Source organism: Oryzias latipes, chromosome 2 (assembly GCF_053564925.1).
Source record: "Oryzias latipes strain Hd-rR chromosome 2, Olatipes_Hd-rR_3.1".
NCBI classification, from domain to species: domain Eukaryota; kingdom Metazoa; phylum Chordata; class Actinopteri; order Beloniformes; family Adrianichthyidae; genus Oryzias; species Oryzias latipes.
The window spans coordinates 1,735,496-1,796,443 of NC_136238.1; the positions used below are offsets into that span (position 1 = coordinate 1,735,496).

Below are 60,948 nucleotides of genomic sequence, written 5' to 3' on the forward strand. Positions count from 1 at the left end.
ATTCCGGTTACACAGACTTAAAACGGAAGCTTTTATTTATTCCACTATTCCACTGTTTAGAATTCAGCCTTTATGTTCCACACCTTACAACACACAATTATGGTTCCACAGAACCTTCTGGTTCCACAGAGTTAAAACAGAACTTTCTGGTTTCAGAGTTAAAACAGAACTTTCTGGTTCCACAGAGTTGAAACAGAACCTTCTGTTTCCACAGAGTTAAAACAGAACCTTCTGGTTCCACAGAGTTGAAACAGAACCTTCTGTTTCCACAGAGTTAAAACAGAACCTTCTGGTTCCACAGAGTTGAAACAGAACCTTCTGCTTCCACAGAGTTGAAACAGAACTTTCTGGTTCCACAGAGTTAAAACAGAACTTTCTGGTTCCACAGAGTTGAAACAGAACCTTCTGTTTCCACAGAGTTAAAACAGAACCTTCTGGTTCCACAGAGTTCCATCAGAACATTGTGGTTCCACAGAGTTAAAACAGAACCTTTTGGTTCCACAGAGTTGAAACAAGACCTTCTGGTTCCACAGAGTTCCATCAGAACATTTTGGTTCCACAGAGTTCAAACAGAACCTTCTGGTTCCACAGAGTTCCATCAGAACATTTTGGTTCCACAGAGTTCAAACAGAACCTTCTGGTTTGACAGAGTTCAAACAGAACATTGTGGTTCCACAGAGTTCAAACAGAACCTTCTGGTTCCACAGAGTTGAAACAGAACATTGTGGTTCCACAGAGTTGAAACAGAACATTGTGGTTCCTCAGAGTTCAAACAGAACCTTCTGGTTCCACAGAGTTGAAACAGAACATTGTGGTTCCACAGAGTTCAAACAGAACATTGTGGTTTCACATAGTTGAAACAGAACATTCCGGTTTGACAGAGTTCAAACAGAACATTGTGGTTCCACAGAGTTCAAACAGAACCTTCTGGTTCCACAGAGTTGAAACAAGACCTTCTGGTTCCACAGAGTTCCATCAGAACATTTTGGTTCCACAGAGTTCAAACAGAACCTTCTGGTTCCACAGAGTTCCATCAGAACATTTTGGTTCCACAGAGTTCAAACAGAACCTTCTGGTTTGACAGAGTTCAAACAGAACATTGTGGTTCCACAGAGTTCAAACAGAACCTTCTGGTTCCACAGAGTTGAAACAGAACATTGTGGTTCCACAGAGTTGAAACAGAACATTGTGGTTCCACAGAGTTCAAACAGAACATTGTGGTTTCACATAGTTGAAACAGAACATTCCGGTTACACAGACTTAAAACGGAAGCTTTTATTTATTCCACTATTCCACTGTTTAGAATTCAGCCTTTATGTTCCACACCTTACAACACACAATTATGGTTCCACAGAACCTTCTGTTTCCACAGAGTTAAAACAGAACCTTCTGGTTCCACAGAGTTCCATCAGAACATTGTGGTTCCACAGAGTTGAAACAGAACTTTCTGGTTTCAGAGTTAAAACAGAACTTTACTGGTTCCACAGAGTTGAAACAGAACCTTCTGTTTCCACAGAGTTAAAACAGAACCTTCTGGTTCCACAGAGTTCCATCAGAACATTTTGGTTCCACAGAGTTGAAACAGAACCTTCTGGTTCCACAGAGTTAAAACAGAACTTTCTGGTTTCAGAGTTAAAACAGAACTTTCTGGTTCCACAGAGTTGAAACAGAACATTCTGTTTCCACAGAGTTAAAACAGAACCTTCTGGTTCCACAGAGTTGAAACAGAACCTTCTGTTTCCACAGAGTTAAAACAGAACCTTCTGGTTCCACAGAGTTGAAACAGAACCTTCTGCTTCCACAGAGTTGAAACAGAACTTTCTGGTTCCACAGAGTTAAAACAGAACTTTCTGGTTCCACAGAGTTGAAACAGAACCTTCTGTTTCCACAGAGTTAAAACAGAACCTTCTGGTTCCACAGAGTTCCATCAGAACATTGTGGTTCCACAGAGTTAAAACAGAACCTTTTGGTTCCACAGAGTTGAAACAAGACCTTCTGGTTCCACAGAGTTCCATCAGAACATTTTGGTTCCACAGAGTTCAAACAGAACCTTCTGGTTTGACAGAGTTCAAACAGAACATTGTGGTTCCACAGAGTTCAAACAGAACCTTCTGGTTCCACAGAGTTGAAACAGAACATTGTGGTTCCACAGAGTTGAAACAGAACATTGTGGTTCCTCAGAGTTCAAACAGAACATTGTGGTTTCACATAGTTGAAACAGAACATTCCGGTTACACAGACTTAAAACGGAAGCTTTTATTTATTCCACTATTCCACTGTTTAGAATTCAGCCTTTATGTTCCACACCTTACAACACACAATTATGGTTCCACAGAACCTTCTGGTTCCACAGAGTTAAAACAGAACTTTCTGGTTTCAGAGTTAAAACAGAACTTTCTGGTTCCACAGAGTTGAAACAGAACCTTCTGTTTCCACAGAGTTAAAACAGAACCTTCTGGTTCCACAGAGTTGAAACAGAACCTTCTGTTTCCACAGAGTTAAAACAGAACCTTCTGGTTCCACAGAGTTGAAACAGAACCTTCTGCTTCCACAGAGTTGAAACAGAACTTTCTGGTTCCACAGAGTTAAAACAGAACTTTCTGGTTCCACAGAGTTGAAACAGAACCTTCTGTTTCCACAGAGTTAAAACAGAACCTTCTGGTTCCACAGAGTTCCATCAGAACATTGTGGTTCCACAGAGTTAAAACAGAACCTTTTGGTTCCACAGAGTTGAAACAAGACCTTCTGGTTCCACAGAGTTCCATCAGAACATTTTGGTTCCACAGAGTTCAAACAGAACCTTCTGGTTCCACAGAGTTCCATCAGAACATTTTGGTTCCACAGAGTTCAAACAGAACCTTCTGGTTTGACAGAGTTCAAACAGAACATTGTGGTTCCACAGAGTTCAAACAGAACCTTCTGGTTCCACAGAGTTGAAACAGAACATTGTGGTTCCACAGAGTTGAAACAGAACATTGTGGTTCCTCAGAGTTCAAACAGAACCTTCTGGTTCCACAGAGTTGAAACAGAACATTGTGGTTCCACAGAGTTCAAACAGAACATTGTGGTTTCACATAGTTGAAACAGAACATTCCGGTTTGACAGAGTTCAAACAGAACATTGTGGTTCCACAGAGTTCAAACAGAACCTTCTGGTTCCACAGAGTTGAAACAAGACCTTCTGGTTCCACAGAGTTCCATCAGAACATTTTGGTTCCACAGAGTTCAAACAGAACCTTCTGGTTCCACAGAGTTCCATCAGAACATTTTGGTTCCACAGAGTTCAAACAGAACCTTCTGGTTTGACAGAGTTCAAACAGAACATTGTGGTTCCACAGAGTTCAAACAGAACCTTCTGGTTCCACAGAGTTGAAACAGAACATTGTGGTTCCACAGAGTTCAAACAGAACATTGTGGTTTCACATAGTTGAAACAGAACATTCCGGTTACACAGACTTAAAACGGAAGCTTTTATTTATTCCACTATTCCACTGTTTAGAATTCAGCCTTTATGTTCCACACCTTACAACACACAATTATGGTTCCAAAGAACATTCTGGTTTCACAGAGTTTAAATAAAATCTTCTGTTTCCACGTGGTTCAAACAAAACCTTCTGGTTCAAACAGAACATTGTGGTTCCACAGAGTTGAAATAGAATATTCTGATTCCACAGAGTTTAAACAGAACCTTCTGGTTTCACAGAGTTCAAACAGAACTTTCTGGTTCCACAGAGTTCCATCAAAACATTGTGGTTCCACAGAGTTAAAACAGAACCTTCTGCTTCCACAGAGTTCAAACAGAACCTTCTGCTTCCACAGAGTTGAAACAGAACATTCTGGTTCCACAGAGTTAAAACAGAACCTTCTGTTTCCACAGAGTTAAAACAGAACCTTCTGGTTCCACAGAGTTCCATCAGAACATTGTGGTTCCACAGAGTTGAAACAGAACCTTCTGGTTCCACAGAGTTGAAACAGAACATTCTGGTTCCACAGAGTTAAAACAGAACCTTCTGTTTCCACAGAGTTAAAACAGAACCTTCTGGTTCCACAGAGTTCCATCAGAACATTTTGGTTCCACAGAGTTGAAACAGAACCTTCTGGTTCCACAGAGTTAAAACAGAACTTTCTGGTTTCAGAGTTAAAACAGAACTTTCTGGTTCCACAGAGTTGAAACAGAACCTTCTGTTTCCACAGAGTTAAAACAGAACCTTCTGGTTCCACAGAGTTGAAACAGAACCTTCTGTTTCCACAGAGTTAAAACAGAACCTTCTGGTTCCACAGAGTTGAAACAGAACCTTCTGCTTCCACAGAGTTGAAACAGAACCTTCTGCTTCCACAGAGTTGAAACAGAACCTTCTGGTTCCACAGAGTTAAAACAGAAATTTCTGGTTTCACAGAGTTCAAACAGAACCTTCTGCTTCCACAGAGTTGAAACAGAACCTTCTGCTTCCACAGAGTTGAAACAGAACCTTCTGGTTCCACAAAGTTCCATCAGAACATTGTGGTTCCACAGAGTTAAAACAGAACCTTTTGGTTCCACAGAGTTGAAACAACACCTTTTGGTTCCACAGAGTTCCATCAGAACATTTTGGTTCCACAGAGTTGAAACAGAACCTTCTGGTTCCACAGAGTTAAAACAGATCTTTCTGGTTTCAGAGTTAAAACAGAACTTTCTGGTTCCACAGAGTTGAAACAGAACCTTCTGTTTCCACAGAGTTAAAACAGAACCTTCTGGTTCCACAGAGTTGAAACAGAACCTTCTGCTTCCACAGAGTTGAAACAGAACCTTCTGCTTCCACAGAGTTGAAACAGAACCTTCTGGTTCCACAGAGTTAAAACAGAAATTTCTGGTTTCACAGAGTTCAAACAGAACCTTCTGGTTCCACAGAGTTGAAACAGAACCTTCTGTTTCCACAGAGTTAAAACAGAACCTTCTGGTTCCACAGAGTTGAAACAGAACCTTCTGCTTCCACAGAGTTGAAACAGAACCTTCTGCTTCCACAGAGTTGAAACAGAACCTTCTGGTTCCACAGAGTTCAAACAGAACCTTCTGCTTCCACAGAGTTGAAACAGAACCTTCTGCTTCCACAGAGTTGAAACAGAACCTTCTGGTTCCACAGAGTTGAAACAGAACATTCTGGTTCCACAGAGTTAAAACAGAACCTTCTGTTTCCACAGAGTTAAAACAGAACCTTCTGGTTCCACAGAGTTCCATCAGAACATTGTGGTTCCACAGAGTTGAAACAGAACCTTCTGGTTCCACAGAGTTGAAACAGAACATTCTGGTTCCACAGAGTTAAAACAGAACCTTCTGTTTCCACAGAGTTAAAACAGAACCTTCTGGTTCCACAGAGTTCCATCAGAACATTTTGGTTCCACAGAGTTGAAACAGAACCTTCTGGTTCCACAGAGTTAAAACAGAACTTTCTGGTTTCAGAGTTAAAACAGAACTTTCTGGTTCCACAGAGTTGAAACAGAACCTTCTGTTTCCACAGAGTTAAAACAGAACCTTCTGGTTCCACAGAGTTGAAACAGAACCTTCTGTTTCCACAGAGTTAAAACAGAACCTTCTGGTTCCACAGAGTTGTAACAGAACCTTCTGCTTCCAAAGAGTTGAAACAGAACCTTCTGCTTCCACAGAGTTGAAACAGAACCTTCTGGTTCCACAGAGTTAAAACAGAAATTTCTGGTATCACAGAGTTCAAACAGAACCTTCTGCTTCCACAGAGTTGAAACAGAACCTTCTGCTTCCACAGAGTTGAAACAGAACCTTCTGGTTCCACAAAGTTCCATCAGAACATTGTGGTTCCACAGAGTTAAAACAGAACCTTTTGGTTCCACAGAGTTGAAACAACACCTTCTGGTTCCACAGAGTTCCATCAGAACATTTTGGTTCCACAGAGTTGAAACAGAACCTTCTGGTTCCACAGAGTTAAAACAGATCTTTCTGGTTTCAGAGTTAAAACAGAACTTTCTGGTTCCACAGAGTTGAAACAGAACCTTCTGTTTCCACAGAGTTAAAACAGAACCTTCTGGTTCCACAGAGTTGAAACAGAACCTTCTGTTTCCACAGAGTTAAAACAGAACCTTCTGGTTCCACAGAGTTGAAACAGAATCTTCTGCTTCCACAGAGTTGAAACAGAACCTTCTGCTTCCACAGAGTTGAAACAGAACCTTCTGGTTCCACAGAGTTCAAACAGAACCTTCTGCTTCCACAGAGTTCAAACAGAACCTTCTGCTTCCACAGAGTTGAAACAGAACCTTCTGGTTCCACAGAGTTGAAACAGAACATTCTGGTTCCACAGAGTTAAAACAGAAATTTCTGGTTTCACAGAGTTCAAACAGAACCTTCTGGTTCCACAGAGTTGAAACAAGACCTTCTGGTTCCACAGAGTTCCATCAGAACATTTTGGTTCCACAGAGTTCAAACAGAACCTTCTGGTTTGACAGAGTTCAAACAGAACATTGTGGTTCCACAGAGTTCAAACAGAACCTTTTGGTTCCACAGAGTTGAAACAAGACCTTCTGGTTCCACAGAGTTCCATCAGAACATTTTGGTTCCACAGAGTTCAAACAGAACCTTCTGGTTTGACAGAGTTCAAACAGAACATTGTGGTTCCACAGAGTTCAAACAGAACCTTCTGGTTTGACAGAGTTCAAACAGAACATTGTGGTTCCACAGAGTTCAAACAGAACCTTCTGGTTCCACAGAGTTGAAATAAGACCTTCTGGTTCCACAGAGTTCCATCAGAACATTTTGGTTCCACAGAGTTCAAACAGAACCTTCTGGTTCCACAGAGTTGAAACAAGACCTTCTGGTTCCACAGAGTTCCATCAGAACATTTTGGTTCCACAGAGTTCAAACAGAACCTTCTGGTTTGACAGAGTTCAAACAGAACATTGTGGTTCCACAGAGTTCAAACAGAACCTTTTGGTTCCACAGAGTTGAAACAACACCTTCTGGTTCCACAGAGTTCCATCAGAACATTTTGGTTCCACAGAGTTCAAACAGAACCTTCTGGTTCCACAGAGTTCCATCAGAACATTTTGGTTCCACAGAGTTCAAACAGAACCTTCTGGTTTGACAGAGTTCAAACAGAACATTGTGGTTCCACAGAGTTCAAACAGAACATTGTGGTTCCACAGAGTTGAAACAGAACATTGTGGTTCCACAGAGTTGAAACAGAACATTGTGGTTCCACAGAGTTCAAACAGAACATTGTGGTTTCACATAGTTGAAACAGAACATTCCGGTTACACAGACTTAAAACGGAAGCTTTTATTTATTCCACTATTCCACTGTTTAGAATTCAGCCTTTATGTTCCACACCTTACAACACACAATTATGGTTCCACAGAACATTCTGGTTTGACAGAGTTCCATCAGAACATTGTGGTTCCACAGAGTTAAAACAGAAATTTCTGGTTCCACAGAGTTCCATCAGAACATTGTGGTTCCACAGAGTTGAAACAGAACCTTTTGGTTCCACAGAGTTGAAACAGAACTTTCTGGTTTCAGAGTTAAAACAGAACATTCTGGTTCCACAGAGTTAAAACAGAACCTTCTGTTTCCACAGAGTTAAAACAGAACCTTCTGGTTCCACAGAGTTCCATCAGAACATTGTGGTTCCACAGAGTTGAAACAGAACCTTCTGGTTCCACAGAGTTGAAACAGAACATTCTGGTTCCACAGAGTTAAAACAGAACCTTCTGCTTCCACAGAGTTGAAACAGAACCTTCTGCTTCCACAGAGTTGAAACAGAACCTTCTGGTTCCACAGAGTTGAAACAGAACATTCTGGTTCCACAGAGTTAAAACAGAAATTTCTGGTTTCACAGAGTTCAAACAGAACCTTCTGGTTCCACAGAGTTGAAACAAGACCTTCTGGTTCCACAGAGTTCCATCAGAACATTTTGGTTCCACAGAGTTCAAACAGAACCTTCTGGTTTGACAGAGTTCAAACAGAACATTGTGGTTCCACAGAGTTCAAACAGAACCTTTTGGTTCCACAGAGTTGAAACAAGACCTTCTGGTTCCACAGAGTTCCATCAGAACATTTTGGTTCCACAGAGTTCAAACAGAACCTTCTGGTTTGACAGAGTTCAAACAGAACATTGTGGTTCCACAGAGTTCAAACAGAACCTTCTGGTTTGACAGAGTTCAAACAGAACATTGTGGTTCCACAGAGTTCAAACAGAACCTTCTGGTTCCACAGAGTTGAAATAAGACCTTCTGGTTCCACAGAGTTCCATCAGAACATTTTGGTTCCACAGAGTTCAAACAGAACCTTCTGGTTCCACAGAGTTGAAACAAGACCTTCTGGTTCCACAGAGTTCCATCAGAACATTTTGGTTCCACAGAGTTCAAACAGAACCTTCTGCTTCCACAGAGTTGAAACAGAACCTTCTGCTTCCACAGAGTTGAAACAGAACCTTCTGGTTCCACAAAGTTCCATCAGAACATTGTGGTTCCACAGAGTTAAAACAGAACCTTTTGGTTCCACAGAGTTGAAACAACACCTTCTGGTTCCACAGAGTTCCATCAGAACATTTTGGTTCCACAGAGTTGAAACAGAACCTTCTGGTTCCACAGAGTTAAAACAGATCTTTCTGGTTTCAGAGTTAAAACAGAACTTTCTGGTTCCACAGAGTTGAAACAGAACCTTCTGTTTCCACAGAGTTAAAACAGAACCTTCTGGTTCCACAGAGTTGAAACAGAACCTTCTGTTTCCACAGAGTTAAAACAGAACCTTCTGGTTCCACAGAGTTGAAACAGAACCTTCTGCTTCCACAGAGTTGAAACAGAACCTTCTGCTTCCACAGAGTTGAAACAGAACCTTCTGGTTCCACAGAGTTCAAACAGAACCTTCTGCTTCCACAGAGTTCAAACAGAACCTTCTGCTTCCACAGAGTTGAAACAGAACCTTCTGGTTCCACAGAGTTGAAACAGAACATTCTGGTTCCACAGAGTTAAAACAGAAATTTCTGGTTTCACAGAGTTCAAACAGAACCTTCTGGTTCCACAGAGTTGAAACAAGACCTTCTGGTTCCACAGAGTTCCATCAGAACATTTTGGTTCCACAGAGTTCAAACAGAACCTTCTGGTTTGACAGAGTTCAAACAGAACATTGTGGTTCCACAGAGTTCAAACAGAACCTTTTGGTTCCACAGAGTTGAAACAAGACCTTCTGGTTCCACAGAGTTCCATCAGAACATTTTGGTTCCACAGAGTTCAAACAGAACCTTCTGGTTTGACAGAGTTCAAACAGAACATTGTGGTTCCACAGAGTTCAAACAGAACCTTCTGGTTTGACAGAGTTCAAACAGAACATTGTGGTTCCACAGAGTTCAAACAGAACCTTCTGGTTCCACAGAGTTGAAATAAGACCTTCTGGTTCCACAGAGTTCCATCAGAACATTTTGGTTCCACAGAGTTCAAACAGAACCTTCTGGTTCCACAGAGTTGAAACAAGACCTTCTGGTTCCACAGAGTTCCATCAGAACATTTTGGTTCCACAGAGTTCAAACAGAACCTTCTGGTTTGACAGAGTTCAAACAGAACATTGTGGTTCCACAGAGTTCAAACAGAACCTTTTGGTTCCACAGAGTTGAAACAACACCTTCTGGTTCCACAGAGTTCCATCAGAACATTTTGGTTCCACAGAGTTCAAACAGAACCTTCTGGTTCCACAGAGTTCCATCAGAACATTTTGGTTCCACAGAGTTCAAACAGAACCTTCTGGTTTGACAGAGTTCAAACAGAACATTGTGGTTCCACAGAGTTCAAACAGAACATTGTGGTTCCACAGAGTTGAAACAGAACATTGTGGTTCCACAGAGTTGAAACAGAACATTGTGGTTCCACAGAGTTCAAACAGAACATTGTGGTTTCACATAGTTGAAACAGAACATTCCGGTTACACAGACTTAAAACGGAAGCTTTTATTTATTCCACTATTCCACTGTTTAGAATTCAGCCTTTATGTTCCACACCTTACAACACACAATTATGGTTCCACAGAACATTCTGGTTTGACAGAGTTCCATCAGAACATTGTGGTTCCACAGAGTTAAAACAGAAATTTCTGGTTCCACAGAGTTCCATCAGAACATTGTGGTTCCACAGAGTTGAAACAGAACCTTTTGGTTCCACAGAGTTGAAACAGAACTTTCTGGTTTCAGAGTTAAAACAGAACATTCTGGTTCCACAGAGTTAAAACAGAACCTTCTGTTTCCACAGAGTTAAAACAGAACCTTCTGGTTCCACAGAGTTCCATCAGAACATTGTGGTTCCACAGAGTTGAAACAGAACCTTCTGGTTCCACAGAGTTGAAACAGAACATTCTGGTTCCACAGAGTTAAAACAGAACCTTCTGCTTCCACAGAGTTGAAACAGAACCTTCTGCTTCCACAGAGTTGAAACAGAACCTTCTGGTTCCACAGAGTTGAAACAGAACATTCTGGTTCCACAGAGTTAAAACAGAAATTTCTGGTTTCACAGAGTTCAAACAGAACCTTCTGGTTCCACAGAGTTGAAACAAGACCTTCTGGTTCCACAGAGTTCCATCAGAACATTTTGGTTCCACAGAGTTCAAACAGAACCTTCTGGTTTGACAGAGTTCAAACAGAACATTGTGGTTCCACAGAGTTCAAACAGAACCTTTTGGTTCCACAGAGTTGAAACAAGACCTTCTGGTTCCACAGAGTTCCATCAGAACATTTTGGTTCCACAGAGTTCAAACAGAACCTTCTGGTTTGACAGAGTTCAAACAGAACATTGTGGTTCCACAGAGTTCAAACAGAACCTTCTGGTTTGACAGAGTTCAAACAGAACATTGTGGTTCCACAGAGTTCAAACAGAACCTTCTGGTTCCACAGAGTTGAAACAAGACCTTCTGGTTCCACAGAGTTCCATCAGAACATTTTGGTTCCACAGAGTTCAAACAGAACCTTCTGGTTCCACAGAGTTGAAACAAGACCTTCTGGTTCCACAGAGTTCCATCAGAACATTTTGGTTCCACAGAGTTCAAACAGAACCTTCTGGTTTGACAGAGTTCAAACAGAACATTGTGGTTCCACAGAGTTCAAACAGAACCTTTTGGTTCCACAGAGTTGAAACAACACCTTCTGGTTCCACAGAGTTCCATCAGAACATTTTGGTTCCACAGAGTTCAAACAGAACCTTCTGGTTCCACAGAGTTCCATCAGAACATTGTGGTTCCACAGAGTTCAAACAGAACATTGTGGTTCCACAGAGTTGAAACAGAACATTGTGGTTCCACAGAGTTGAAACAGAACATTGTGGTTCCACAGAGTTCAAACAGAACATTGTGGTTTCACATAGTTGAAACAGAACATTCCGGTTACACAGACTTAAAACGGAAGCTTTTATTTATTCCACTATTCCACTGTTTAGAATTCAGCCTTTATGTTCCACACCTTACAACACACAATTATGGTTCCACAGAACATTCTGGTTTGACAGAGTTCCATCAGAACATTGTGGTTCCACAGAGTTAAAACAGAAATTTCTGGTTCCACAGAGTTCCATCAGAACATTGTGGTTCCACAGAGTTGAAACAGAACCTTTTGGTTCCACAGAGTTGAAACAGAACTTTCTGGTTTCAGAGTTAAAACAGAACATTCTGGTTCCACAGAGTTAAAACAGAACCTTCTGTTTCCACAGAGTTAAAACAGAACCTTCTGGTTCCACAGAGTTCCATCAGAACATTGTGGTTCCACAGAGTTGAAACAGAACCTTCTGGTTCCACAGAGTTGAAACAGAACATTCTGGTTCCACAGAGTTAAAACAGAACCTTCTGCTTCCACAGAGTTGAAACAGAACCTTCTGCTTCCACAGAGTTGAAACAGAACCTTCTGGTTCCACAGAGTTGAAACAGAACATTCTGGTTCCACAGAGTTAAAACAGAAATTTCTGGTTTCACAGAGTTCAAACAGAACCTTCTGGTTCCACAGAGTTGAAACAAGACCTTCTGGTTCCACAGAGTTCCATCAGAACATTTTGGTTCCACAGAGTTCAAACAGAACCTTCTGGTTTGACAGAGTTCAAACAGAACATTGTGGTTCCACAGAGTTCAAACAGAACCTTTTGGTTCCACAGAGTTGAAACAAGACCTTCTGGTTCCACAGAGTTCCATCAGAACATTTTGGTTCCACAGAGTTCAAACAGAACCTTCTGGTTTGACAGAGTTCAAACAGAACATTGTGGTTCCACAGAGTTCAAACAGAACCTTCTGGTTTGACAGAGTTCAAACAGAACATTGTGGTTCCACAGAGTTCAAACAGAACCTTCTGGTTCCACAGAGTTGAAATAAGACCTTCTGGTTCCACAGAGTTCCATCAGAACATTTTGGTTCCACAGAGTTCAAACAGAACCTTCTGGTTCCACAGAGTTGAAACAAGACCTTCTGGTTCCACAGAGTTCCATCAGAACATTTTGGTTCCACAGAGTTCAAACAGAACCTTCTGGTTTGACAGAGTTCAAACAGAACATTGTGGTTCCACAGAGTTCAAACAGAACCTTTTGGTTCCACAGAGTTGAAACAACACCTTCTGGTTCCACAGAGTTCCATCAGAACATTTTGGTTCCACAGAGTTCAAACAGAACCTTCTGGTTCCACAGAGTTCCATCAGAACATTTTGGTTCCACAGAGTTCAAACAGAACCTTCTGGTTTGACAGAGTTCAAACAGAACATTGTGGTTCCACAGAGTTCAAACAGAACCTTCTGGTTCCACAGAGTTGAAACAGAACATTGTGGTTCCACAGAGTTGAAACAGAACATTGTGGTTCCACAGAGTTCAAACAGAACATTGTGGTTTCACATAGTTGAAACAGAACATTCCGGTTACACAGACTTAAAACGGAAGCTTTTATTTATTCCACTATTCCACTGTTTAGAATTCAGCCTTTATGTTCCACACCTTACAACACACAATTATGGTTCCACAGAACATTCTGGTTTGACAGAGTTCCATCAGAACATTGTGGTTCCACAGAGTTAAAACAGAAATTTCTGGTTCCACAGAGTTCCATCAGAACATTGTGGTTCCACAGAGTTGAAACAGAACCTTTTGGTTCCACAGAGTTGAAACAGAACTTTCTGGTTTCAGAGTTAAAACAGAACATTCTGGTTCCACAGAGTTAAAACAGAACCTTCTGTTTCCACAGAGTTAAAACAGAACCTTCTGGTTCCACAGAGTTCCATCAGAACATTGTGGTTCCACAGAGTTGAAACAGAACCTTCTGGTTCCACAGAGTTGAAACAGAACATTCTGGTTCCACAGAGTTAAAACAGAACCTTCTGATTCCACAGAGTTGAAACAGAACCTTCTGTTTCCACAGAGTTAAAACAGAACCTTCTGGTTCCACAGAGTTCCATCAGAACATTTTGGTTCCACAGAGTTGAAACAGAACCTTCTGGTTCCACAGAGTTAAAACAGAACTTACTGGTTTCAGAGTTAAAACAGAACTTTCTGGTTCCACAGAGTTGAAACAGAACCTTCTGTTTCCACAGAGTTAAAACAGAACCTTCTGGTTCCACAGAGTTGAAACAGAACCTTCTGTTTCCACAGAGTTAAAACAGAACCTTCTGGTTCCACAGAGTTGAAACAGAACCTTCTGCTTCCACAGAGTTGAAACAGAACTTTCTGGTTCCACAGAGTTAAAACAGAACTTTCTGGTTCCACAGAGTTGAAACAGAACCTTCTGTTTCCACAGAGTTAAAACAGAACCTTCTGGTTCCACAGAGTTCCATCAGAACATTGTGGTTCCACAGAGTTAAAACAGAACCTTTTGCTTCCACAGAGTTGAAACAAGACCTTCTGGTTCCACAGAGTTCCATCAGAACATTTTGGTTCCACAGAGTTCAAACAGAACCTTCTGGTTCCACAGAGTTCCATCAGAACATTTTGGTTCCACAGAGTTCAAACAGAACCTTCTGGTTTGACAGAGTTCAAACAGAACATTGTGGTTCCACAGAGTTCAAACAGAACCTTCTGGTTCCACAGAGTTGAAACAGAACATTGTGGTTCCACAGAGTTCAAACAGAACATTGTGGTTTCACATAGTTGAAACAGAACATTCCGGTTACACAGACTTAAAACGGAAGCTTTTATTTATTCCACTATTCCACTGTTTAGAATTCAGCCTTTATGTTCCACACCTTACAACACACAATTATGGTTCCACAGAACATTCTGGTTTGACAGAGTTCCATCAGAACCTTCTGGTTTGACAGAGTTCAAACAGAACATTGTGGTTCCACAGAGTTCAAACAGAACCTTCTGGTTCCACAGAGTTGAAACAGAACATTGTGGTTCCACAGAGTTGAAACAGAACATTGTGGTTCCTCAGAGTTCAAACAGAACATTGTGGTTTCACATAGTTGAAACAGAACATTCCGGTTACACAGACTTAAAACGGAAGCTTTTATTTATTCCACTATTCCACTGTTTAGAATTCAGCCTTTATGTTCCACACCTTACAACACACAATTATGGTTCCACAGAACATTCTGGTTTCACAGAGTTTAAATAAAATCTTCTGTTTCCACGTGGTTCAAACAAAACCTTCTGGTTCAAACAGAACATTGTGGTTCCACAGAGTTGAAATAGAATATTCTGATTCCACAGAGTTTAAACAGAACCTTCTGGTTTCACAGAGTTCAAACAGAACCTTCTGGTTCCACAGAGTTCCATCAGAACATTGTGGTTCCACAGAGTTAAAACAGAACCTTCTGCTTCCACAGAGTTCAAACAGAACCTTCTGCTTCCACAGAGTTGAAACAGAACCTTCTGTTTCCACAGAGTTAAAACAGAACCTTCTGGTTCCACAGAGTTCAAACAGAACCTTCTGCTTCCACAGAGTTGAAACAGAACCTTCTGTTTCCACAGAGTTAAAACAGAACCTTCTGGTTCCACAGAGTTCCATCAGAACATTGTGGTTCCACAGAGTTAAAACAGAAATTTCTGGTTTCACAGAGTTCAAACATAACCTTCTGCTTCCACAGAGTTCAAACAGAACCTTCTGCTTCCACAGAGTTGAAACAGAACATTCTGGTTCCACAGAGTTGAAACAGAACATTCTGGTTCCACAGAGTTAAAACAGAACCTTCTGTTTCCACAGAGTTAAAACAGAACCTTCTGGTTCCACAGAGTTCCATCAGAACATTGTGGTTCCACAGAGTTGAAACAGAACCTTCTGGTTCCACAGAGTTGAAACAGAACTTTCTGGTTTCAGAGTTAAAACAGAACTTTCTGGTTCCACAGAGTTGAAACAGAACCTTCTGTTTCCACAGAGTTAAAACAGAACCTTCTGGTTCCACAGAGTTCCATCAGAACATTGTGGTTCCACAGAGTTAAAACAGAACCTTTTGGTTCCACAGAGTTGAAACAAGACCTTCTGGTTCCACAGAGTTCCATCAGAACATTTTGGTTCCACAGAGTTCAAACAGAACCTTCTGGTTCCACAGAGTTCCATCAGAACATTTTGGTTCCACAGAGTTCAAACAGAACCTTCTGGTTTGACAGAGTTCAAACAGAACATTGTGGTTCCACAGAGTTCAAACAGAACCTTCTGGTTCCACAGAGTTGAAACAGAACATTGTGGTTCCACAGAATTGAAACAGAACATTGTGGTTCCACAGAGTTCAAACAGAACATTGTGGTTTCACATAGTTGAAACAGAACATTCCGGTTACACAGACTTAAAACGGAAGCTTTTATTTATTCCACTATTCCACTGTTTAGAATTCAGCCTTTATGTTCCACACCTTACAACACACAATTATGGTTCCACAGAACATTCTGGTTTCACAGAGTTTAAATAAAATCTTCTGTTTCCACGTGGTTCAAACAAAACCTTCTGGTTCAAACAGAACATTGTGGTTCCACAGAGTTGAAATAGAATATTCTGATTCCACAGAGTTTAAACAGAACCTTCTGGTTTCACAGAGTTCAAACAGAACCTTCTGGTTCCACAGAGTTCCATCAGAACATTGTGGTTCCACAGAGTTAAAACAGAACCTTCTGCTTCCACAGAGTTCAAACAGAACCTTCTGGTTCCACAGAGTTGAAACAGAACCTTCTGGTTCCACAGAGTTCAAACAGAACCTTCTGCTTCCACAGAGTTGAAACAGAACCTTCTGTTTCCACAGAGTTAAAACAGAACCTTCTGGTTCCACAGAGTTCAAACAGAACCTTCTGCTTCCACAGAGTTGAAACAGAACCTTCTGTTTCCACAGAGTTAAAACAGAACCTTCTGGTTCCACAGAGTTCCATCAGAACATTGTGGTTCCACAGAGTTAAAACAGAAATTTCTGGTTTCACAGAGTTCAAACATAACCTTCTGCTTCCACAGAGTTCAAACAGAACCTTCTGCTTCCACAGAGTTGAAACAGAACCTTCTGGTTCCACAGAGTTGAAACAGAACATTCTGGTTCCACAGAGTTAAAACAGAACCTTCTGTTTCCACAGAGTTAAAACAGAACCTTCTGGTTCCACAGAGTTCCATCAGAACATTGTGGTTCCACAGAGTTGAAACAGAACCTTCTGGTTCCACAGAGTTGAAACAGAACTTTCTGGTTTCAGAGTTAAAACAGAACTTTCTGGTTCCACAGAGTTGAAACAGAACCTTCTGTTTCCACAGAGTTAAAACAGAACCTTCTGGTTCCACAGAGTTCCATCAGAACATTGTGGTTCCACAGAGTTAAAACAGAACCTTCTGGTTCCACAGAGTTGAAACAGAACATTGTGGTTCCACAGAGTTGAAACAGAACATTGTGGTTCCACAGAGTTCAAACAGAACATTGTGGTTTCACATAGTTGAAACAGAACGTTCCGGTTACACAGACTTAAAACGGAAGCTTTTATTTATTCCACTATTCCACTGTTTAGAATTCAGCCTTTATGTTCCACACCTTACAACACACAATTATGGTTCCACAGAACATTCTGGTTTCACAGAGTTTAAATAAAATCTTCTGTTTCCACGTGGTTCAAACAAAACCTTCTGGTTCAAACAGAACATTGTGGTTCCACAGAGTTGAAATAGAATATTCTGATTCCACAGAGTTGAAACAGAACCTTCTGGTTACACAGAGTTAAAACGGAACCTTCTGGTTCCACAGAGTTCCATCAGAACATTGTGGTTCCACAGAGTTAAAACAGAAATTTCTGGTTTCACAGAGTTCAAACAGAACCTTCTGCTTCCACAGAGTTGAAACAGAACTTTCTGGTTCCACAGAGTTAAAACAGAACCTTCTGTTTCCACAGAGTTAAAACAGAACCTTCTGGTTCCACAGAGTTCCATCAGAACATTGTGGTTCCACAGAGTTAAAACAGAAATTTCTGGTTTCACAGAGTTCAAACAGAACATTGTGGTTCCACAGAGTTGAAACAGAACATTCTGGTTCCACAGAGTTAAAACAGAACCTTCTGTTTCCACAGAGTTAAAACAGAACCTTCTGGTTCCACAGAGTTCCATCAGAACATTGTGGTTCCACAGAGTTAAAACAGAAATTTCTGGTTTCACAGAGTTCAAACAGAACCTTCTGCTTCCACAGAGTTGAAACAGAACCTTCTGGTTCCACAGAGTTGAAACAGAACATTCTGGTTCCACAGAGTTAAAACAGAACCTTCTGGTTCCACAGAGTTAAAACAGAACCTTCTGGTTCCACAGAGTTCCATCAGAACATTGTGGTTCCACAGAGTTGAAACAGAACCTTCTGGTTCCACAGAGTTGAAACAGAACATTCTGGTTCCACAGAGTTAAAACAGAACCTTCTGGTTCCACAGAGTTCCATCAGAACATTTTGGTTCCACAGAGTTGAAACAGAACCTTCTGGTTCCACAGAGTTAAAACAGAACTTTCTGGTTTCAGAGTTAAAACAGAACTTTCTGGTACCACAGAGTTGAAACAGAACCTTCTGTTTCCACAGAGTTAAAACAGAACCTTCTGGTTCCACAGAGTTGAAACAGAACCTTCTGTTTCCACAGAGTTAAAACAGAACCTTCTGGTTCCACAGAGTTGAAACAGAACCTTCTGCTTCCACAGAGTTGAAACAGAACCTTCTGCTTCCACAGAGTTGAAACAGAACCTTCTGGTTCCACAGAGTTAAAACAGAAATTTCTGGTTTCACAGAGTTCAAACAGAACCTTCTGCTTCCACAGAGTTGAAACAGAACCTTCTGGTTCCACAGAGTTGAAACAGAACATTCTGGTTCCACAGAGTTAAAACAGAAATTTCTGGTTTCACAGAGTTGAAACAGAACCTTCTGGTTTCACAGAGTTTAAACAGAACATTGTGGTTCCACAGAGTCCAAACGGAACCTTCTGGTTCCACAGAGTCCAAACGGAACCTTCTGGTTCCACAGAGTTTAAACAGAACCTTCTGGTTCCACAGTTTAGAGCAGAACATTTAGAGTTAATGGACCCGGGCTACAGATTTTCACACAAACGCAGGAAGGCGGCTGACTCTGTTCCAGATGACTTCACTTGGAAAACACGAGTGAGGAGCATGTTTCCACCCTCCCTTCTGACCTGTCACCATGACAACAGGCCACACCCCCCGAGGCTGTGGTAAACAGTTCCAGAGCAGAGCCAGTTAACCCTTTCAGTCCTGTGAAGGTAACCTAATTAGTTTGGGGATTTAATGGTTGTTACTGTTTTACTTAATATTTTAGTTTTACAACAAGAATCTAATCTCTTTTTAAATTAGACTTCTTTGACCTTTGACCCTGGGGCTGCAGCCTTCATGTTTTAGGAACCTTTTGGTTAAACTCAGTTTATTCACAGTTTTTCTCCTCGTCAGGGAAGTCGAGGCCTTTGTCTCTGAGGTTTGAGCCCCGACTCAGAACGGATCTGGTTTTTCTGATCCTGTTCTACTGTAAACAGGAAGCAGTGAGTGAGGTGGAGTCTTAGGTGGAAGTTCCTGTCTTTGTTCTTGAACAGTTCCTCTGCCGCTCCTCCGACTGCAGCAGTGAAGCGGTTAAAGGTGTGGACAGCAGGGAAGTTGACTGGAAAGTTTCCTTCAGGGCCAGCCAATCAGAGAGCAGCAACACACTCACAGGAACGCTGAAGCAGGAGAGTTCAGCTTTGTGGAACTTTGCTTTTTAACAGAACCTAACCGTAGATTCTGGTTTCAAAGCGTCGACATGGTGACCACTGAAACCCACCAGAGCCAGGATCTGCTGGTTCCCCTCAAGAACGCGGAGCAGCCGGAGCTGGCCTCGCCCTCTTTTCCCTCAACAGAAATGGATCCGGACAAGTTGAGTCAGGGACCCGTCAACGCAATCACAGTCCTCACACTGCTGGATAAGCTGGTCAACATGCTGGACACTGTGCAGGAGAATCAGCACAAGATGGAGGTGAGACAGAGCAGCACAAGGTTCTGTGAGGTTCTGGGGGGTTCTACTCTCAGATTTGAAAACCTGAACCCTCATTTAGCAGTTTCTAATGTTGGGTCTGCTTTAGACTGACTTTACCGTGATCTGAAAATCTCAAAGTCTAAACCTGAGCGGAAGTTTCCTAAAAACAGAACCAAGAAACTAATTGACCAATCAGAGTCCAGCCCAACATGACCGCTTTGCAGAAATGTGACACCAGCCTGTTTGTGCGTTCAGTGTTCAGCGGCAGGAACATCTGGCTCATCCAGCATACCTGACACTTACAGGGTCAGGGTCAGGGTTAGGGTCACAGGTAGAGTTAGGGTAAGAGTTAGGTTTGGGGGTTAGGGTCTGGGTCAGGGTCGGAGTTTGGGTCACATGGGAGTTTGGGTCACAGTTAGGGTCGGGGGTTAGGGTCAGATCACATCCAGAGCTTTGGGAAAGGTGACAGAGGTTGGCCAGGATCCTGACGGCGCTCCATTGATGATCCATCACTCAATCCCTCTGCAGCTCCATTGATGATTGGCTAACAGTGACTCTTTGATCCATCTGTGACTGATGGTTCTGTGGGTCACGGTCATCCGTCTGCTCTCTGACATCAGGTCCAGGTTTTTCACATCATGGTCTTCTTTAGGTTTGCTGCATCACAGACGGCAGGACTGTCTCGTCTGCTGCTGGGACATCCTGGGGGTGGGGGTGGATGGGGTTCCTGCCCTGACAAATATACATGAATGTGTTCTGGAGCTGGGACTGCTGTAAGAACTATAGACAACGTGGAATTGGAGCCCCAAGGCTCTGAAGCGCTTCACAGACCCCAGTAACGTTCTCACCAAGAACCCAAACGCAGCATCAATGCTGGGAACGTTGACGTACTTTGTGTCTCAGACGCATCAGGTGGAGATGGAAGATGTAGTCAGAGGGATCCAGGCGGATATCACCAAACTGTCCAAGAACCACAGTCACACCTCCAACACCGTCAGCAAACTGCTGGACAAGAGCCGTAAGATGTCTGTGACCATGAAAGAGGTCAGTGAACGCAGCATCTGGGAGGCTCAGCACCAGTCTGTCTTCGGACTCACCGTCTGTCTGTCCTTCTCAAAGGTCCGGGAAAAAATGGAGCGTCAGGCTGTCCAGGTGAAGAGGCTGGAGGCAAACCACGCCCACCTGATCAGCAGAAACCACTTCAAAGTCCTGATCTTCCAGGTGGGTGGAAAAGATGCAGGATGTCAGAGCGTCTGCCCATGGAGCCAAATCCTCATAAGGTTCAGAAGTTTCATCTGTATGTCCAAAGTCTGGCTCTTCACCATGAATCTCAGTCACTCAGACCCCTAGTGGCCAAACCAGGGAATAACACAGACGGAACATACCAACAATAGAAGACGGGGGTGTGTGTAGACTGGGTTCTGTTGAATGTCAGTGTGTAGTGTGTGCCGCTGTGTGTCAGATTTTAGTGTGTGGCTCTGTGTAGTGCGTGTGCTGTTGTGTGTCAGTTTGTGTGCCGTTGTGTGTCAGTTTTTGGTGTGTGCTAGTGTGTAGTGTGTCATTTTGTGGTAACTATGAAGTTGTGTGTAAGTGTGCAATGCAGGTTCTCTTATTTGTCGGTTTATAGTAAGTGTGCCGTTGTGTGTTAGTGTGTAGTTCATGTGACGTTGTGTGTCAGTGTGTAGTGTTTGTGCCACTGTGTTTCAATTTGTAAAGTGAGTACTGTTGTTACGTGTGAGTTTGTAGTGTGTGTGCCATTATGTGTCAGTTAGGAGAGCAGGTACTGTTGTGTGTCAGTGTGTTAAATGTGTTCTGCTGTGTGTCATTGTGTAGTCCGTGTCTCATTGTACAGTGTTGGACAAAATAGCTGGTTCCCCTCAGTTATAGACAGAAAGTCCACAAAGTTCACTGAAATGACTTGAAATGTTCAAAAGTAACAATAAATTAAAATTTATTGAACATTAAACAATCACAATCAGCCATTACTTTAGAGTTGTTGATTAACAGAATTTTTAAAAAATCAAACTAATTAAACGGGGCTGGACAAAAATGATGGGACCCATCACTTCATATTTTGTTGCCCAACCTTTCCCTGCAATGAAACGGTTTCTGTATTTGTCAATGAGCCTTCTGCACCTGTCCACAGGTATTCTGGCCCCCTCCTCATCAGCAAACTGCTCCAGTTGTCTCAGGTGTGACGGGTGTCTTCTCCAAATGGCATGTTTCAGCTCCTTCCACTGATGTTCAATGGGATTCAGATCTGGGCTCATAGAATCCACTTCAGAATAGTCCAACGCTTTTCTCCGAGCCATTCTTGGGGTTTCTGGCTGTGTGTTTTGGATGGTTGTCCTGTTGGAAGACCCATGACCTGCCACTGAGACCAAGCTTTCTGACACTAGGCAGCACATTTCTACCCAGAATGCCTTGATCATCTGGAGATTTGAAAACAGCTGTGATGTCAATGAAAGGACATACCTGATTTCATCATGACCCCCTGGGCAATTAGTTCTCAGTCTTTTATGGAGGTACCATCATTTTAGTCCAGCCCTATTTCATTAGTTTGTTTTTTTAAACAATTCTGTTCATCAACAACTCAAAAGTAATGTTTTGATTTTGTTTATTTAATGTCCAATAGATTTTAATTTATTGTTACTTTTGAACATTTCAATCATTTCAGAGAACATTGTGGACTTTCTGTCTTTAACTGAGGGGAACCAACTATTGTGTCCACCACTGTATGTCTGTGTGTAGTGCTTGTGGTGTTGTGTCAGTTTATAGTGTATGTATTGTTGTCTGTTAACTTGTGGTATGAGTGCTGTTGTGTGTCAGTGTGTAGTGCCTGTGGAGTGTCAATTTGTAGTGTGTGTATCATAGTGTGTATGAATTTGATGTATGTGTGCCGTTGTGTATCAATTTGTAGTATGTCTGTCAATGTGTGTCAGTGTGTATTGTCTCAGTGTAGTGTGTGTAGCGTTGATTGTCAACTTGCATTGTGTTTTGTGAGTCAGCACATAGTATGTGTGCCGCTGTGTGTCAGTGTGTAGTGTGTGCCATTTTGTGTCCATGTGTGATGCATGTGCTGTTGTGTGTCAGTTTGGGGTTCTTTTGTGTGGTTTAAAAAATACCTGTCCAGAATTCCAGATTGCTTTTTTGTGTGCAGCAGTGAGTAGGTGTGTCTCCGCATGCATAAGTGTGTGTCAGTGTGTATATGTGAGTGTCCATTGTTGTGTACAGGTGTTTTTTTGTGTATATTAGTTAGCTTTTTTGTATGCCTTTATGTAGATGTTTGTTAGCCTTTGTGTAGAGGTTTGCTAGCGTTTGTGTTGATGTTGTTAGCCCTTGTGTTTTTTTTATTAGCCTTTGTGTAGATGTTTGCAAACGTTTGTGTAGATGTCTGTTCACCTTTGAGTGTTTGTGTGTGTGTGTGTGTGTGTTTTAGCCCTTGTGTGTATCTTCATTAGTCGTTTTGTGCTGCCATTGGTCTGGTTCAGTCCATAAACGGCTCGGCACCGTCATCCTGAGGTCCGGTCATGCAGCAGCTGCAGAGGGAACAGAACCTCTTGAAGGTTCTGATCCCAGCAGGTCCAAACAGATGGTTCCGTCTGTCAGAGACCTTCAGAGGGTTCCAGTCATGGACCTAATCTGGAGATGTTGTCTGGTTCCCACCGCAGGAGGAAAACGAGATCCCCTCCAGCGTCTTCGTGAAGGATCCTCCACCGTTCCCCAGAGATGAGATCCTGGAGGAGGGAGAGGAACCGGCTCCAGGAACAGCCGCCAACCAAGAAGACGGACTGCAGACCATTGAGCTCTCCTCTGATGAAGACGTGGGTCTGGAAGCAGATCAGGAGGAAGAAGACTTTTGGTCTCATGATCTGGAGAACATGGAAAAGTCCCGAGCAGAGAAGCTGAAGCGGTCCAGTCTGAAGAAGGTCAGAACCACAGAGGAGCGAACAGGTGAGGTGACGGACAGGTGGGTCTGACTGCGGCTGTCTCTGCAGGTGGACAGTCTGAAGAGGGCCTTCACCAGGGAGAACATCGAGAAGAAGATGAACAAGATCAAGCAGAGAACTTCAGCCCTGAAGGTTTCCCCACAGATGTTCAGCATCAGGAAGGTCAGTCCCTAGAGGTTCTCAAAGGGCCTAAAGCACGTTCTCTCAGGTTTCCCTCAAAAGAACCTCAGTCCACAGTTCAAGCAGTTTCTCCACATTTGTGTTGTCAGCCTCGCAGCAACTCCGACTCTCAGCCTCCAGAGGCGTCTCCTCACACCGAGGAGGTCCTCACCACTGAGGCCCAGGTCCAGCCTCCCAGCAGCTCCGAGGTGGAGGTTCCCTTCACCCAGGTCCATGCCCAGCTGGCTCCAGCAGAGCAGGAGGAGGAGGAGAAGCAGGAGGAGGAGGAGAAGGGGTCGGTAAAGGCAGAGGCTGATGTGTCTGTCGTGTCAGAGGAAGTGGGTGGAGCCTATGCTCTGTCCTCCACCCTCCCAGAGGAAGAGGAAGGAACCGGAGAACCTCAGGCCTTCCGTTCAGCCACAGACTGAAGTTCTCCAGACCTCCTGAAAGCAGCAGTCCAGACTCTGGTCTCTCGTTCTGCATCTTTCTCTTCTCTCGCTGAGAAGAATCAATGTTCTGCGCTTGTTAAGGTTCCGTCACTGACCCCATTTTTGACCCAAGATCCCGACTCACTGGTGGAGATGTGCCTGAACATTGACCTCTGACCCTCGTGTGAACTCAGACAAGGTCGTTCCTTTAGCATTCCACTGTATTGTCAAAGTTCCTTCAGACCACCGGGTTCTTAAGCTCCTCCTAATTTAGGTTCTGCCAAAGCGGAGAAGATCTTCACATTCCACTCAGGCTTTGTTAACCTTCAGGGTTATCCCACATTCCCATGAAGGTCTTCTCAGAGTTCCAGTAGGTCTGGCCTGGACAGCTGTTTAAGGGTTCTCCCTGACGTTCTCCTTAGCTTTTTTCTTAACATATTGTAGAACACTTTGTTCTAGAATTTAGCTCATTTAACAGTTTAGATGTTCCTTCAAGATCCAGATGAGATCTCTGTAACACCGTCTGGGTTCCTCTGCCCTGATTTATATATACAGCTTTTAGAAAATGTTCTTCAAAGAACCCAAACGTTTGTTCTATTTCAACCAACATTAACGTTCTCCTGATCTTTGGAACATAGTGTTCTTTTAAAAAAAAGCCTCCAATTTCCACTCACCACGTTCCTTCACTTCTCAGATGTTCTTGAGAAGTTTCTTTGAAGGTTCTCTTCATTTATCAGTAGAACCAATCTGTTCTCCATCTAAATGATCAGCAGAACCGGTTAAAGTGGGTTCCGTTTGTGTTCTTCTGCGTTTATTGGGAGTCAGTCCTTCTTCTGCCAAAGAACTTCCCCCGCGGTGGTGGTGGTGGTGGGGGGGGTCACCTGAACTTTAATCAATAAAGTCTTTGACACCACCTTCCTGCGTCTGATTCTGCTTTAGATCGGTCCAAACCAAATATTTCCAGAAGGGATTCCAGGAGGGATTCTCTGGAGAATCGACTGGTTGCTGTTTTCAATGGTCTCTGCCTGGTGACCTCTGACCACAGGGGGCGGGGCATGAAGTAGGCAGTTCACTGCAACGACCAACAGGAAAACAGAGGCGGGCCTTCATTGAGGCGCTTGGTTGGAGAAGGACCCATCGTGTCATACTCCCACAGCCCCGCCTCTTCACATTCCTGTGGAGTTCCTGCCACGCTGGAGCAGCGTCTCAGAAGTAACAAAGATCCAGACCAGAACCTCTGCAGAGACCCGGTTCTGCTCTGAAATGGACTCGGCTGAGCTCCCTGGCCTGTCTGCTGTGAGCTTGCTGTCCTTGTCGGCATGCGTCCTGCAGGTGTTCTGTGCCGCTCTCCTCACGTACAGGTATGGAGGGATTACGTCTGGAGAGGACAGATGGATCCTGCTTTGGCTCTTTTATGACGTGATCGTCCACCTGACTCTGGTGAGAAGACTTCACCTTTTCTAGACCCAACGAGCTTCAGCTGATGTGTGAACCTTTATGTGACCAAAGACTCGTGACACACCTGAGACCGCGCACCGACAGGTGTGGTAAAGAAACCAGGGAAATATTCCATATTCCCTCAGAAAATTCAGCATCCATCCACAGCGTTTGTTTACCACTGTATTCAGCGTCTGTCTGCAGCGTCCGTCTGCAGCGTTTGTCTGCAGCGTTTGCCTGTCTGCAGCGTCCGTCTGCAGCGTTTGTCTGCAGCGTTTGCCTGTCTGCAACGTTTGCCTGTCTGCAGCGTTTGTCTGTCTGCAGCGTCTGTCTGCAGTGTTTGTCTGCAGCGTTTGCCTGTCTGCAACGTTTGCCTGTCTGCAGCGTTTGTCTGTCTGCAGCGTCTGTCTGCAGTGTTTGTCTGCAGCGTTTGCCTGTCTGCAACGTTTGCCTGTCTGCAGCGTTTGTCTGTCTGCAGCGTCTGTCTGCAGTGTTTGTCTGCAGCGTTTGTCTGTCTGCAGCGTTTGCCTGTCTGAAGAAATCCATCTGCAGCGTTTGCCTGTCTGCAGCGTTTGCCTGTGTGCAGCGTCCGCCTGCAGCTTCAGTCTGCAGCGTTTGCCTGTTTGCAGCATTTGTTTAAAGTGTCCGCCTGCAGCCTCCGTCTGCAGCGTCTGTCTGCAGCTTCCGTCTGCAGCATTTGTTTAAAGTGTCCGTCTGCAGTGTCCATCTGCAGCGTCCACGGGCAGCAGTCATTTACAGCTAGTTTGCAGCGCCTGCTTCCAGCGCCTTCACTGAGAGCTGAACTCTGTTTTGTCTTCAGGAAGGTCCATTTGTGTACATGTCTCTTGTTGGAACGGTGGAGACGTCTGAAGGTCCTCTTGCTGAACTCTGTAAGTCTGAAGGTTCCTGCTGTTTTCTTCAGAACGTCTGGAGAATCTTTCTTTAACACAAACGGACTGAGCCTGACCTGCTCTTCCTGTTTCTCCTGCAGGGAAAGAGTACGGGAAAGCCGACAGCCGATGGTTAGTTTCTGATCCAACCATTGTTTCAATTGAGATCTTCACTGTAGTTCTGGACTCTATTCTTGCTCTGCTGCTTATCCACGCCATACTGAAGAAAAAGTACTACAGGTAACAAAACCAGGGACAAAAGGAGCGCTCTCAGCTTTTACGATGTCCACTCACCGGCCACTTTATCAGGTCCACCTTTCTAGAACTGGGTTGGACCCTTTTAGCCTCCAGAACCACCTTAATCCTTGTGTACAGCATAGATCTAACAAGGTTCTAGAAACATTCCTCAGACTTTGGTCCATGTTGACATGACAGCATCATGGATGCAGATTTGTCATCTGCATCCATGATGCTGATCTCCCGTTCCACCACATCCCAAAGGTTCTCTATTGAGTGGAGAACTGGAGGCTGTTTGAGTCCAGAGAACTCATTGTCATGTTCTAGAAACCAGTCTGAGGTGATTCCAGCTTGATGACATGGAGCCTTATCCTGCTGGAAGTAGCATCAGAAATGGTCCACTGTGGTCAGAAAGGGATGGACATGGTCAGCAACAATACTCAGGTAGGCGGTGGCGTTGGAACCATAATCACCTGGTATTAAGGGGACCAAAGAAAACATCCCCTACACCATGACACCACCACCACAGCCTGAACCGTTGGTACAAGGCAGGATGGATCCATGCTTTCATGTTGTTGAGGCCAAATTCTGACCCTACCATCTGAATGTGGCAGCAGAAATGGAGACTCATCAGACCAGACAAGGTTTTTCCATCTTCTATGGTCCAGTTTTGGTGAGTCTGTGGGAATTGTAGCCTCAGGTTCCTGTTCTTAGCTGACAGCAGTGGTACCCAGTGTGGTCTTCTGCTGCTGTAGTCCATCTGCCTCCAGGTTGGACGTGTTGTTCTTTCAGAGATGCTGTTCTGCAGACCTCAGTTGGAACCAGTGGTTTTTTGAGTTCCTGTTGTCTTTCTATCAGCTGGAACCAGTCTGGCCTCTGACCTCTGACATCAACAGGACATTTCTGCCCACAGAATATGTATGCATGCAAGCGGCTTAAATTCAAACCAGGGTTTGACCAAGTAACTGTTGTTTACATTTAAACAAAAACTTTCAAAAGAAATTCTGGAAAGAAAAATGTATAAAGTTATAAAGCACTAAAAACCTCAGGTCAACATGAAAATATTTTTAATGACAAAGACCGACTTTTAGCTGGTAAAACAGATGAAGAAGAAGGAGTCAGGATCTCCTGGTTTATGTAAATTCCCTAGAAATCAACACAGTATCCATCCATCCATCTATCCATCATCCATCCATTTATCCATCCTTCCATCAATTCAAATCAAATCAAATCAAACTTTATTTATAAAATAGTGCTTCTCATGCATTTGCACAGCTCGAAGTGCTTTAACATTAAAAACACACAATATTACAGTAAAAACCCAACCCCCCCTCCACCCACTCCCCTCTGTTAAAACATATGACCCCTGGCCCCCACGTACAAAGAATAATGACTGTGTAACTTCTAACAGAAATGTAAGGCCTGGCTCTGCTGTAAGGAAATGGTATTTGGGAATCTCTTCATACCAGGAGCCAGCTTGGCCATGGGAGCATCGCCACAGCCCCCCCCCCCCCCCCCCCCCCCAGACTGGGACAACAACGGGGTCCACTTCACAGCCGTGAAGCTGCAAAGTTAGACTCCAGCTGCCCCAGCAAGGGAGACAACTGCAGCAACAACCACCGACCGAGCCGGTAGCCCTGGAAGAAATTATCCCCACCAGAAACACTGAGGTTAAAACCATGAGATGCTAAAATTAAAGACTTAAGATGTATATAAAAACACAAAAATGAGAATAAATACATAGAATAGCATATACCAAAACTAGAATAAATTAGCAGTTAAAATCAACTAAAAGCTAAATTAAAAAGGTGGGTCTTGAGCCTCTTCTTAAAAACCTCTACAGTCTCTGCGGGCCTGAGGTTCTCCAGAAGTCTGTTCTACAGGTGAGAACCGTAATGGCAGAACGAAGCCTCACCATAAGTTTTGGTCCTCACCTTAGGGACAACCAAGACGCCAGTGCCAGAGGACCTCAGGGTCCCCGAGGGTTCATATTTTAAAAGAATATCATTTAAATAAGAAGGCCCAAGACCATAAAAACATTTATAAACCATTAAAAGAATTTTAACCTCAATCCTGAAACACACAGGGAGCCAATGCAGTGATTTTAAAACTGGTGTGATGTGTTCCCGCCCTCTGGTCCTCGTCAGAACTGGTGCCGCTGAGTTCTGCAATAGTTGTAGATTTGAGATTGACTTTTTTGGTAAACCAGAGAGCAGGGCATTACAGTAATCTAAACGACTGAAAATAAAAGCATCAGTACCTCTGTGCTGCAAGAGAGAGGAACGGGCGACTCTGGCAATGTTTTTAAATGTTTTTGAAAATTTAGCTCAGAGTCAAAAAGTTTAAAATTATGAAGATGTGGTGAAATCATCTCTCTCTTGTCTTCAGAACCGATGATTACATCTTCAGTTTTGTCCTGGTTAAGCTGTCGGAAGTTTTCTGCCATCCATGACTTTATATCTAAAATACAGTTTAAAGTGTGTTAATAAGTTCAAGGTCATCAGGAGACACGGTGATGTAAAGCTGTGTATCATCAGCATAGCTGTGAAAGTCAACGCCATGTCTCCTGCAACGTATATAAATTAAAAAGTATTGGCCCCAAAATCGACCCCTGGGGAACCCCACAACATATTTCATGGATTCCTGAGGAGCACGTATCCATACTTACATAAAAGTGTCGATCTGTAAGGTAAGAGTAAAACCACTTAAGAACATTTCCAGAGAGGCCCACCAGACTCCTAAGTCTGTCTAATAAAATCTGGTGATCTACTGGATCAAAAGCGGCACTAAGATCCAGTAGCACCAGAACAGAAAGTTTGTGAGTCATAGTTTATTCTAAGATCATTAACGATCTTTAAAAGAGCCGTCTCTGTACTGTGGCTTGTCCTAAAACCAGACTATGTCTCTAAAAATCTTTGGGCATTCAAAAACTCATGCAGTTGAGTAGCGACACTTTTTTCTATTATTTTACTTAAAAATGGTAAGTTGGATACGGGTCTATAGTTATCCAGATTTTTTGGATCTAATTGACTCTTCTTCAGAAGGGGCCTCACCACCGCCGTCTTACAGGCAGAGGGGAAGACCCCCGTCTGAAGAGAGCAGTTTACTATATTTAAAAGCTCTGACTCAAAGAATCCATAAAATGTTTTAGAAAGTGAAGTGGGAATGGGATCTAAAAGGCAGGTTATAGCGTTTACTTGGGATACAACTCGACCAAGCATCTCCGCATCAACCAGGACAAAACTCCCCAGTGTTTCTTCTGGTAAAAACAATGCTGTTGGTCTGTTAAGATCCGTGTACTGCATGGATAAAATGTTTGATCTTATGGCATTGATTTTACCCATGAAGTGGTCTGCAAAGTCCTGACATGCAGCATTAGATGATGGCATGGAGGACTTGTTGAAGTCTTTGTTTATTAAAATATCAATGGTTTTAAAAAGAAATTTGGGGTTGTTTTTATTTTCTGAAATGATTTTTGAAAAATAGGAGGTTCTGGCCCAAGTTATTGTAGATTTTGAGTTGTTCTTTTAAAATGTCTTTATGAATGAATAATTTCGTCTTCCTGTATCTCCTCTCTGCTCTCCTGCAGTTCTGCTTTAATGTCATCAGTCTTCCATGGCATTTTAGGAGTGGTTGTTAATGTTTCTGTTTTAAATGGAGCCACTGCATCTATGGAAGACTGAAGTCTATTATTAAAATGATCAAGAATAAAATCACAGGGTGCAGGTCAAATCTGAGCAGGAGTTTGTTTAAAATATCAGCCACTTCAGGAGTTAAATACCGTTTCCTCACAGTTCTCACTGAGGCTTCCTGCTGGATTTCACTGGTGACGTTAAAAAACACACAATAATGATCTGATATGGCCAAGTCAACAACAGAGGACACCCCAGTGGACAGACCATAGGTAATGACCAGGTCCAGGGTGTGTCCTCTGTTGTGATTTGACTGTGTGATATGATACTGAAAATCTATGCTGTTTAGAAGATTTAAAAACTCACAGGCATAGATATCATCATAATTGTCAACATGCAGCTTAAAATCACCAGAAATTAAAATTCTATGGTACCTAATATGAAGAGATGATCAAAATTCAGAGAATTCTTCAATAAAACAGGAAGGGGGGGGGGGGGTGGTCTGTATACTGTGACAGTTAAAACAAAATCCATCCACCAATCCAACTATCCATCTAAGCATCCATCCATCCTGGTTTAACATGATCTGGGTTGTTCTCCAGCCAAAGTTGGATTTCAATTATAAACTTTAAATCTGTTTTAGTCGGTTGAAATCAGAAGCCCCGCCCTCAGCTAGTGCGTTCCAGCAGCCACTTTCAATGAAAAGTCTATGTAAACATGTAAATGCCACTTCCAGGCATGTTGTCACGCGTCGCTACGCAAGTTTGTAGACCCGTTTTACGTACTAAACCCGCTGCCATTGAACACACGTCAAAAAGCGGCTGAACCAATCAGGACTGGTAGTGACGTGTGCATGTCGTCCTTTTGAAAACACAGAAGTACCAATGTACCATGCCCGGGTAACAGTAAAGGAGAAGCCCCTCCCTGCAGTTCCAGTGTGAACACACATTCAAGAATCCGTTTAGTGCATTCTAGAACGTGCATGGCAGAGGGCGGTGTGCTTTAGAGAAGCTGTAGAGGAGAAGAAAGCGTCTCTCAAAAACTGCAGGGTCATGACACCATGGTCACCTGTCACCTGTGCATGTCAGACATTTCTTGCAGATTGCTCTGAGCGTGTGCGAGCTGTACGGCGGCTGGATGACCTTCTGTCCAGACTGGCTGCTCGGCAGTCCTCATCTCAACACCTCCCGCTGGATCTACCTGTGGGTCTACCTGGTCTTCTTTAATGGACTGTGGGTGTTGGTTCCTGTCCTGCTGCTGGTCCAGTCCTGGTCCTGTCTCAAGAGTCTGGAGCTCAGAGGTGACAACTCTGAGGTCATCAGGAAGAACATGTAGATGTTTGTCTGAATGATGTCATCCAGTCTTTATCTAGAAACGCTTTAATTTTTGAATTTTCAGGCTGAACATTAAAAGAAGATTTACATGTCAAAGTTCAAAGACAGCAGGAAATTGTGAAGGAACCAGATGACGGAACCTGTCAGTTCATGTGAAGATGTCAGTAAAAACTTGTACAAGGTGTCAGACTGTTGTCCTCTCAGCTTTTCTTGATCATTCTGTGGACGGAGAGGAAGGCCTGCTGCAGGCCCAGTCCCTCCACGGCACTGCAGGCCTGGATCTCCCACTGCAGGTCCTTGTAGCTCTCCAGGTCCAGCAGAGTAGACACCTGAGAACCAAACACCAACAGACAGAACCCTGTCAGCTGGGATAAGCTGAACCCAGCAGGACTGGGAGAACATTGGGAGGACAGAAGAACATCATGTTTGGTTTTTCTGTTGGTTGTAGGAACCACGGACTGGAGCACCAAGTAATCGTGGTTTTTGTCTTTAGAGATCATTGAATAACTACTTTGAACATCTCTGAACTTCTCAGAAAGCAAAGTGGGTTCTAGGTCAAAAGGAAGGTTACCTCTCGTATTTTCATGCTGTTAGGGAGATCCTTCTTGTTGGCCAGGACCATCAGAGGAACCCCCTCCAGTTTCTTGTCACTCAGGACCATCTTCAGCGCCTTCTTGGCTTCGGCCATGCGAGCCGTGTCACTGCTGTCCACAACAAAGACCAGGGCCTTGCAGTTGTCCAGGTAGAGTCTGTACAACCACAGCAGAGGTCATGTCCATGGGTTCTCGATCCCTATATTTCCATTTTTAGTTTCCACCTGACATACTTCACTCCACGACACCATGGAGGCATAGAGCAGCTGCACTTCACAACTATTTACTGCAAAAGGCGTAAATATTGCAAAAACCAATTTCTGATGAGAAAGCAAAAATAAAAAACAAAGTATTTCTGATCATGACCCATGAAGTTATGCACGTACAGATTCCTAACGTGCTGGAAGAGGCAAAAAGCTGCCGGCTCTGCATGATCAGACCGTCAACAGGATTGAGATAATTGAAAACCAATGGATGACCAGGAGCGGTTCTCCAGGATTTACCGTAATTTCACGACTATAAGGCGCACTTAAAAGTCATAAATTATCTTCTGCCAGCAGGGGGCGCCCTATGAGACAGTGCACCTAATATGTAGTTGTGGGTCGTAGAAGGAGATGGAGTGAGGAAGGAGGAGAGACGTAAAGCCCAAGTGGAACCCAACTGTAGTGACACTGTCTGCAAAATTAGACTGATCATCTTTCTTCTACCTCATAACCAGCCAATCAGCCTATTCAGGAAGGTAGGTGAGCAGTGACATAGGTTGCTCCCAAACGTAGACAAATACCCAGCATCACAACATGAGACTCACTTCTCTTCACAGCCACCTAACTCAAGGTGTGGGAATAAACACTTCCCATGAGTCTTAGTTGCCATGGGCGGGGCTAAGGCCCGGGTCCCCACATTTGTTAACAAGATGGCTGAAGCCCTGTTTGAACCACAGCTATCAGCTACACGGAGGAAAACATTAAAGCTAACTCAGATTTACTCCCGCTGTTTTTTTAAACACACATTAAGTGTGTGTGTGTGTGTGTTGTGTGTCTTTAGCGCTTGTGTAGGATAAGGAGGAAGGGAGACAAGAGCGTGCAAGTGAGTGACCATTCAGTTTGTGTTATTCAGTTAGGGAGAAGAGTAACAAAAAAAATGTTTCCTCTAAAGAACAGAGATTGGATGTTAACCCACTCTGGAGGCTCTGAGGGTCTGAACGGGGCGTTAACATGCCCGCACCTTAACATCCGGTGCGCCTTCTGTATGTGTCAAAGACAGAGAAATCCCCCGTGACTGAGACCGCGCCCTACCATCCGGTGCGCCCTATGGTCGTGAAAATACGGTATGTGATAACCACCAGATTGAAAATCAAACCCCGGTCATACGCGCACGCAGTGACCGCCGGGAACGGTGAAGAATCCACCGAGCAGGAGGAAAGCACTGTGGAGTTCACCAACAATGTGGAGATCTGCAGACCACATTCCAGGAGAAGAGACACCGACAAACCAGAGATCCTCTGAAAGTTTGTCAAACGGAAACAAACAGCAGCTTTATTGAAGCAAGGGAGAAATCTGAAGGGAACCAACATTTTTATAAACCACAATCTCACTAAAAGACATAGCAGGAAGAGCACGTTACTGAAAAGGCTGGGAAAATTCAAGGAACCTGGGTAAAAGACTGCACGATTTAAGCTAAAAGGAGGAATTCCCCCCTGAGGAATCAAAGATCATCATTTTCAGGAACCTGGAGGAGCTGGAGAAGTCTTTACCCACTGCAGTGTAAACAAGAGATACGTGAAGATGCTGGTCGATGACCTCTACTATCCATGGCTTCTAAAAGAAACTACACTTTTTCTTCAACAGTCACCACAACTCTCAGAGATCTGAATGGTGAGCAGACCCACCTTAAAATATTCAGTAATAATGACAACAACCTTCAAGACATCCACCCTGATCAGTTCTTTTCCACTGTTAACATGAACTGCAGATATTGCAGCATGGATGACTTTAAAAACTCTGTTAACCCAGAAGAAAAACTGTCAATCATTCTCTTTAACAGCAGAAACATGTAGACCAACTTTGAAGACATCAGAACATGGAACATTCCTTTGATATCAGAGCCAGATCTGAGACCTGGTTCAGCCGCGACAAGGACGCTGACTTTGAATTAGAAAACTAAGAACTTAACTATGTGAACAGAGAAAACAATAAAGGTGGAGGAGTCGCAGTGTATGTGACAAAAATATGAAGCTTGACTGTCAACATCCAACCTGACCAACTGGAAGTGAATGGGACATGAGGACTAGCGCTAAAGTTATTTAACAGGAAGAAAACACTTCGTCAAGATTGATGAATTTACATCAGTGGTCAAGGAGGTCAGTAGTGGTGTCCCGCAAACATCTGTCTGTTTTTGATTGATTTTATTCAATCAGTTCATCATTTCTGTAATGAGTTTGATAAATCTGTGGGATTATTTCTTCTACTGTATACAATGAATGCTTGAAATCAATCAATCAATCATTTCATACAAACCCAGTGTGCTCCAGGAGTCACATTGGGTAAGGGTGGTGTTGCCTTCATGCACCACCTGTTGGTGTTTGCCCCTGTACCTCCAGTTGGGCCTCATGTTCTTCTGCCCCCCAACATCCCAGAGTGTCAGAGATGTCTTCTTATCCAGGTTCAGCGTTCCAACGTTGAAGCCGACGGTTGGAGACGTGGTCACCACCTGAAGATCACCAGCCACACTCAGCCAAAAACCCCAGCATCGTGGCATTCACACTGCAGGAGACTCACCTTTCCTGTTAGCAGTCTGGCCAGCAGAGTAGACTTCCCTGAAGAGTCCAAACCCATGAGAATCACCTGCAACGACGCACACCTGTTACCGCTGGAATGGACACACTCACAGCTCCACAACCCAGAGTTCTGGTTCTGAAAAAACCCTGACAGAATGTCCCAAAGCAGGACCATACCAGGCACTGCCTTAGAGAATCCAAAAGACTTCTAAGACCAAGAGGAGGAAGAGGAGTGTACGCTGAAGGCTCAGAGATGTTTGTCCAGAAGAGGAGGCAGATCCCCCGACTACCAAAAACAATGTTGTCCTGCCAAACGGAGGACAAGTCCTCTACAGAGGACACATTTGCATTGCTGCTAGTCCGGAAGATCTGGACTTCATTTACATGAGAGGGCAGTGTGTGTGCATGTGAATATGTGCGTGCATGTGTGTGTGCGTGTGACGTGGTCTGTAGCATCCACACAGGTTAAGTTCCTCCTTGGTCCAACATCAACCTGCTATGTGTAATGAAAGAAGCCCGAAGGACAAACTGGGTTCCTGGGTGGAACTGAAAGACCTCAGCCACAAACCTCACTGAAGAACCACACCTAGAACGTCCATCTGTTCTTTATCAGTAGGTATCAGAGAACGTCTCCCGGTCTGCAGACGGAGATGTCAACAAGACACCCCCCTTCTGTTCTATAAACATACTGACGGGCTGAGCATTTCTACCTCCTCACAGGCTAAACAACTACAGACCGTGTAATGTACCTCTTCACAGTCTATGACAGGAAAACATGGCATAGGCCACGCCCCTCTCAAATGGACATTTCCCTTAAGACACCTGAGCAGTGCAGAAGCTTTAGGACAGAAGATGGACTCACCTGAGGACAGGAAGACGATCCTGCCTGACCCATGTCTGCTCGTATGAAACCGACTCACTCAGGTGTGTAAAGGTCATTCATGCTGAAAGCCAATGGGAGCAGGGAATGAGGACAGGCGGGTCACATGACATTCAGGTCTGACTGCTTTTACTGTTGTTTGTTTAACTCTAACCTGTCCGTTCTGATGGAATGCAAAGGAGATGATTTCCCTGCAGATCAGTTCTCAGACATGTCCGGGTTCCTCCAGTTCCACCTGATCCAGATCCACTAGCTTACAGCCCCAATCTAACACCATTAAAAATGGTAGCAGCATCCCACCCATCCATCCGGCCGGTTCTTATCCAGATTCCAGGAAAACAAAAACGTTCATGGATCTGTTGGTCTGCAGGGGAGAAAGGGGCGGGGCATGAAGCTTGTGGCCCCGCCCAGGATATGTTCAGCATCACAAATATGAAACAGCGTTTTTTCATCTGCTGCTTCATTTGGATAAAGGAACCCTCAGAAATTCATGTATTCTTTCCATTTGTCCTCCATCAGGAGAAAATTCTACGTGTTGAAAACACCAAAGCAGCTGTTCCACCGGGGGGGGGGGGGGGGGGCCTTAGAGGGACTCCACGTTCCTGCAGGGTTCCACTGCAGAACACAGAACGAAACCAGCCAGGACCAGCTGAGAGACCTGCAAGCATGTAAACAGAGAGCTCTCAGCTCCACGCCAGCGGCCCGCCCACAACTCAGAGGAGAATGTCTGATGAACTCCTGCCGCTCTGCAGACACTAGGTCCTAGAGAACCACAGGGGGTTTGGATTTAAAGACGCTTTGAGTTTGAGAACACATCGGATGAGGGTTGGAGTGGAACTTTGAGACCAGTTAGAACAGTTAGAACCTGTATGTTCTGGTGCAGACCTTGCCCCTCCTCCTCCTCCTCTTCCTCCTCCAAGGAGGAGGAGTCTTGAGGAGGAGTCAGAGCTCCGGCATAAATGCGTTTCCCGTCCTCCCTCCCTCCTCTTTCTCCTCTTGGTCGCGGTAGAAGCAGCTCATCTTCGTCATGGGGTTCGGGGACCTGAAGTCTTCGTCTGGGCTCAAAGTTCTGAACGACTTCCTGACGGACCGGAGCTTCATCGAGGGGTGAGCGGAGCCGCCATGTTGGGTCCGCCCGGCTACCCATGCTAGCTGCTAGCTTAGCATTTGGCGCTAAACACCCGCGCAGAAAGACCGAGAACACGCGGGACGGCCCGGGATCGGTTCGGTGCTTTGACCGGCAGAAACGCGCCAGCCAAAGTCTTTGGTTCCGCCAGGGTTCTGGAGAATTCCTGCTGGCTCGTGCCGCGGGTCACATGGCTGGTTCTCTTACATGGTGCGCGCGGTGCATTGTGGGTGATCTGACCGTTACCCGGGCACAGAACCTTGTAGTTTGTCACTGGTTCCGTGGTCTTCAGAACCCAGACTTTGTTGCTTCTTTGGTCTGCAGCTGGTCCTCCCGGTTCCTGATACGAACCTTTTGGACACATGTTGATGCGGGTCCCGTAGACTTAAATCCACACCCAAGAACCAAAGTTCTTTTGTGGTCCAGGTCCAGTCCTGAGCTGCTTTGTCTGACCCGGTCCAGGTCCAGTCCTGAGCTGCTGTGTCTGGAGTTCTGTGGAGGTGGGGATCCTAAACCCGTCTGCTGGATGGAGGAGATCCCGTCTTCCACTTGTAGATGTTCTCCGGGTCTCAGGCGGTCTGGACCTGCCCCTGTGCGGGGATCAGGTGTGTTTAGACCCACGGTAACCAACGGTCTGTCTCCAGGTATGTCCCCTCTCAAGCGGACGTAGCCGTGTTCGAGGCCGTCTCGGCTCCACCCCCTGCTGACCTGTGCCACGCCCTGCGGTGGTACAACCACATCAAGTCCTACCAGGCCCAGAAGAACAGGTGAGGCGGACGTGGTGGTACGAGGCGAGGGTCCGGAGACCAAAGCTGACCTCCAACGCTGACCTCCGGCCTTCAGTCTTCCAGGTGTGAAAAAGCCTCTGGGTCAGTACGGCCCCACGGGTGTAGCGGACACCACCTCCAGTGGCCCTGCTGCCAGCAAGGATGAAGATGATGATGACATTGACCTGTTTGGCTCTGATGAAGAGGTGAGGCTGCAGTCTTAGCCAGGTCTTCATCGCTTCCATCTCACCTGTGTGATTGTGGTCCGGCAGGAGGACACGGAGGCCGCTAAGCTGAAGGAGCAGCGTCTGGCCGAGTACGCCGCTAAAAAAGCCAAGAGTAAGTCTGCACATGCTCAGTCTGCAGCAGTTCTCTGATGATGATGATGATGATCCAGTCACCATCTTTCGGCTGAGCGCCTGATGGACACCTGTTTTCACCTGACGGTCGTTGCTTACGGTCAGACGTAGCGCTCTGTTTGCCCCACTGAAGCCTCCCTTTCTGCTAGAACCCGCCCTCATCGCCAAGTCCTCCATCTTGTTGGACGTGAAGCCGTGGGACGACGAGACGGACATGGCGAAGCTGGAGGAGTGCGTGCGCAGCATCCAGATGGACGGGCTGGTGTGGGGACAGTGTAAGGAACCGATGGGTCGTTGATCAGAGTCACGGATCTGCAGAGATGATGATTTACTCACCATCTTTCGACTGAAGTCTGATGCACACTCAGAACCCTGACCCTGCAGAACCCTTAGTTCAGACCACAATCGCTGCATCGACAGAACCTTAAGAGTTTTGTTTCTGGTTCTGCAGCCAAACTGGTCCCGGTGGGTTACGGCATCAAGAAGCTGCAGATCAGCTGTGTGGTGGAAGACGATAAGGTGGGTTCCTTCCTGTTCCTCCTGGCTCCCCCCCCTCAGGTTCTAACGGCGTTCTGTCCTTTCAGGTGGGAACGGACATCCTGGAGGAGCAGATCACAGCCTTTGAGGATTACGTTCAGTCCATGGACGTGGCAGCATTCAACAAGATCTGACATGTTAATAAAATCATCAAACTGTCGGCTGCTTTCTTTGGTCTCATTAGAACTGATGTGATAACAGTTGTTCATGAAAAAGCTTGCAGTTCCCTCCGCGGCCTGTAGGCGGCAGTGCAGCTCCAACAGTTGAGTGCAGAAGAAGACGACCGGAACTAAACAAGCGCGCGCCGACACGGACCAAACAGGAGGATTAACCCGCGCTAGAGGTCCTCAAGCGATCCACAATCTGGACCGAACGTCGCTCCACGCGCACAGGTGTGTTCAGTCGGAACCAGCGATCAAAGGCTAGCGGTTAAATACAAGCTAACCATGTGACTAATGCGTGATCCAAGCGCCGTGTGGGTTTGTGTATTAAGGTTCACGCGCCTAGAACGTAGTCCAGGTGAGGGTGGGGCCTGTGAGCGGAGTTCAACCCATTTGGCGCGCAAGATCTTACCTGTCTGCGAGCGAGCCACATCTGTAGTGACGTCACAACAGGACTCAGAAGGTGGCCGTCAAACGTCAGTCCAGTTAGCCCAGGTGTTGAGAGAACCACCCGCTTCTGGTTCCAGCAGAGAACGTTGGTCTGTCCTGAGGTCCATCCAGCTGTTTCATAGGAGGTTCTCTGAACCCTGGATGAACGTTCTGAGATCTTGGTGGTTCTGATGCTGAGATCAACCGATCTGTCAGGGAGCTCCGCTTTACTGCAACAGCGGAACCCGGACCAGAAGTTCAGGAGAACAAAGGCAAACTTTCCTGTGTCAGCCCGGCCCAGGTTCAGGTTCTCCACCGCTCCGTCAGATGTTCTCCATGGTTCCGTCATGGCCTAGTTCTCTGAAACGATGGAAGTGTTCTGACGCGCTGTAGACAAGTCAGACGTTCTCCAGGTGTTTGGGACGGGTTATGAGCAGGTCTGAGCTCCAAGGAGAACCAGCAGAGTTCCGTCTGCACGTTCTAGATCATTCAGCAGAGTTCAGCAGGCTGAGGAGTAGAAATGAGTGCATCAGTGGGTTTCTGGACCCTAAAATGACTTGAATTCAGAATCTGCATAGAATGTCTTACAGTGATGATGTCATCACTGTGGGACCACATTCAGACTGACGGGTCACAGGATGCAGTCTGTGGCGTCCACAGGCGTCCACACCGGGTCGACTAAGGCAGATTTATGGACGGATGAGGATTTCTGCAGAAATGAGCAGATTACCACGAAGCTCCCCAAAAACATGAAGAATTGACAGTGGGAGCCTCTGAAAGCTCTGTCTGTGTTCCTGAAACTAAGTGAACTTCTAATTCATTCACGGAGGAACTGGATCCGAGTGATTCAGGGTCAGAGTGTAACACGGTCCTGTGCTAGAACCGCCTGATCACGCCTGTAACAGTGTTCTAGAAAGCCCAAACCGTCACTCAAACCTCCATGGAGCTCTGCAAAGACGCCCAGCTGTCAATCACCAGGCTGGTCGCCACTGTTCACTTGTGTGAACGACCCGATGGCGGCGGCATCCTGACACGCTTAGGGTCCCGTACCGCTGAGCGTTTATGTGAAGAACCAGCTGGTTCTGTCGTAGAGAACGCGGCTTTTCCCTCAGAACCGTTCTGCGGGGCGTGACTAACGTAGAGTTGCAGCTGAGCTGACTGATGGCCTCTCTGGTTCTGCTCATGGCATCTGTGTTCTCAGGCTCATGGACGCCCTCACCTGGTTGCTGTTGGAAACAGCATGGCAGACTGGACACGCCCATCACTGACAGCCCCGCCTTCAGGTGAGCGTTTGTGGAGCTCCACTCCCCGATCTGCTGACAGAGGGACGTCCCACACCTGGATTCTTGACCCACCGTTTGTGTTTCAGAGCCACCCTCAGGATGTGCGACTCCTCCGATGACGGTAACCAGGCAGACACGAGCGCCGCCATCCCCTCAGCCCCATCTTTCTCTGACTGTGCTGTGTTACCTTCAGGTGATCCCGGGAAGACGGACTTTGGACACAGGTGAGAAGATCCACAGGAAGTCCCTGATGGACTAGTCCGTGGGTCCAGAAGACTCCCCTCCAAGACTCTTTAGTAGATCCAACAACGCCCCCCCCTACTAAAATGATCCGCTGACCCGTCTTGTCTGCCTGACAGGGTGTGGGCGGAGCCTCAGCCAGGTCCCTCCAGGAGCACAGTCAGTAGACAAGGGTACTGTGGTTGCTGTAAGGTCCTGTACAGCAACCTGGACCAGGTAGACAAACACCTGAGTGTTGACATGAGAAGATCCACCGGCCTGCCTGAATTCTAGCTCCTCCTCTTTGCCGCTGATTGGCTGACTCAGGTGTTTCCGCATTCTGATTGGACACACCTGATCCAGGTAACCTGCAGCCAGTGCATGGAGAGCTGGATAACAAGTGGGGCGGTGGGTCTTGAGGACCAGGATCAGGCAGCCCTGATGAACGGCTGTCCGCATGCTTCTGTTGCAGCACCTGTCCAGTCTCAGACACCTGGATTCAGTCCAAGGGGGGGAGTCCAGCAACCGCCCCTCAACCAGCGACCGCAGCACCCTGAGCCTGCTGGAGCGCTTCCTCCAGGACGTCCAGCAGTACCACCCTCACCGCTACAGTGACCCCAGGTATGCTGCAGGTTAGGGTTACCAGTCTTCTGGTAACGGCCCACTGACTCCAGTGACCCTGGGGTCAAACCGCCGTCACGGGCCAGTTTGTCTTCTGCATCCTGACGAGGTTTGTTGTCTCCATCAGGCCGTCTCATAGCGACCTCCCCCTGGTTTCTGACCCCCCCCTGCCAAAAGCGGCGGTTGAGGAAGTCTGTTTTCCTGCGGATGATAGTGGTTCTTTGGGGAACCACAGCTCCCAGGATGCATCCTGTCTGTCAGCCAATCACAAAAGCTGGGGCTGTTGCAGCCAATCAGGAAAGGTTCAAGAGAGACTTTCTTTGGCAGTCAAAGAGCAGGAAACAACACCGGCCGATGGGCGCCGCCTTTCGCACATCGGAGCCCCGCCCCCTGAGTCTGTGACTCCGCCTCCACGGTCCCCAGCTCCACCATCGGTGCACAGGAAAGCACACAGGAAGACCAACAGGAGAAAAACCAGCGACTCCTCTTCCTCAGCAGGACCCAAAAGGTGCCCTCCCACTCCACCCCCCCTGGACCTGGGGCCCAGCACGGACTCGGGGGCAGGTGTGGGTCCAGGACCAAGGCTGCCCCCTGTTACCGAGTCCAGGCCCTGGCTGAGCTGGCAAAGGAAACGCAAGGAGACGCACAAGGAGGCCTTCTCCTCCGACAGCTCTGACCTGCTGCAGCAAACCATTGAGGAGGTGTGGCCCCGCCCCTCGCCACGCCCCACTGGTAAGCTGACTTCACCTGACCTGCTGTTCTCTGGTCTGCAGGTCATTCAGCTGTGCTGCTACGGAATTGGCTCCTCCCACCACCAGCAGGAGGAGCCAGAGAGCATCCATCTGAGCCTCCCTTCATCCATGACCACATGCAGCGAAGAGTGGGACGTAGTGCAGGTACTCGTCTGTCCCACGTAGATGCTGGGAGGGATTCTGTTTCTGAGTCCAGGTGTTTTTCTGCAGGGCGGGGCCACTGCACCCACACCTGCACAGATGGAGAAGCAGGATTTCAGCCACCTGCTGGATGTGCAGGTGGAGCTGGAGGACCACCTGTACTCCCAGCAGCTAGACTCCGCCCTGTTCAGTTTGGAGGCTGGAACCAAACAAGACCAGGGCTTCTGGACTCTGCCCATCGAGGAGGTCCTGCCGGCGCCACAAAACATCCCAGAGTCTTTCAGGGGGAAGTCCTGGGTCCAGATCGAGAAGGAGGACGAGGAGAAGGTCAACACGCTGGTGCGACAGTTCAGGGAGGAGAGATTCATCTGTTACTTCGACTCAGAGTCTCTGGCCAGGTGATACAGGCGTCTGAACGTGGTCACTGCTGTGCTGCAATGCTCCACCTGTCCAGGCGCATCTGTATCATACAACTGTGTCCATGTCTTGCAGGTATGGTAGGAGGAGCCAGAGCTCCAAGAAGCCAGGTGAGAATGTAAGGGTAACGCCCACAAAGGTGCTTCCTTTGCTGGAGCATGACAGCGATGACATCACACATGTCAAGAGGAGGCGGAGCTTCAGACCAGCTTCCAGGTGCCAGGCGGTGAAGGTCAGCCGCAGTACTCAGACCACGCCATTGGTAATCCCTGCTGTCCATCCACCTGCTCCAAAAGCTCCGCCCACAACCACCATCTCAGACAAGAATGGAGCAGAGAGAACCCCCAACATGCAGGTGTGGCGTCGCCTGCCTGCCTGTTACTCAAACATCGTTACACCTGTCCAACTCCACACCTCACTCGTCTACCTGCTGTGCTCACCGCCGGACTCCACTCCAACCCAGGCAGGGGGGGCCACGCCCAGGCGCGGCAGGAGGAGACGGCGTTCTCCAAAATGGCAAACTTTAAAATACAAACGACTTCCTGTTCAGGTTTATGAGCCAAGAACCAATCGTATCTTGAGGAAACTCCCAAAAAGCTCCCTGTTGTACACAGGCTCCGCCCCCTCTGCCCCTGCACACCCCTGCGTCCGTCAGCTGTTCCGAAGTCTCAGTCCAGACCTGAACTCCGACCGGGCGCCGGGGCAGCTGAACGCGGAGAAATGCTTCCAACAGAGCGCGCTCAGTAGAGAGTCGGCCCAAACGGCTATTGTCAGGAGGAGGCGGGGCTCAGCTCAAGCGCTCGGCCCGCCTCTAGGGAGAAGGGCGGGGCGATACAAAGACAGGGAGGACAGGACTAAACCCCCGCCCCCCAGAAGCAGGTTTAGGCTGCAGGCCCTGCCCCTGCAGCCCCGGAGGGAGGGCCTAAGGCCAGCTTGTCCCGGCAGGAAACACCTTCCATCCATAAGCCACGCCCCCTTTGGTTCCCACCATGGGAAGGGTCAAAGGGGGCGGGGCTATAAGAGAAGGGGCAGGTAGATGGACACTTTGTGGTTCTACTGTCTGGTTATTAACACTAGTTAGAAAACAAACATTTTTGCATAAATGATGAGAATAAAAATGTTTTCTATGAATCTTTCAGGTCATTTTGTTTTTTTAAACCCCGGTACACCAGAAGCTTTCAGTGATGAGCAGAAACACAGCCAGAAGTTTAGAAATTTCTCCTGAAGAACGAGCAGAACTGCAGTGACGGCGATGCTGCAGGTACCTGCAGGCTCAGGTGTTTACCGCCATGAGAAGATCCAAGGCTGCACGACTGACCAGAGGATCAGGTGATCAGTGACCGACAGCAGACGGGGGCGGCGCCCTCTGAAAGCAGAAGACAGACGTTTAGGAGGGGAGTTTTAATTCATTAAACCCTTGTGCTGTCCTATGGGGTCCAGATGACCCCCCCCTTCCATTGAGTTGTTCTCCCTACCATGAAAAAGGTGAATAAAGGTGGAAAGATTTCATGTAATCCATGGACACCAGTGAAAAAGAATATATAAAAAATGCCCCTCTCACCCTCCGCGGGTGGTTTCTCCTCCAAGCTCGGGTCCTCTACCAGAGGCCTGGGAGCTTGAGGGTCCTGCAGTATCTCAGCTGTTCCTGTTCTTTTCTGGACTGAGAGGTCTGAGGTCTTTCCAGGTATATGTTGTAGCCACTCCTCCAGCTTGGGGGTTACTGCCCCCAGTGCTCCAATGACCACAGGCACCACTGTCACCTTCACTTTCCAAGCTTTCTCCAGTTCTTCTCTGATTCCCTGGTATTTCTCCAGTTTCTCATGTTCCTTCTTCCTGATGTTCCCATCGCTTGGCACTGCCACATCCACCACAACGGCTTTCCTCTGTTCTTTATCCACCACTACAATGTCTGGTCGGTTCTCCATTACCATCCTATCAGTCTGGATCTGGAAGTCCCACAGGATCTTTGCCCTCTCATTCTCTACCACCTTCGGAGGTGTTTCCCATTTTGACCTTGGGGTTTCCAGTTCATATTCTGCACACATGTTCCTGTATACTATTCCAGCCACTTGATTGTGGCGCTCCATGTATGCTTTCCCTGCCAGCATCTTACACCCTGCAGTTATGTGCTGGATTGTTTCAGGCGCTTCTTTGCACAGCCTACACCTTGGGTCTTGTCTGGTGTAGTAGATCTGAGCCTCTATCGCTCTGGTGCTCAGGGCCTGTTCCTGGGCTGCCAGGATGAGTGCTTCGGTGCTGTCCTGTAGGCCAGCCCTTTCTAGCCATTGGTAGGACTTCTTGATATCAGCCACTTCAGTTATGGTCCGGTGGTACATCCCATGCAGGGGTTTGTCCTCCCATGAGGATCTGTCCTCCAGCACTGTATTCTCTGCTCTCCATTGCCTGAGACATTCACTGAGCACACTGTCAGTTGGGGCCTTGAGCTTGATGTACTCATGCATCTTGGATGTTTCATCCTGGATAGTGGCTTCTACGCTCACTAGTCCTCGGCCTCCTTCCTTGCGGCTAGCATACAGTCTCAGGGTGCTGGATTTGGGATGGAACCCTCCATGCATGGTGAGGAGCTTTCGTGTTTTAACATCCCTGGTCTGTATCTCTTCCTTTGGCCATCTTATTAGTCCTGCAGGGTATCTGATAACTGGCAGTGCGTAGCTGTTTGTTGCCCGGGTCTTATTTTTGCCATTGAGCTGGCTTCTCAGGACTTGCCTTACTCGTTGGAGGTATTTAGCTGTTGCAGCTTTCCTTGTTGCCTGCTCCAGGTTGCCATTTGCCTGTGGAATTCCAAGGTACTTGTAACTGTCCTCGATGTCTGCTATTGTTCCTTCTGGGAGTGAGACCCCCCCTGTGTGGACCACCTTGCCTCTCTTTGTCACCATCCGGCTGCATTTCTCGAGCCCGAATGACATCCCAATGTCAGTACTGTAGATCCTGGTGGTGTGGATCAGGGAGTCAATGTCACGCTCGCTCTTAGCATATAGCTTGATGTCATCCATGTAGAGGAGGTGACTGATGTTGGCCCCATTTCTGAGTCGGTATCCATAGCCAGTCTTGGTGATTATTTGACTGAGGGGGTTGAGACCTATGCAGAACAGCAGTGGGGACAGAGCATCACCTTGGTATATACCACATTTGATGGACACTTGTGCAAGTGGCTTCCCATTGGCTTCAAGGGTGGTTTTCCACAGCTTCATTGAGTTTTCTATGAAGGCTCTTAGAGTCCTGTTGATGTTGTACAGCTCCAAGCATTCAGTGATCCATGTGTGTGGCATCGAGTCATAGGCCTTCTTGTAATCAATCCAGGCTGTGCACAGGTTGGTGTGTCGTGACTTGCAGTCTTGAGCGACTGTTCTGTCGACCAGGAGTTGGTGCTTGGCTCCTCTGGAGTCTCTACCAATGCCCTTCTGTGTGTTACTCATGAATTGATCCATGTGCCTATTTATCTTGGTTGCAATGATGCCTGACATGAGCTTCCATGTTGTGTAGAGACAGGTTATTGGCCGGTAGTTGGATGGGATTGCACCCTTTGAGGGATCCTTCTGGATCAGGATCGTTCGCCCTTCCGTTAGCCATTCGGGGTGAGTCCCATCTCTTAGCAGCTGGTTCATTTGTGCTGCCAGGCACTCGTGGAGTGCTGTGAGCTTCTTTAGCCAGTAGACATGTATCATGTCAGGGCCCGGTGCTGTCCAGTTCTTCATACCTGAGACTCTTTCTTGGATGTCTGCCACTGTGATGGTTACTGGATTCTGTTCAGGGAGGTTGCTATGTTCTTTTCTTAGAGAGACCAGCCACTGGGCTGTCTGTTTATGTGCTGTCTGTTTCTCCCATATACTTTTCCAGTACTGTTCAGTTTCTAGCCTTGGTGGGTCTGCTCGGCTGTTTTGACCCTGCCACTGAGTGTACACTTTTGCAGGTTGAGTTGCGAAGAGCCTGTTTATTCGTCTGGCTTCATTGTCTCTTGTGTACCTCTTTAGGGGGCTGCTCAAGGCTAGGAGCCTTTGTTTGGCAGTTTCCAGTGCTTCAGGTATGGGCATCTGGCTGTATCTCTTAGGTACTTGCTTTCTCATTGTACCTCTTTGAGCCTCTGTCAGCTTACTCACATCCTTCCGAGTTGCCTTGATTTTGGCCTCTAACCGTTGCTTCCATGGTGGGTACTGTTTTCTTCCATGGTTGCTCTTGTAGCCAAGCATCTCAAGGATCACTGCTGCTGAAGTGTAAACCAGTTCATTGGTTTCTGAGATGGTTGTGGTAGGAATTGCCCTCAATGCTTCATTCACAGTTTCCAGTAGACTTTCAGGTACGTCACTTAACCGTTGTAGTTGGTGTCGGGGTTGCCTAGTGTTCATTGTAGACATGATCTTGTCTTTCAGGTCAGTTGCTGCCTCGCTCAGCGTAATTGTGGTTGTTGGGGCTGTGTACCCAATCTCAGGGAGGGAGTGTGGCATAACCTCTTCTCTGACCTGTTGTTCTGGCTCTCCCGTGGCATTGTATTGTATTGCTTCAATCTCAAGTTGTAATAGGAGTTGCCGTTTGTGAATGTTAGAGCACTGAGCTACCAGTTGTTTGGCAGTTAGCCTTGATTGTGGGTTTCGAAGCATCCATTCATTCCACATTCTCTGCATGTATCCCCTCTGGGTGGGATTACTTGAGTAGTAGCATTCTAACAGAACCTTGTTCTCACATCTAGTCCATTTCCGTCTTGTTCCAGTAGCCCACTTTCCATCAGGGTGCCCTGGTCCCTCAGCACCTGACGCAGACCTTGTTTGGCCGGGCGACGTCTGAGCCGGCATGACGTGGTTCATTGTCTCTCATGTTGTGAGGTAGGCATTAACGTTAAGGGACTTGCCCAAGGACCCTCACTGGGTGATGTAATTGCCCGTCTTTGTTATGGTAATTGCCCCATTTCCATTGTTGTGGTAATTGCCCCATTTCCATTACCATTAATTGTTCGTTCTGCCCTGGGAATCGAACCCGGGTTTCCTGCATGACAGTCCTGCACCTTACCAACCGAGCTACCCAGCCTATATATATATATATATAAATATATATATATATATAAATTATCCAACTTAAATGAATTACTTCTATTGGTAACAAATAATTGAGTTAAATTTAATCAACCTAATTTCTTACGTCTATAAAACTCAATAATTGTTTATACAACTCAAATTTACATATTTATATAACTAAATGTCACATTACCACAATTCAAATCATAATTTTTCCATCTTTATTAATTATATTTCTTGAACTTTCATATGTCTAAGTTTGAGCCGGCAGATATTCTCATTTTTATAACAATAAAAAGATTGAATCAAAATGGATTTGAAGCATGTATCCATATACCATATCTCAAAATCATTAATTCATTCATCAGTAGGGGTGCTAAATCTCCGCATCATCCTCTTCCTCCCTCTCAGCAGCCCCAAAGTTCCACCTACTTAATTGAATTAATTTGAATGACAGTAAAATAATTGTCTGATAACTATGTGTTATTTTCAAACTGACTGAACAAAAAATGATTCATCTTAACTGAAGCAAATAATTAAGTTAGATCAAAGTATAAAGTTTCGCTTTTCAACATCCATATGTGGTCTTATCACCCTCTCACGGTGGAAAAAGTATTATCTGAGCTTCTTCATCCACTAAATCATCTTCAAATGGACACGCCATGCTGCTGCACCTCTCTGAAAACAAACTAAGCTTCACCTAAACCTGCTCCAGACTAAGTTATGTTCAGAGCATGAGTTGCTATGGTAACTTGACCTACCCTGAAACATACCTCCATTTCTGGAACTAAAGCTGAGGTTATCCACTTCCTTAGCCTCAAACATACCGTGGGAGCTAGCATAACCTGCTTTCTGGAATACAACTCTGTTGTTTTTCTTATATTAAAATAGCCCAAAACAAAGTCGTTTAAACTGAATGGAACATCTAGAACCCAGTCCAAGTCAGGTCTCATGGTCCTGGTCACAAGCCCGGCTAAGTCCAGAGGGTTGTGTCAGGAAGGGCATCCGACGAAAAATCTCTGACAAATCAAATAAACGGACCGTGAGACGGTCGAGGCCCAGGTAAGAACCACCGCCATCGGTCACCGACAAGGTACCAGTGGAAACTGGAATACTGTTGGTAGAAGGAGGAGAGGAGGAGGATGGTAGAAGGAGGAGGAAGGTAGAAGGAGGAGAGGAGGAGGAAGGTAGAAGGAGGAGAGGAGGAGGAAGGTAGAAGGAGGAGGAAGGTAGAAGGAGGAGAGGAGGAGGATGGTAGAAGGAGGAGAGGAGGAGGAAGGTGAGCAGGGAGGAGGAGGAGAGGAGGGGGAAGGTGTGCTGGTAGAAGGAGGAGAGGAGGAGGATGGTAGAAGGAGGAGAGGAGGAGGAAGGTGAGCAGGGAGGAGGAGGAGAGGAGGAGGAAGGTGTGCTGGTAGAAGGAGGAGAGGAGGAGGATGGTAGAAGGAGGAGAGGAGGAGGAAGGTGAGCAGGGAGGAGGAGGAGAGGAGGAGGAAGGTGTGCCGGTAGAAGGAGGAGAGGAGGAGGATGGTAGAAGGAGGAGAGGAGGAGGAAGGTGAGCAGGGAGGAGGAGGAGAGGAGGGGGAAGGTGTGCTGGTAGAAGGAGGAGAGGAGGAGGACATGCTGTGTCCAGGAGAGCAGCCGGAACTGTAGTAACCTGAGGAGCAGCGTTCATGTTCACCATGGTGGAGAGGAGGAGAAATGGAGGAGGATCCTAACCTCCACATTCGAGGACTTGACACCGTGGGCTTTCCTTTCACTGTCGTTCATTCTGATCCCCCGGATTATGAAACATCAAACACGAGCTCAGGTCTCAAACTTAAAGGAGGAGTTAGTTGGGAGTGTTGAGGAGGTCAAAGTGTCTGTGAGGAGTCTGAAGACAGAAATGGGAGGTGCATCTTAGAGGGAGAGAAGATTCCAGAGGAATGGAGGAGAATGATGGTGTCCATATTTAGGAATAAGGAGATGCGGAGCAGCGCAGCTCCTCCAACAGAGAACGTTTGTGAGGAGCAGGAGGGGTTCCTGCCATCACAGAGCTCTGCAGGAGGATGGAGGAGCAGTGAGGAACCCCCCCCCCCCCCCCCCCCCCAAGAAAAGACGTTCTCCAAAACGTTCACTCTGCAGATCCACAGATTTCTATCATTCTAGAAACGGATGTTTTACAGCGATGGCTGTGGCCAAAGGGTGGAGCGTCTGACCCATCAGCCATCCCTGTTGGTGCTCCTCAAAACTTCAGTCAGTCCAGCATTATGACTCACAGTGACTTTATTTCACCAAAATTTACAACAACAGTCGTCTGAATGGGCTTAAAATGTTAGTAAACATTACAGAATTCAATAGTTAATGGCTAGACTAGACTAGACTAGACTGGACTAACCTAGACTAGACTGGACTAGACCACACTAGACTACACTAGAATAGACTAAATTCAACAGACTAAACAAGACTACAGTAGACTAGACTAAATTTAACAGACTAGACTAACCTAGACTAGACTAAACTACACTAGACTAGTCTAGACTAAACTACACTAGACTAGACTAAACTAACCTAGACTAGACTGGACTAGACCACACTAGACTAGACTAAACTAGACTAAAAAGACTAAACTAGACTAGACTAACCTAGACTAGACTAAACTAGACTACACTAGACTAAACTAGACTAGACTAAACTTAACAGACTAAAATAGACTACAGTAGACTAGACTAAACTTAACAGACTAGACTAAACTAGACTAAAAAGACTAAACTAGACTACACTACTCTAAACTAGACTAGACTAAACTAGACTAAACTAGACTAAACTAGACTAGACTAAACTTAACAGACTAAACTAGACTACAGTAGACTAGACTAAACTAGACTACAGTAGACTACACTAAACTAGACAACACTACACTAAACTAGACTAGACCAAACTAGACTAGACTAAACCGGACATCCCTGCCCTTTGACCCTCCTCCTCAGACTTTCTTCTTACTGCTTCCACCAGATGACGAATGGAGCTTCCCACCTGTCCTCCTGCCAGCAGAAGCTCCACCCTCTGCTTGTCACCTGACAGAAGCAGGAATGACAGAACGACACATCGTTGTTGTTTTTACCACCTGTCTGTCTGTCTGCATTTCCATCAATAATGATCTGTTTATCCGGTAATTAAGGAGTCAGAGCTTCATTTTCATCAAACTTGAAAGCAGATTTTTTTCTTTGTTCTGCTGAAATTGAGGAAAACAGCAAAAGCTGTTTGCAGAGATTTAGATCTTTCTAATGGTAATTATTTGAAAATGTGACATTTCATTGTTTAGACTCTGTGGGGGAGGGGGTCTTCAAATAAAGTCTTCCACATTTTACCACAAATTCTCTGCTTTGATTTGAAAGTTTCATCTTGACTCACCTGTCTGTCTCTCTGTCCACCTGTCTGCCTCTATTGTCGCCTTCAGTCGCTCCACCGCCTGCAGCAGCAGCTCATCTAGACTACATGTCCCAGAATGCTCCTCTTCCATGGACGACAAACTGTTTGGCCCTGCCCCTTCACCTTCCTCATCCTCCTTTATTGATAGAAGACTAATGTCAGCAGTCGCCTCCTCCTCTTCCTGCTCCTCCTCCTCTTCCTTCTTCTTCTCCTCCACCTCTTCCTCCTCCTCCACCTTCTCCTCCTCCTCCCAGTCTGCATCATGTGACAGAGCCAGGAGATTTGTGGGAGACTGAGTCGTTTCCCTTGAGCACTGCTGGTCGTCGTCCTCCTCCTCCTCCTCCTCAGGCGTTTCCTGTCTGTCTTCTGCAGATGTTTCACTCTCTTCTTCTAAACTCAGACGTGTGTCATTATTGTCTTTGTGGGAGTCCATCCTGTCCAAAGCCTGACACAGAAACAGGTCAACCTCCCTCCTCCTCCCTGATTGGTCCTGTTGTTCACCTGGCGGTTCTCACCTGCGTCAGCATGTCCTGCAGGTGGCTGTTGTGATGCCGGAGTCTTTCTAAGGTCCCTTCCATGTCGGCGCACCTGTCCTCCAACAGGCTGTGCTCTGATTGGACCGTGAGCTGCCACGCCCTCATCTGCTGCTCCAGCAGCCTGTAGAGGAGGTAGAGGATGTGATGAAGACCATGGTGGACGTCTTCTCTGGTGGCTCTTCAGTCTCACCACTTGTCTCTCTGCAGGTTCCTGACTTCAGTCAGCAGGACGGGCGGCTGCAGAGGAAACACACCTGTTACTTTGTGACATCACATGACGTGACGCCCCTGAAACCACGTCCTTACCTGCTCACACGGAGACTCCACCTCTGTCTGTAAAGCCTTTGATGAAGATGATGGTGGAGGAGGATCCTCAGGGGGGCTGAGGGCTGAGGCCGTTGGCAGCGCAGCGTCTGAAGGTGGAGAACTGTGGAGAACAAAGAAAGGATTCTGGAGAACGTTGGAGTGGATTAACTTGGATGACTGAACTTCATCACCTGTTCTTCTTTTCTTCTGGCTCCTCCCACATCTGAACGCTTCTGTGCACTACTCTTTGAGTGCGTTGCCTGGGCAACAAGGCATGGCGAGCGCTGTGCACCAACGAGAACAGAGACTCCCTCCAGGTGGGCTGATGGAGACGAAGAACAAAGTCCTGTTCTAGCTTTTGACCTGCTGACCCTCCAGGTCTGAGGGGGTCAACACCCCTCCTTCAGGAGATCTCCTCATTTTTGCTGCTGCTTTCAGGAACGTTTCCAGCAGAATCCCTTCTGTCATTGCGGCAGATCCGTCCCCATCAGTCCAAAATGGGTTTCTAACAGACTCGTCCCACCCGGACCCCTCGATGTTTGAACAAACGCTTGAAAGCTTCTCCTAAACAAAGTCCGGTCATTAACAGGAAACAGGTTTTTAACCACAAGTGGGCAGAATCCAGCACTTTCATGAACCGGTCTGAGGGTTCTGTCAGGACTCGAAGCAAAAACCAAAACTAATCAATGATTCCAGTCAAGAATCAAAGTTCTGAGCCGGGTTAGGAACGACTGCCATCTGAAGGAGGAACGAAGGAGTAGAGGTCCTGAAGGAGGAACGAAGGAGTAGAGGTCCTGAAAGAGGAACGAAGGAGTAGAGGTCCTGAAGGAGGAACGAAGGAGTAGAGGTCCTGAAGGAGGGATGAAGGAGTAGAGGTCCTGAAGGAGGGACGAAGGAGTAGAGGTCCTGAAGGAGGGATGAAGGAGTAGAGGTCCTGAAGGAGGAACGAAGGAGTAGAGGTCCTGAAGGAGGGATGAAGGAGTAGAGGTCCTGAAAGAGGAAACGAAGGAGTAGAGGTCCTGAAGGAGGAACGAAGGAGTAGAGGTCCTGAAGGAGGAACGAAGGAGTAGAGGTCCTGAAGGAGGAACGAAGGAGTAGAGGTCCTGAAGGAGGAACGAAGGAGTAGAGGTCCTGAAGGAGGGACGAAGGAGTAGAGGTCCTGAAGGAGGAACAAAGGAGTAGAGGTCCTGAAGGAGGAACGAAGGAGTAGAGGTCCTGAAAGAGAAACGAAGGAGTAGAGGTCCTGAAGGAGGAACGAAGGAGTAGAGGTCCTGAAGGAGGAACAAAGGAGTAGAGGTCCTGAAGGAGGAACGAAGGAGTAGAGGTCCTGAAGGAGGAACGAAGGAGTAGAGGTCCTGAAAGAGGAACGAAGGAGTAGAGGTCCTGAAGGAGGAACGAAGGAGTAGAGGTCCTGAAGGAGGGACGAAGGAGTAGAGGTCCTGAAGGAGGGACGAAGGAGTAGAGGTCCTGAAGGAGGGATGAAGGAGTAGAGGTCCTGAAGGAGGAACGAAGGAGTAGAGGTCCTGAAGGAGGGATGAAGGAGTAGAGGTCCTGAAAGAGGAAACGAAGGAGTAGAGGTCCTGAAGGAGGAACGAAGGAGTAGAGGTCCTGAAGGAGGAACGAAGGAGTAGAGGTCCTGAAGGAGGAACGAAGGAGTAGAGGTCCTGAAGGAGGAACGAAGGAGTAGAGGTCCTGAAGGAGGGACGAAGGAGTAGAGGTCCTGAAGGAGGAACAAAGGAGTAGAGGTCCTGAAGGAGGAACGAAGGAGTAGAGGTCCTGAAAGAGAAACGAAGGAGTAGAGGTCCTGAAGGAGGAACGAAGGAGTAGAGGTCCTGAAGGAGGAACAAAGGAGTAGAGGTCCTGAAGGAGGGACGAAGGAGTAGAGGTCCTGAAGGAGGAACGAAGGAGTAGAGGTCCTGAAGGAGGGATGAAGGAGTAGAGGTCCTGAAGGAGGAACAAAGGAGTAGAGGTCCTGAAGGAGGAACGAAGGAGTAGAGGTCTTGAAAGAGGAACGAAGGAGTAGAGGTCCTGAAGGAGGAACGAAGGAGTAGAGGTCCTGAAGGAGGAACAAAGGAGTAGAGGTCCTGAAGGAGGAACAAAGGAGTAGAGGTCCTGAAGGAGGAACGAAGGAGTAGAGGTCCTGAAGGAGGGATGAAGGAGTAGAGGTCCTGAAGGAGGAACGAAGGAGTAGAGGTCCTGAAGGAGGAACAAAGGAGTAGAGGTCCTGAAGGAGGAACGAAGGAGTAGAGGTCCTGAAGGAGGAACGAAGGAGTAGAGGTCCTGAAGGAGGGATGAAGGAGTAGAGGTCCTGAAGGAGGAACAAAGGAGTAGAGGTCCTGAAGGAGGAACGAAGGAGTAGAGGTCCTGAAAGAGGAACGAAGGAGTAGAGGTCCTGAAGGAGGAACGAAGGAGTAGAGGTCCTGAAGGAGGAACAAAGGAGTAGAGGTCCTGAAGGAGGGACGAAGGAGTAGAGGTCCTGAAGGAGGAACAAAGGAGTAGAGGTCCTGAAGGTTTTATGAAGGAGTAGAGGTCCTGAAGGAGGAACAAAGGAGTAGAGGTCCTGAAGGAGGGACGAAGGAGTAGAGGTCCTGAAGGAGGAACAAAGGAGTAGAGGTCCTGAAGGTTTTATGAAGGAGTAGAGGTCCTGCAGGAGGGACGAAGGAGTAGAGGTCCTGCAGGAGGGACAAAGGAGTAGAGGTCCTGAAGGAGGGATGAAGGAGTAGAGGTCCTGAAGGAGGAACAAGGAGTAGAGGTGCTGAAGGAGGGACGAAGGAGTAGAGGTCCTGAAGGAGGGATGAAGGAGTAGAGGTCCTGAAGGAGGAACAAAGGAGTAGAGGTCCTGAAGGAGGAACGAAGGAGTAGAGGTCTTGAAAGAGGAACGAAGGAGTAGAGGTCCTGAAGGAGGAACGAAGGAGTAGAGGTCCTGAAGGAGGAACAAAGGAGTAGAGGTCCTGAAGGAGGAACAAAGGAGTAGAGGTCCTGAAGGAGGAACGAAGGAGTAGAGGTCCTGAAGGAGGGATGAAGGAGTAGAGGTCCTGAAGGAGGAACGAAGGAGTAGAGGTCCTGAAGGAGGAACAAAGGAGTAGAGGTCCTGAAGGAGGAACGAAGGAGTAGAGGTCCTGAAGGAGGGATGAAGGAGTAGAGGTCCTGAAGGAGGGATGAAGGAGTAGAGGTCCTGAAGGAGGAACAAAGGAGTAGAGGTCCTGAAGGAGGAACGAAGGAGTAGAGGTCCTGAAAGAGGAACGAAGGAGTAGAGGTCCTGAAGGAGGAACGAAGGAGTAGAGGTCCTGAAGGAGGAACAAAGGAGTAGAGGTCCTGAAGGAGGGACGAAGGAGTAGAGGTCCTGAAGGAGGAACAAAGGAGTAGAGGTCCTGAAGGTTTTATGAAGGAGTAGAGGTCCTGAAGGAGGAACAAAGGAGTAGAGGTCCTGAAGGAGGGACGAAGGAGTAGAGGTCCTGAAGGAGGAACAAAGGAGTAGAGGTCCTGAAGGTTTTATGAAGGAGTAGAGGTCCTGCAGGAGGGACGAAGGAGTAGAGGTCCTGCAGGAGGGACAAAGGAGTAGAGGTCCTGAAGGAGGGATGAAGGAGTAGAGGTCCTGAAGGAGGAACAAGGAGTAGAGGTGCTGAAGGAGGGACGAAGGAGTAGAGGTCCTGAAGGAGGAACGAAAGAGTAGAGGTCCTGAAGGAGGAACGAAGGAGTAGAGGTCCTGAAGGAGGGATGAAGGAGTAGAGGTCCTGCAGGAGGGACGAAGGAGTAGAGGTGCTGAAGGAGGAACGAAGGAGTAGAGGTCCCAAAGGAGGAACAAGGAGTAGAGGTCCTGCAAGAGGGACGAAGGAGTAGAGGTCCTGAAGGAGGGATGAAGGAGTAGAGGTCCTGAAGGAGGAACGAAGGAGTAGAGGTCCTGAAGGAGGGACGAAGGAGTAGAGGTCCTGCAGGAGGGACGAAAGAGTAGAGGTGCTGAAGGAGGAACGAAGGAGTAGAGGTCCCAAAGGAGGAACAAGGAGTAGAGGTCCTGCAAGAGGGACGAAGGAGTAGAGGTCCTGAAGGAGGGATGAAGGAGTAGAGGTCCTGAAGGAGGAACGAAGGAGTAGAGGTGCTGAAGGAGGGACGAAGGAGTAGAGGTCCTGAAAGAGGAACGAAGGAGTAGAGGTGCTGAAGGAGGGATGGAGTAGAGGTCCTGAAGGTTTTATGAAGGAGTAGAGGTCCTGCAGGAGGGACGAAGGAGTAGAGGTGCTGAAGGAGGGACGAAGGAGTAGAGGTCCTGAAGGAGGAACGAAGGAGTAGAGGTCCTGAAGGAGGAACGAAGGAGTAGAGGTCCTGAAGGAGGGATGAAGGAGTAGAGGTCCTGCAGGAGGGACGAAGGAGTAGAGGTGCTGAAGGAGGAACGAAGGAGTAGAGGTCCCAAAGGAGGAACAAGGAGTAGAGGTCCTGCAAGAGGGACGAAGGAGTAGAGGTCCTGAAGGAGGAACGAAGGAGTAGAGGTCCTGAAGGAGGAACGAAGGAGTAGAGGTCCTGAAGGAGGGACGAAGGAGTAGAGGTCCTGCAGGAGGGACGAAGGAGTAGAGGTGCTGAAAGAGGAACGAAGGAGTAGAGGTCCTGAATGAGGGATGAAGGAGTAGAGGTCCTGAAGGAGGAACGAAGGAGTAGAGATCCTGAAGGAGGAACGAAGGAGTAGAGATCCTGAAGGAGGAACGAAGGAGTAGAGGTGCTGAAGGAGGAACGAAGGAGTAGAGGTCCTGAAGGAGGGATGAAGGAGTAGAGGTGCTGAAGGAGGAACGAAGGAGTAGAGGTGCTGAAGGAGGAACAAATGGCCATATTCGATTTTTCTTTCAAACCACTGATCGACTCAGTAAATACGTCACATGCCTAAAGCTGAGTCCCTGATTGGTTAACGCGGCTCTCTGCGTCACGCCACAGCACATCAGATGGCGCCATTGAAACTTGACATTGAAACTCGACACCCCGATGTGTGCAACGGTCCGGTGTGAACGCAGCTTTAGAGATGCAGCAGAGACCTGAAGCACTTGAAACTGCAGAACAAAGGTTCCTCTGGCCTCGAGCAGCCGCCTCTACAGGTACCAGGAACCCAGACGGATAACCGGGCCGCTCTTCCCTGAACCACCATGCTGGTTCCAAAAGGGGTCACATGTTGTCCTCCGGTGGACGTCAGGGTCTGGTTCTCACCTGAGAGCAGAACTCCAGCACCGGGTGGTGGGCTTTGTGCTTCCCTCTGTGCCGCTCCGTCAGGAAGCAGCTCTGGCACACGTGAACGTTGACACACCTCATGCATCGGTACCTGTTGAACCCACAGGTGAGACAGAACCACAGAGGGGCGCCAGGCTGCAGCGTGTCTGACCCACCTGAGCCCAGTGATGGGAGCGGTCTTACAGCTGTGGCAGCGGACAGGGTGACGAACCTTCTGACTGGCCGTCAGCCGGAACAAAGCGGGTAACCATGGCAACAGGGCGGGGTCGCCCTGCAGCCATGCCAGCACATGCTCTGCACTAGCCGTCGGCGCCAGCACCTGTGTTCACACACCGTCAGCGGGCTGCCATGATGGGTTTGGGTCAAGCGTGTTGTGTGTCTGTACCCCGTTGAAACACGCCTCCACTGCCGCCTCCACCGCCGCCTCCACCGCCGCCTCCACACGCCCAGACACTTCACCTTTCTTAACCGCCACAGGAACCTGAGGAACAGAGAACTCTAGAACGCAGAACGAAGCATGCAGGGAAGTGCAGTCTGACTGGACTTGACCTGGTTCAGGTCCTGCAGCAGAGACCTTAGTCCAGACGGGCTGATGGACCCGGAACCACCTGCTGAGATGCTCACCAAGCCTGCAGGACACAACCTTTTATTCTGAAGGGCTTTAATTTTCTCAGACTATTGGTTTCCTGCACCAGAGCTGAGTTTTTCAACCGTTGTGGAAAATGACCCCCATTCACTGAAACATTTCCCAGGATTTCAGCTCTGTGTTCATCCAAACATCCTGATAAAACACTGAGTAATTAGGATGTGAAAGATCATAAAATACGAAAATGGATCAAACATATTGTGATAAAAACAAATCCCTCTTTAGAAAGAATTGATTTGGTTTTTTGAGAGGTTACATAAAATAAAAGGTAAAATGTCAAATAATTTAGTTGAAAATTATTACTGAAAATTAACTTCACTTTTATTACAACTTTTAGAAAAAACAGCTGCAGCTTCCAGTTTTTTCAGCCACAATTATCACTAAAATGTATGTGAGATCATGGGGGGACTGTAGATCAGTACAGACTAGAGAGTTTCTGCTTTTTTCATTTATGGAAGCTGGTGTGCCGCTGGATTTTGGTCATGGTTAAAGTGAACACGCACACGCGCGCATACATACATTCACACACACATACACTGAAGAGGAGGGTTTGGGGAAGAGAAGGAAGGAGGGAGGGAGGGAGGGAGGTAAGAATGTCTAGGCTACCCCCTTTGGTGGGACACAGCCTGGGTATATAGATAGACAGAACTAGAACATGGAGAACGCTCTATAGAGAGAGCAGGGAAGGAATTCAGACACAACCTGGGAGTCTAGACCAGAGTTTCTCTGGTCATCGGGGAACAGTTCTACCCTGATCTAATGCTGCTGCCATCATCAGGTTCTGCAGAACTGAGGAGGTTACGGGAAACATGGAGAACTTGCCGGACAGGGTTCCCCAAGAGCCACGGTCACACTGGTCTGAACCCCCGCTGGTGTTCAGGGTTTGTTTCCTTTAAGGACTCTGGAGACCCGGACCGAGCTTCCCTTCACGGGACAGAGGCCGGAACCACATGACGTTCTATGGGTTCTAGATCTGACAGGACTCCAGACTCACCTTGGTACTTGGCCAGCAGGAAGTCAGAAGACAGAGCGATTAGAGCGGTCTGTAGAGACCGAACGGACACTCGACCCGTCCCAAGCCTGGAACACAAAGGCCATCATCAGAGTACTGCAGGATCAAACTAGACGTCCTGACCCCTGACCTCCAACCCACCCGTCAAACAGCCTGAACACCACAGCACAGGTCTCCTCTGGAGCTTCCTCAGGAATCTCCTGTGACACCTGCTCAAACATGAGGCTCAGAAAGCGCATCACTTCCTCCCTGTCCATCAGGGCATCCTGCTGCTGTGTAGCTCCGCCCACAGCATCAAGCGCAGCCTGGACGTGGCGAACTAGCACTCTGTCCACTGTAAGACAACGGCAGCGAGTTTGGGCTTCACTCTGAGAGGGATTCAGTGATCAGACGTGAGCGTGGGTACTGACGGTAGCAGCATCTCTGCAGGGACAGCAGCTTCACGGCGGTTTGGTACACGTGCACGCCACGCACGTCTGAAAGCAATCAGAGAGAAGGACTGAGTCCGTCTGCAGCAGAAAACAGATGCCTGACACACCTGTCAGACAAGAGTCAGGGAAAATATGAAGAGAAGGCTTTGCAGTTACACATGGATACTCACTGACTCCTTCCATGAATCCAACAGAACCAGACCAGAACTTTATGCCTCTGACCTGCAGATGCTACTGGAACCACAGCAGATCAAACACTGAAGCAGTTTGGATCACAGCCGGTTCTGACCAGTAGAACCGGCTGTGATGAAGAAAGAAGAGAAGAGACCAGAATTCATCAGAACCCAGCCCCAATGCTGTTCAGCTCCAGTCAGGCTGCTGAATAACGGATGAAGGTGTCGTCTTTCACCTGCCTCTCACCTGCTGCTCGTGGACCAATCAGGAGCCAGCTGGTGATTGTTGTTCCTGCCAACCCAGGATTCAGCCAAACTTTAATACCAGCTAAGGTTCTAAAGGCTCTTTGGTTCTGCAGGTTGTGGACTTTTGCATGTTCTGTCCAACAGATGAGGGCTGAAGGCCTTTAGTGTTGGACAGCTTTTGCTGCTTCACCAGGGGTTATGAGTCTTTGGAGGGTCAGGGGGGGTATTCCAGAAAGCAGGTTCTGCTAGCTCCCAGGGTAAGTTTGAGGCTAAGGAAGTTGATAACCTCAGCTTTAGGTTCCAGAAATGGAGGTATGTTTCAGGGTTTGTCAAGTTGCCATAGCAACTCATGCTCTGAACATAACCTGGTCTGGAGCAGGTTTAGTTGAAGGTTAGTTTGTTTTCAGAGAGGTGTAGCAGCATGGCGTGTCCATTTGAAGATGATTTAGTGGATGAAGAAGCTCAGATAATACTTTTTCCACCGTGAGAGGGTGATGAGACCACATCTGGATGTTGGAAAGAGAAACTTTATACTTTGATCTAACTTCATTATTTGCTTCAGTTAAAATAAATCATTTTATTTGTTAAGTCAGTTTAAAAATAACACGTAGTTTTCCGACAGTTATTTTACTTACCTAGAGTTTGATGAATGTCCCTGGATGGATAAAAGCTCATAAACGGTAAAAACTGAGGTGATCCTCGGCATCAAACTGTCAGACGTTTCCATGGATACGATGAGAATACAATGGGTTTTTTCTGGAGCGTCTTGATGATGTGTTTACATTCAGCTGCTGGCGCTGCAGCATCATGTCAGCTCAGGACGTGAAGCTGTGGGGGGGGGGCAGCGCTCCACCGATGTGGCCTGATGACGACCCCAACAAGGCCGGCGCTGTGCCCCAACACTCGGCGTCTTGTCCTCTTCTGCCTTTTGTTTGCCCTCAGACTGACACTCATTGTTTGATTCTGGGTCACGGTGCGTCCAAACACTGAAGCTTTTCTTCTTCTGGACTGAGATCAGCAACAAGCTCTGAGGCGGCCATGCAGATCCACCACCACCATGGCACAGCCAGAACCACGACCGGACCAGAACCACGACCGGACCAGAGCCACGACCAGAACCACGACCAGACCACAACCACGACCAGACCACAACCACGACCAGACCAGAACCACCACCAGATCAGGACCACGACTAGACCAGAACCACCACCAGACCAGAACCACCACCAGACCAGACCAGAGCCACGACCAGAACCACCACCAGAACCACCACCAGACCAGAACCACGACCAGAACCACGACCAGACCACAACCACGACCGGACCACAACCACGACCGAACCAGAACCACGACCAGACCACAACCACGACCAGACCACAACCACGACCAGACCAGAACCACCACCAGATCAGGACCACGACTAGACCAGAACCACCACCAGACCAG

The 60,948-nt window shown here is 46.8% G+C and overlaps 6 protein-coding genes across 16 annotated transcripts; 4 read left to right on the forward strand and 2 right to left on the reverse strand.

Annotated features, from left to right (window-relative positions):
• Window positions 1-18,632: 18,632 nt before the first annotated feature.
• On the forward strand, window positions 18,633-24,834 carry cavin2b (caveolae associated protein 2b). The gene is made up of 6 exons (XM_004086045.5): window positions 18,633-19,384; window positions 20,288-20,428; window positions 20,504-20,605; window positions 23,056-23,313; window positions 23,383-23,496; window positions 23,604-24,834. The coding sequence occupies exons 1-6, from the start codon at window positions 19,172-19,174 to the stop codon at window positions 23,919-23,921; spliced, it is 1,146 nt and encodes a 381-aa protein (XP_004086093.1). The 5' UTR covers window positions 18,633-19,171; the 3' UTR covers window positions 23,922-24,834.
• A 235-nt stretch (window positions 24,835-25,069) lies between these two features.
• Window positions 25,070-31,638, forward strand: ebpl (EBP like). The gene is made up of 4 exons (XM_004086042.5): window positions 25,070-25,361; window positions 26,179-26,248; window positions 26,350-26,488; window positions 31,206-31,638. The coding sequence occupies exons 1-4, from the start codon at window positions 25,185-25,187 to the stop codon at window positions 31,450-31,452; spliced, it is 633 nt and encodes a 210-aa protein (XP_004086090.1). The 5' UTR covers window positions 25,070-25,184; the 3' UTR covers window positions 31,453-31,638.
• Window positions 31,481-35,994, reverse strand: arl11 (ADP-ribosylation factor-like 11). 2 transcript variants are annotated; one of them, XM_004086041.5, is made up of 6 exons: window positions 35,855-35,994; window positions 35,683-35,764; window positions 34,822-34,887; window positions 34,638-34,753; window positions 32,023-32,200; window positions 31,481-31,780 (listed from the first exon to the last, which is right to left on the reverse strand). In XM_004086041.5, the coding sequence occupies exons 2-6, from the start codon at window positions 35,713-35,715 to the stop codon at window positions 31,652-31,654; spliced, it is 522 nt and encodes a 173-aa protein (XP_004086089.1). In that variant the 5' UTR covers window positions 35,716-35,764; window positions 35,855-35,994; the 3' UTR covers window positions 31,481-31,651. The 2 variants fall into 2 exon arrangements, with proteins under 2 accessions (XP_004086089.1, XP_078786418.1); XM_078930292.1 differs by lacking the exons at window positions 35,683-35,764; window positions 35,855-35,994 and adding an exon at window positions 34,998-35,328.
• A 606-nt stretch (window positions 35,995-36,600) lies between these two features.
• Window positions 36,601-38,649, forward strand: eef1b2 (eukaryotic translation elongation factor 1 beta 2). The gene is made up of 7 exons (XM_004086040.5): window positions 36,601-36,807; window positions 37,471-37,593; window positions 37,670-37,799; window positions 37,866-37,932; window positions 38,102-38,227; window positions 38,404-38,471; window positions 38,537-38,649. The coding sequence occupies exons 1-7, from the start codon at window positions 36,728-36,730 to the stop codon at window positions 38,621-38,623; spliced, it is 681 nt and encodes a 226-aa protein (XP_004086088.1). The 5' UTR covers window positions 36,601-36,727; the 3' UTR covers window positions 38,624-38,649.
• A 16-nt stretch (window positions 38,650-38,665) lies between these two features.
• On the forward strand, window positions 38,666-43,816 carry zdbf2 (zinc finger, DBF-type containing 2). 6 transcript variants are annotated; one of them, XM_078930254.1, is made up of 11 exons: window positions 38,666-38,881; window positions 40,281-40,362; window positions 40,449-40,483; window positions 40,556-40,586; window positions 40,722-40,818; window positions 41,054-41,202; window positions 41,330-41,903; window positions 41,976-42,098; window positions 42,165-42,493; window positions 42,588-43,544; window positions 43,652-43,813. In XM_078930254.1, the coding sequence occupies exons 3-11, from the start codon at window positions 40,462-40,464 to the stop codon at window positions 43,695-43,697; spliced, it is 2,328 nt and encodes a 775-aa protein (XP_078786380.1). In that variant the 5' UTR covers window positions 38,666-38,881; window positions 40,281-40,362; window positions 40,449-40,461; the 3' UTR covers window positions 43,698-43,813. The 6 variants fall into 6 exon arrangements, with proteins under 6 accessions (XP_078786380.1, XP_078786378.1, XP_078786382.1 ...); XM_078930252.1 differs by having other exon boundaries at window positions 40,449-40,586; window positions 43,652-43,814; XM_078930256.1 differs by having other exon boundaries at window positions 40,449-40,586; window positions 42,588-42,744; window positions 43,652-43,788.
• Window positions 39,457-60,272, reverse strand: dytn (dystrotelin). Of its 5 annotated transcripts, XM_078930273.1 has the most exons (17): window positions 59,254-59,463; window positions 59,063-59,128; window positions 58,794-58,986; window positions 58,635-58,720; window positions 57,544-57,623; window positions 57,380-57,475; window positions 57,150-57,313; window positions 56,974-57,085; window positions 51,981-52,111; window positions 51,790-51,910; window positions 51,674-51,720; window positions 51,463-51,604; window positions 50,930-51,392; window positions 50,552-50,592; window positions 43,778-43,878; window positions 39,668-39,788; window positions 39,457-39,586 (listed from the first exon to the last, which is right to left on the reverse strand). In XM_078930273.1, exons 1-15 carry the CDS (start codon window positions 59,264-59,266, stop codon window positions 43,846-43,848), a joined length of 1,788 nt encoding a protein of 595 aa, XP_078786399.1. In that variant the 5' UTR covers window positions 59,267-59,463; the 3' UTR covers window positions 39,457-39,586; window positions 39,668-39,788; window positions 43,778-43,845. The 5 variants fall into 5 exon arrangements, with proteins under 5 accessions (XP_078786399.1, XP_078786400.1, XP_078786401.1 ...); XM_078930274.1 differs by lacking the exon at window positions 50,552-50,592; XM_078930275.1 differs by lacking the exons at window positions 50,552-50,592; window positions 50,930-51,392.
• Between the last annotated feature and the right edge of the window lie 676 nt (window positions 60,273-60,948).

Coding starts and splice junctions, on each gene's coding strand:
- arl11 (XM_078930292.1), bottom strand. CDS start 35,276: ATGCTACAGACCACGTCACACGCACACACACATGCACGCACATATTCA. Junction 34,754..34,821: donor CCAGACTGCTAACAGGAAAG/GTGAGTCTCCTG, acceptor GGTGATCTTCAG/GTGGTGACCACGTCTCCAAC. Junction 32,201..34,637: donor AACATGAGGCCCAACTGGAG/GTACAGGGGCAA, acceptor GTGGTTGTACAG/ACTCTACCTGGACAACTGCA.
- dytn (XM_023949521.2), bottom strand. Junction 57,476..57,543: donor TGCTGCAGGACCTGAACCAG/GTCAAGTCCAGT, acceptor TCTGTTCCTCAG/GTTCCTGTGGCGGTTAAGAA. Junction 50,593..50,929: donor GTGGACAGAGAGACAGACAG/GTGAGTCAAGAT, acceptor TGCTTCTGTCAG/GTGACAAGCAGAGGGTGGAG.
- cavin2b (XM_004086045.5), top strand. CDS start 19,172: ATGGTGACCACTGAAACCCACCAGAGCCAGGATCTGCTGGTTCCCCTC. Junction 19,385..20,287: donor AGAATCAGCACAAGATGGAG/GTGAGACAGAGC, acceptor TTTGTGTCTCAG/ACGCATCAGGTGGAGATGGA. Junction 20,606..23,055: donor TCAAAGTCCTGATCTTCCAG/GTGGGTGGAAAA, acceptor TTCCCACCGCAG/GAGGAAAACGAGATCCCCTC.
- zdbf2 (XM_078930252.1), top strand. CDS start 40,462: ATGTGCGACTCCTCCGATGACGGTAACCAGGCAGACACGAGCGCCGCC. Junction 41,203..41,329: donor CACCGCTACAGTGACCCCAG/GTATGCTGCAGG, acceptor TGTCTCCATCAG/GCCGTCTCATAGCGACCTCC. Junction 41,904..41,975: donor TGCAGCAAACCATTGAGGAG/GTGTGGCCCCGC, acceptor TCTGGTCTGCAG/GTCATTCAGCTGTGCTGCTA.
- ebpl (XM_004086042.5), top strand. CDS start 25,185: ATGGACTCGGCTGAGCTCCCTGGCCTGTCTGCTGTGAGCTTGCTGTCC. Junction 26,249..26,349: donor AGGTCCTCTTGCTGAACTCT/GTAAGTCTGAAG, acceptor TTTCTCCTGCAG/GGAAAGAGTACGGGAAAGCC. Junction 26,489..31,205: donor CTGAAGAAAAAGTACTACAG/GTAACAAAACCA, acceptor TGTGCATGTCAG/ACATTTCTTGCAGATTGCTC.
- eef1b2 (XM_004086040.5), top strand. CDS start 36,728: ATGGGGTTCGGGGACCTGAAGTCTTCGTCTGGGCTCAAAGTTCTGAAC. Junction 37,933..38,101: donor CGCCGCTAAAAAAGCCAAGA/GTAAGTCTGCAC, acceptor CCTTTCTGCTAG/AACCCGCCCTCATCGCCAAG. Junction 38,228..38,403: donor CGGGCTGGTGTGGGGACAGT/GTAAGGAACCGA, acceptor CTGGTTCTGCAG/CCAAACTGGTCCCGGTGGGT.